At 34.5% G+C, this 72,089-nt stretch overlaps 3 protein-coding genes across 3 annotated transcripts; 2 read left to right on the top strand and 1 right to left on the bottom strand.

Annotated features, from left to right (window-relative positions):
- The first annotated feature begins 45,374 nt into the window (after window positions 1-45,374).
- Window positions 45,375-48,398, top strand: LOC131067223 (uncharacterized). Its single transcript, XM_059217404.1, has 6 exons — window positions 45,375-45,528; window positions 45,767-45,940; window positions 46,035-46,139; window positions 47,608-47,762; window positions 48,043-48,174; window positions 48,320-48,398. The coding sequence occupies exons 1-6, from the start codon at window positions 45,412-45,414 to the stop codon at window positions 48,396-48,398; spliced, it is 762 nt and encodes a 253-aa protein (XP_059073387.1). The 5' UTR covers window positions 45,375-45,411.
- Window positions 48,399-51,072: 2,674 nt separating this feature from the next.
- Window positions 51,073-54,493, bottom strand: LOC131067201 (peroxiredoxin-2). The gene is made up of 3 exons (XM_058002149.1): window positions 54,067-54,493; window positions 53,773-53,852; window positions 51,073-51,523 (listed from the first exon to the last, which is right to left on the bottom strand). The coding sequence occupies exons 1-3, from the start codon at window positions 54,219-54,221 to the stop codon at window positions 51,267-51,269; spliced, it is 492 nt and encodes a 163-aa protein (XP_057858132.1). The 5' UTR covers window positions 54,222-54,493; the 3' UTR covers window positions 51,073-51,266.
- A 12,949-nt stretch (window positions 54,494-67,442) lies between these two features.
- LOC131067202 (peroxiredoxin-2B) lies at window positions 67,443-69,605 on the top strand. The gene is made up of 3 exons (XM_058002150.1): window positions 67,443-67,889; window positions 68,089-68,168; window positions 69,200-69,605. The coding sequence occupies exons 1-3, from the start codon at window positions 67,735-67,737 to the stop codon at window positions 69,454-69,456; spliced, it is 492 nt and encodes a 163-aa protein (XP_057858133.1). The 5' UTR covers window positions 67,443-67,734; the 3' UTR covers window positions 69,457-69,605.
- The last annotated feature ends 2,484 nt before the right edge of the window (window positions 69,606-72,089 follow it).

Raw genomic sequence — 72,089 nt, 5'->3', positions numbered from 1 at the left:
CTCTTCCACTCTTTTCTTTTCTTCTTCTTTCTTCTTCTCTGACTCTTTCTTTTTCTCCTCTTCTTGTTTCTTCTCCACTTCTTTCTTCTTCTCATCCTCTTCCTGCTTTTTCTTTTCTTCCTCCTTCTTCCTTTCTTCTTCCTTCCTTTTTTCTTCTTCTTTTCTCTTATCTTCTTCTTTCCTCTTTTCTTCTTCTTTTCTCTTATCTTCTTCTTGCCTCACCTTTTCTTCTTGTTCTTTCTCCGCTTTCTCTTTGTCCTGTTTCTCTTTCTCAGCTTTTTCTTTGTCTTGTTTCTCTTTCTTAGTTTTTTCTTTGTCTGGAGTGACATCCTCATTATCTAATGGATCAACATCAATAGGCTCATTTTGTTCTGTCACTCTTTCACCTTGACTGACAAATACCTCATCCGGTTTGACTGAGGATAGGTTAGGTTCTTGATCATCCTGCCTGTTGGCTTCAGATACTTGGTGCATTTTGATAACAACTTTAACCTGTATATGTGTATCTTTTTCTACTTTAGAGGTTTTACCTTCTAGTAACCTGAGTCGCCTTCTTCTCATAAAGAAAATGCCTTTGTAATCAACAATTTTAAATAACTCAGAACTTGAAGCATCAGGAAAGTATTGTGCAAAATTTTTCTCCCTGATCTCTTGTTCTCTTTCAATGGAAATGCGCCATTTATTATCCAAAGAATCATACAAAAAATTTAGAGTAACAGATTTAATCTTAGAAGGTGACTGATCATTAATAAATAAAAATTTAATGACCTCCTGTTCTACATCCTCTTTCTCACTATCATTAAAGTCATCAAAATATTCCTTTAAGTCATCAAGCACTTTCCTCCTAATATTCTTTATTGTTCTCTGACAATGTGTCATTGGTTTATAAGAAGTAATATCTATATTTACCAGTGCAGAAGTTGCTGGTACATTACCGGTAGACTTCGGCTTTTTGCTTGATTTCCTTGATTTCTTTATTTCAATCTCCGATTTAGTGTCTTCTGACTCCGGTGAGTGAGTCCTAGATTTCCGCTTTCTCTTGAATACTTTTTCCGAATTAATCTTAGGTTTCTTTTTGGCTGGTGACCGCTTGGTCACTTTTGGATTGGCAGATGTAACCGGTGCTGATACTGATGGCACTGCTTTTCTCTTTTTTTGCTTCGATTCCTCAATCGGTGTGGCCCTCTCCAAGTAGGTACCGATTCTTTTCTTCTTTGCATCCAGTGGTGAGATAAGTAGGGTAGAGGCATACCTGAGCAATATGTCATTCACCACTTCATACCCCATAGGGTCAACTACTTCCTTTCTAGGTTCCACCGCTTCCATTATGTAGTGATCCATCCTTATTGTGAAGCATATGTCATCTTCATACTTCTTCACTAAATCACCAGATATCCTCATTCTTTGGTTCATCTTTAGTTTGATTTCGTCAAAATACTTATTTAGAACCTCAGGATATGCAGTTCTCACTGCTTGTAGAGTCTCCTTAATCTATCTGGAAACTAGTAGGTCAGTAGACCAATGAACATCACCTACTCCAGCGAAATAACCTTGAAAATAGAAGAATAGACCGACCAATAGTTGGCCAAAGTTGAACCTCAGTGATTTGTCCTGTTTGATGGACTTAAGATTCTCCAACAATTGCTTCTGTAAATATGTACATAGGTCATAGTCAGTATCTTCCGTAATCATCCTGTAAGCAGCATTTACCGCAGCAGTAGGGACATAATTCATTCTACTGGCATAAAATATCCTGTAACCAATCACCATACAACCATATGTCACCAAATCATCTTTAATGGTGTTGACGGTCATTTCCCGTTGGTCACTCACAGAACTAGTGAGCTCTGTCATTTTAGTTTTGGTGACCTTCCGTAGAACTGGTACTTCTCCAACATTGCAGAATCTGGTGATGACATGAATCGCTTCCGGTGTGATGTCATGGGTCCACTCGAGGTACATCTTGTCACCATGCACTCTGCTGAGGATAATGTGAATATGTTCTTCTGAGAATTCTTCCAGAAAGTATACCGCATTGTGAAGTTTCATCTTCTCAAGGATGCTATAATCTGGTTTAATCTTCTTGTCATCTCCACAGAATAAACTTAGCTGGGAGTGAATTACTAGGGATCCTAGGTCTTCCAGCTTATAGTCTATATACCCTAAAATATCTCCCTCAATAATAACTCCGATGAGAATTTGAGATAGGGCATTGCATCTCATTTTCTTTTGAAGAAACTCGGGTGTATCTACGAGTGCACTAGAACTAGAGTGTGATGCAGAAGCCATAACCAAATAATAAGAATAAAATTCAAAAAATACCTTCACAATCTAAAATTTAGGTTTTGCCAATATCACGCATAATACACCACTTCGGTCGCTAGTTCACCGCTTATTGTTCTTCACTGATTGCTTGAAAATGATTGCAAGATTTCGCACAAGATTTCTTCAAAAGCTAAAAAAATCGCTCTATTTTCTCTGCTCTTGAAAATTCTTCTTTCGAAAACAGATATGAAAAAAATGACAACAAAAATCCCTTTTAATCAAACTCTCACCTACCATAATAAATGCATCACTACTAGGGTACAAACCCTAATTTTGCCTTTTACCGCTTCAGATCTTCTGCCGATTGATAGGTAACATATACTGATAAAGGTCTTTACCGATATAAATTGGGGGTTTGAAATATTTCACCGATATGTTCCCCCTAAGCTTTTCTAAAGCTCAGTTTTTTGGTTCAAAGACTTCCACACTAGGTGCAGAAACAAGTTCATCCTATGACTCTTCTTTTGATTTCTTTTTCCAAGTTTTATTCATTTCTGTTTGAATGGTTTCAACATCAATCTTCCCTTTTGGAGTGATTGGTATATCACCCGATAGGTTCTTTCTCAGTCTGCAAGTTCTGGTAGTGTGTCTCAATTTGTTGCAATGATATCATACCATTCCAGGTGTTCTCCATGGTCCGTCATTCATACTTCCATTCTTCCTTCTACATGTTGTAGCAGTGTGACCGCTACCATGACAGATCAAACAAGTTGCTCTCCAACTAGTTTCTGCTTGATAACCAACTAACTGATGGTCATAGGTATTGTACCAGTTGGGATTCTGGTTCACAGAAAGTTCTAGGATAACTCCTCCAGTCCTAGGAGGATATCTCCCAGTGTTGTGCAAAACTGGCCTGCATTCAAATGCTCTATGCCCAAACTTGTTGCATGGATAAAAATTTCCATTGAATCTATTGGATCTAGGCACATTATTTTAAAAATAAGGAAAATTGTTGTAGGCCTTACTTCTACACACATTGGTAGTATGTCCCTCTTTGAGACAATTAAAGCAAACATGTTTAAATTTTTGCTTAACTTTACCCTTGGATGTCATTTTCTTCTTTGATGCTTTAGCTTTTGTTCCAGAGGTCTCACCTTCCTCATACCCAGAGAAACCAAGTCCAGTGGTATCCTTTGTTGGCTTTGTCGATTCTAGCTTTTGCTCTAGCTTATCGATACTCTGATTGAATTTGGCAAGTATCTCCTTTGACTCAGTAAGTTCCTTGGAAATAGCAGCATTGGATTCCATCAAGGTTGCATTCTCAGAAATAGCCATGTTTAGTTCACCTTGCATTTCTTCTTTTTCCACTTTACTTTCCTGGAGATGAGCGGTAAGGGTACTGATTTCTTGCTTCAGCTTGGAGACCTCATGATCTTTGTCTTTTACGAGATCTTCATCTTTCCTTCTGTTCTCAAGATCCTGAAACATTCTGATAGTCAGTCCTTCCAACTCCCTTCTCAGGTTGACATTAGATTCATTCAATTTTTCAACTTCTTCAACTAGGGCATCCATGTCTGCTTCATCAAAAGAGTTATTTTCAGTAAGTTCCATCAGTTTCTCAGCATGCTCTCTTCTCTTGCCCAAAGAGGCTTTATACTTGGCTTTGAGTTCATCATAGGCTCTCTAAGTCTGAGTGAGACGATGAGTAAGTTCCCTCACACTGTATTCCCCCATATCTTCTTCCAAGTGGTTATACCAATTGATGAATACTAAGAGGGGGGGGTGAATTAGTATGCCAAAAAATACTGTAAGCAAACTCTTAAATAGTTTAGCAGATAACCAGTGCAACAGATTCACTAATAAACTAGTTAAGATAAATGCAAACCAAATAGCAAACAAAGCATTCACTCACAAAAGCACAATCACCATAACACAAGATATTTGATGTGGAAATCCAAATGGGGGAAACCACAGTGAGTAGAAACTCACAAGTAACTATTTACAGAATAGTAACCAGACTGGTTAAGGTCAGACCGGTAAAGGTCATACAATGTTCTTCACCAAAACAGATCCTGTTAGGAATCTAGATCTTTGTTAGGAGATAAGTCCTATTAAAGACTACCCATTAGAGGATTTAAGATCCACAGTTGTGAACCACCTTGTTAGAGGATTTACAAAGGCTTTGTTGAGCCTACCCGGTTAAGGGCTTCAGACTTGTCGAAGATGTGAGTAATCAACAAGTGAATGATCTAGATAATAGCACAGTATGCTCAATTAGATCCTTGACAACTCCTTGTTAATGCATTTCAGCATTACTTTGGTCTTCTATATCTGCACACTCTATCTCTTCGCACAGACCTAACCTTCTCTTCAATGATCGCACATAATAACCTTCCCTTCTCTATGTCACATACTAAACCTAGACATGATGTCCTTATAAAGGAGTTTGTTTTCATGTCGGTCCAATAAGATTAGACTACAAGTTCCTAGGTACAGTGCATCTAGACACATTTGGTAACATGACACAAAAATACCCCCAAAGTGTTGGTGGATGATAACTCATCACACATTACAATAATATCGGTTGGTAACTCATCACAGATATATATTGGTTAATACAATATACCAATTACCGGTTGTCAAAAATGAAGACTGGAAGATCGTACTGTCCTGATAAAAAATCGACTACCGCTTGGGTCCTTCGTTCCTCTTGAGATCCTTGTACCACTTGGGGTCTTTAGTCAATCTATGACCGGTAAACCATCTTCTACAAAATACCGATAGTCTAAAGACTACACATTCAATGACATACAATACTGGTTGGAACAACTACCGGTTGAGCATAACTCATACATCAAGTGTGTGTCCATCAATGACAATCAAAACATCATCAAAATACCTACAAAGGTGGGCGGATCAAGTTATTTAACCCAACCTTTCATAGGTTCCTCAAGTCCTTTAGTGAAAAGGACAACTAACAATTTCTTAGAGATGCTACTTACCATAACTGACAGGTTTTGGAATTCAGTTACGTAAGTGTCCAACGAACCTTGATGTTTGAGTTATGCAAGTTCTCTAAATTTCACCTCTAGATCCTTGGTGTCGAATCTCTCAATCAGATTGTTGGTGAAATTAGCATAGGTGGTGATCAAGTTATGACCAAGGATGACCAACTCATGGTACCACCATTTGTGGGCCACTCCATCCAAGTGCAAGGTAGCAAACTTGATGGCATCTTCTTCTGGTATAGGCCTCAAGGACAAGTCATTGTCCAACTTCTGCACCCATGCTCTAGCTGTGCTCTTAGTGCTTCTATCAAAGTGTGCTAAGGTCACTCTTCCAAGAGCTTGTTGATAATCTCTTGGGGCAGCAAACCTATTGGCATTCCTCCTTCCTCTCTTTATCTTTTGATTCATAAATTGATACAGAGTGAGGATATCTCGGATCTCACCAGGGAGATAAGTATAATCCATGTAGTTGTTTCTTATTTCATCAACTGTAGGTATCTCTGTTTCAGCTTTCTATACTTCTCTTGGTAAAAATATAGGTTGTAGAGGTCTTAGGGTTGAACTTCCATTATTGCTCCCGTTGTTACTCCCATTTCCATTGCCTACAGGAGCATTAGAAGTGCTAGCTTCCGGTCCATTTTTGGGTTGGTTAGGAGTCCCAACAACATTCTGGTTAAGTTTGGCCAGTAGTAGAGACATCATGTCCATCATGGCATTGAATTGTCTCTCAGCCTTCTTATCAGGTGCCTCATTCTATTCTGTAGCCTTGTCTTCCATTGAATCCATTAAGTCTGAAGAATCTAAATCCTTCCCTCCGTTCCTCAGTACTTCTGAAAATGTATCCTCTTTCGACACTATTAGAATCTGAAACTGCTGTCTCTTTTGTTCTCGGTTGTAGTATCCGATGTCTCTGTCACTCATGGAGACTTCTGAACCCACTGAAACTCACAAGCTGGCAAGAAAACCAGCTCTGATACCTCTGTAATATCCCAATTTTTATTTTTTTATTTTTAGATGAATAATAATCATCCACAAACAGATAACCTGTTAAGGTTAGAAAGCATAAACTCAAAGCTTGCAGGAAAATGCAACCCTTCCACTTTCTGATCACCAAGTGCCCAATATGGGAAGATAAGAGAATACAGTGAATAGGAAATTGTTAGATCTCAAATTTGCTAAAAGATGAAGTGAAATACAATATTGGGCGGCAAGCAAGCCCCTTCTGCTTATCCAGTGGGAAAGCAAGAAACTTGGCATTGAATCAGCCAAGAGAAACACACAAAGACACAAATCACTCGACCGCGATATTTCAGCGGGAGGACTGAAATTACAAACAAACTCAACTCAAATGCTTATGCAACAGGAGGACCATTACAATCAATCATCATTCAACTGCTTATGCAGCAGGAGGACTAAATTACATTTCAATTGAAATAGGCGGCAAGCCAGCCTCTTCCACTTTTTAGCGGGATGAGAGTTTACAAGCTAGAATTGGTTAGTAGTACTACTACTTAACCTTACAATAATCAAGATAGTGAGAGAAGAAGAGTAATGTTGACCATCCAAATAATAAGCATGCAATTCTACTAATATCAAAATCTGCAGGCTGGAAATGCAAAACCAGCAGCCTATGGATTCACTAAAACACTCGCAACTCTCTCATTACTTACCCAATTCACCCCAAATCAGTTCCAAACCAATACTACAGAAGCCACAATGAAAAAAAACCAAAAGAAGCTATCGAAACACTCATATTTATTTTGCATGCATCCCAATGCACTCCCTAAACCCAACGCCTAACCAGGGAATTTTGATTTGCATTATAAAATTCCACACTCAACATAAGGTGCTAAAATTTTACAAGATGCATCGCTAGTGGATGGAAAGATGGATGAGCCGGTACCCAGAATGATGGAATCGCCAGGCCAAGAGGTATGAGCAAAATATAGTTTCAGCAGCTCCCGACCAGCAACTAGAAAACACTCCAATCCCACACAAAACACTCCACAATCTGCAACTCACTAACCAACAACACTAGAAATACAAGGACACAACTAGGTACTGTCTTGCAAGTACGAAACAAAGACTTAGCTAGGAAGCCACACTTCGAAGCTCATATTTTTCAATCGCCAATTCGGCAGCATAACGATGCAAATTCATAAGATAACCAAAATGGGAGTCCAAGGCTCTTATTTAAAACCTCTAACACCACCAAATCCAAATGCAAATTCTCACAAATGTGCCCAACTTCCACTTTCCCATTTGCATTTCATTTACCAAGTGGACCCAAGGATGGCGTCCATACCATAACTCAAAAATCACACCAAGTAAGCACAAGACCATGATTTTGACTCAACAAATATTTTTGGTAATAAAATAATATCTCCCATTATAAAAATGGCATCCCTTTATAGACATAATAATTCCCCTAGCACTTAGGAGACATTATGTGCAATTTCCATAGTCATTAATCATTAGTAAAAACAATCAAATTAATTAAATATTAAACCTTAGGATAAGGAAATAATATTTAATTATATCACCTATGACTCCAATACTGATTATTGCCAAAACCAAGATGAAGTTGAGAAAGGAAGACCACTGAACTACTGCAGGATCAGGACCTTGTCCACTGCCAAAAATAGAAGTATGTCATACTGCCACTTACTAAAAATAGTAAGTCATGAACTACTGCTCTGAAAAGCATGATCTTCACACCCAGTGACAGAGCATGGAGAGCTCAGTAGGACAGTATCACCAAAACGGGCAACCCCTGACTTAGTAAAAATAGTAAGTTCTCGCCTCATCAATGTTTGACCCTCATTCTTCATTCCACATAGCCTATAGGTCTCAAGAATAGGCCAATGGACCACTGGAAGGACATCAACGAGAAGGGGACATTACAGAAGTTGAGGAAGAAGTCTTATTATATCTGGACATATATAAGAATTTTTTTTTGGAAATTGAAAATCAAATACCGGCAAAACTATATGACAAACTAGATGCTAGAATATTGTCTTCTATGGAGGAGGGCAAGCATATAAATATTCAATAATTGTTAACTACATGTGCATCTATTACTCTAGAGGAGTTGGATATGACTCTTGAGGTTGCAGACAGGAAGATCTTTCACAACAAGCACATGATAGTTAGTCTTATGTTAGATAGGTTTAATGAGATAGTCACTAAGACCCACAAGGCATGGGTTCAATTATTTACTGCAAACCCTAGTTCTTACACTTCACTGAAGGATAAAACTGATACATCAGATACCTCAGTTGAAGGGAAAGGTAAAGGTATAATGCGTACCTCATCTACAATTTTGAAGGATATTAAGATATTCGATATAGAGCCCCTGGTAGAATCTAATGCACATGACACAAAGGTGATACCGATAACTGTTGATATACCAGTAGATTCAGAGAATGTACAGGTTACAAATGTTGAGGACAATAGTCCTCTGGATCAGAATGTACCGGTTGAGGACATAGTTCATAAGGAGAAACCGACAGTAACTGATACTGCACCAAGTGGCGAAGCCACCGATGCAAAAGAGGAAGTTATAAAAGTTAATAAACCATCAGAGGAGAAGGGAATGTAATCCGATAAGGAACCGATAGTGAGCACATCATTGTTGTCAATTGACACCTCACAGGTTGAATAGAAAATATTAATGGAGATGAGATCTATTGAGCTCATGATGATGGTTGCACAAAAGATGATGAAGGAAGGTTCAGTGGACAAACGATTTATTGATCAGTCTATCCCAATTTTGCATAGACTTTTCTCAGAGTGCAAATTTGACAAAGGAGAAAGCCCATCCGGAAAGCTCAAAAGAATCACATAGCATATTTCTAAGGACTTTCAATATTTATAGTAGATATCAAACCGACATGCATTGGAGAGGTTTTCACAAGCTAAGATAGCTACATTTTAGCAGATGATTGAGTCGGAGAAGAAAGAGATTAATGATAAGTTGAAGTTGATTGATAATGCATTGAGGCAATGTACTAATATTTATAGAGTATGTTGCAACATAGGTTTACTTACAATAGAGACAGATAAAGGGATTAAGGATATTCAGGAGAAGATTGTAGGTATATAGTCAATTATTTTGATAGCACAAATTGTTTGAATACATCTATTGATGGTTAGATTTTGGTTTTGGAAGCTCAAGTTTTAGCTCTTGAAAGGAAAAAAGACAAAATCATAAGGAGAGCTAGATGTCTTAGAGGATTGGTGATTCCCCAGTTGGATTCTTTGAGTGTTCACAAGAAAGAATGCATTGATTTGGTTGGTAGGCCCACACCAGTAGAGCTTAATGAGAAAGAGTCATATGCTCACATGCTTAATGGACTTGTATCTATTTTTGACACATTCAAATTAGGCTGGGATACCTATCTATAAATTTTGGAGAAAGCCTATCCGAAAATTTTTAAGTATATTCAGCTCCGGTAAGATGTTATTGTTGGCCATTTGGTGGTATGTGTTGCATTGATGTTTTGTCATTGATGCCAACACTAACTGTTTGGATGCTTTACTGACACCCTTCTGGTCCCGGTAGGTTGAGTGGTTTTTGGTTATGTTGGATCCGACATGATTCGGTAGGATCCGGTATAGTCTGGTGATGGAATTGGCTTGTTCATGATACTCATGCTCATATTTGGTCAGTTGGTTTTGGTCTGGAGATCTGATGCTATCCTGCTTGCTTAGAAGATTGGTTTCTGGTTCCAGCGAGAGTTTCACCGACAGAGCTTCTGATAGAGATATTTGATGAATTGCATAAGTGATGTTGGTGCAACTTCTGATGGAGTTTCATAATGCTATTGGTGATCATGTTCGAGACTTGGCAGTTGGAGATCATTGTTGAAGCATATGGACCTATACTTGGTCCCAATTGAGCTAGGTTATGGACCGAATTTAATGTAACGTGTGGATATGACCTATTGATGTATTTACGGGATGTCTTGTGTTTTGATATTATTTGTTTGGTCTAAGGCTGACATGGTTTATAATTATGTAATCGGTTTATTATTTGGTGGTCGACCTGATTGTTTATGGTCGAGGGTTTGTATATATAGATGTAATATCTTATTGTAGATCATCATGATTAATGTAAGAGGTCATGGTCAAGGAATGCAATGTGCAAATAATGTAATATCATTCAGGTAGAGGAGTTGGTCGATCATTGGAGATCGAATTGGGTTTATGTAAGAGGATTTAGTCCTCCGGTATTGAGCTTAACCAAAGTTGTACTCAATCATAGGAGATGCTATCTTTTGCAGTTCAACACTTCTTCGGATTGTAGTATGGATTTGTATGTAGTCAGTGAGGCTCCTTTTGTGATGAGCAGTGCGCTCTAGGTTGTTGGCCTTTCTGCAAGTGCAGGCCCCTTCATTGTAATTCACATACTTACTGCAAAAGTATTATCTGTCTGTGGGTAGGCTTCCAAACGTGGTTTTTCTCTTTACCGGTTTTTCCACATACAAATCTTGGTGTTATGTGGATGGCTTTCATTCTGTGATTATTGTTTATGCTTAATTGGTTTAACTACTATTCCGGTATTAATGTTTTGGGTTCCTGTATTAAATTTTAAATTGCTAATGGTTCCTTTAATCTGTGACAACTGATTCACCCCCCCCCCCCCTCAGTTGTCTTCCGGTTATCTGAACTGTCTAACAATTGGTATCAGATCTTTGGTCCTCTCTGCAGAAAGCTTAACCGCTTGAGGAAGATCCTATGGCGACTAACAATTCAAGTTCATCCTATCCTTCTGGAGCTATCTTTCAAAGGGATATTTTGAGGCTTGATGGAACAAATTACATAGTATGAAAGAATCAGATGGAGACTCATCTGAGATGTCTTGGCAAGGAGATTTGGGAGATCACACAGAATGGTGTTACACCCTATAATCCAAGATCTGACAATCATCCTCCGACAAACATGAACAAGGAGCTTGAGAATGATGTAGAGAAAGAGAAGCCCTCTTGTGTGCACTTTCTGATCAACAAATAATGGGATTAACCGACAAATCATCTGGAAAGGCTATATGGGATAAGTTGGAGACTCTTAATGAAGGTGATCCTACAGTAAATATTGCTAAACTTGGTGGTTACCAAGTGAGATATGAAAACCTGAAGATGGAAAAAGATGAAAGGATTACTGCATTCATGGAAAGGGTAAATGAGATTGTTATGAGAACTCAATGTTGTGGTGGAACTCTGAGCGAAGATGAAATTGTTTCTAAAGTCCTGAGAGCCCTACCACCGGCTTACAAAATGAATGCTATTGCTATTAATGAGTTGAGAACAATGGCTAATACATCTATCAACAAAGATACTTTGGTGGGGAAACTATCTGCTTTTGAGATTGAGGAATTTGGATCTTCTGGAGCTGTGAAGACTGAACTTGGTTTTCATGCATCTACATCCACAACTAATAAGCAAGACTGAAAAGATTTATATGCAAAGGAATCAGAAGATATGAAGAGAGAAGATGATGAGTTTGAGCAACTTGAAGCACTAATTGCTAGAAAAGTACCTAAAGGACCGATAAGAAGTAAATATGAAGGAAAAGCACCTTTTAAATGTTTTACATGTAATAAGATTGGTCATTTTGCATCTAGATGTCCTGAAAGGAATTCAAGATTTGAAGAAAGAGTTAGAAGATCATTTAAGCCTAACCCTGGATATCAGAACAAGTATAAATACAAGAAAAACATAGACAAATCATGCTACATAGTGGATGAGGAAGGCATTACTGATTCAAATGATGATTTGGCATAAGACTCTTCTAGTGGATCCGACAATGGGAAGGAATGGGTATTCTTGGCTATCAAGGAAGATGATTCGGCACTGGAAGAGAATGTACCTAAAGAGAAGGCACTTGTTGCTAAAATTGAAGACAAGGATGAATGGGTAATTAACAGTGGTTGTTCACATCATATGACTAGAGTTAAAGGGAAGTTTTTGTCTTTGCAAGAATTTGATGGTGGTCTAGTTAGATTTGGAGATGACAAGGCAGATATGATCAAAGGAAAATGAACTATATCATTGGATGGTAAGAACAATACTGCCAATTTTTATTATGTTGAAGGTTTGAGGCATAATCTTTTTAGTGTAGGACAATTGGTAGATAAGGGATTTCAATTATAGTTCAACGATGGGAAATGCAAAATCATTAACAGATCTAGCTTGGAGATTGCAACCAGTACACAGACAAAATGTAATATATTTCACTTAAACTCTGGTGAGAAGACATGTTTGATTACACAGATTGATGAAAGTTGGCTATGGCATAAAAGGTTGTGTCATGTGAATTTTGACTGCATTGTGAAGATCGGTTCAACTAAGGCTATTAGGGATATACCTAAGATTATGAAGCCCTATAATCCGGTATGTAAAGAATGCCAAATGGGTAAACATGTCAGCACCTCTTTTAGGAGTATACAAGATAAATCAAATGATGTTCTTGATCTTATTAATACTGATTTGTGTGGCCCTGCTAGAGTTAAAAGTTTTCAAGGTGATAGATATTTCATGCTCATCGTTGATGATTATTCTAGAATGATGTGGGTTACTTTTCTGAGAGAAAAATCTGAAGCATTTGAAAAATTTAAAATCTTTAGGGCTAAAGTAGAAACTGAGACAAGATTAAATGTTTAGGCTATAAATATTGCATAAGGGCTAGCTTTTGGTGATTGAAAATTTTAAAAAATAAAATTTTTTCTAGGTAATTCCAATAAAATAATGGGTGACTTTGTATTTATTTTTCTTTCACAAATAATTTAGCAATCTAGGCTATAATATCGTAAAGAGATTATGAAAAAATTGAGTAATTTAAAAAAAAATGAATAATTATAATTGGATTACTATCATTCAATATGAAATGTCATAATAGTTGGATGCCTAATATTTGGTAAAATATTATAAATTAATATATCTTTACCTTTCATGATGCTATACAGAGGATTTGACTATGTCATTGATGTAGGGATTGCATATAGATAAATGTTTTGTCTTAAATAGAGGAAATGACAAATATATTTATACATTATATATAGGAGACAAATGTTATTTTAATAGAGATTTGATCTATGTGCATATTTTATAATAATGTATAAAGTAAATGGTAAATTACTCTTATATCATGAAGAAGTTCTCATACATAATTTAGTCACTTGACAATTATAAAGAAAAAAAGACTTGTTTGAGAGGTTAATAAAAACTATATTAACATAAAAAGAAATATTCTAGTCATGTTGAATTTCAATGTGTAAATATAAGATGGGTGGAGACTTATTTCTAGTTTTTTGTTTATCTCGTGCATATGTATATTAATTTATTTTCTCAATTCAAACATGCAAAGGAAGTTAAGAATGATCAGATATTCATGTCAAATAGTTAACCTTAAATTTTGAAGATAAGTGTGATAGTGGTGGAAATGATAAGTTTTGTTGAACTTTGTGAGAACTATAAAAAAATATAAATAAGAAAATAGACACCTAAGATATATAATTAACAAAAAAAATGTTCTAATAGGAATTGTATACTAGAAAGATGTATAAATAAATTAATATGCAAGAGAGAAATTGAAAATTATATAAATTATATAAGATTTTATAATATTGAGTAATATAAAAATAAGTTTAATAAGTAAATCCCTCAAAACCATACTACATTAATCTTGTACCTTTATGTACTTGGCTTACCTAATACATATTACCATTATGATAATCTATGTACATATTTTATAACAATGTATAAAGTAAATAGGAAATGATTCTTATATCATGAAGAAGTTCTCATACATAATTTAGCTTGTCACTTCATAATGATAAAGAAAAAAAGACTTTGCTACTTTGCTTTTGTAACAACTGCTGCTACATGTAGATTCTTTTGTATAGCTGGCTGCAGAGAAGGACCCTACATTCTTACTTGTAGATATTTTGGGAGTAGAATTAGTCTTCGGCATTTCTTTAAGTAATCATATTATATTGTATGATAAAGAAAAGAACAGTTCATTGATGCATGTCAGATTTTTATTTTACAATTATTTGTATACTATAAGTATTTAGTTTTGAAGTAATTGATTGTGCTTTATGATAACGTGTGGGTGATGGTGGTTCTCTAATATTTAAAAGGTTGCAAGTGGCAGATATCAGTTGAAATTTTATAATATATCAATTTAGGTTAGAATTGTTGTGTAAGAGGAAGTTAGATTAAACTTTTATTCCATAATAACATATTAAGTCTAAAGAATGTCAGTCAGCTCTCAGTGTTTAACACTTTTAAGTCTAGAAGTCAAATCTTAGTGTGTGTGATTTAAGACGTCCGCCTTATTCTAAGACAAGCCACTATCACTTGTATGAGCACTTTGAAGGGGTTACCCTTTGGATGTATACAATTACACGACTTCGTCTTGAAGAAGAATGATACTAAAAATATCTTTGCGGGAACAACACAAATCCCAAATCCCCATCTCGAAGTCACATTAGATTGAATATACACAAGGCTATTATGATGGAGACAAAGAGCACACAATACTACCAGTTGGTTGTTGCTACACACAGGTTTCCTTATATTGCTAAAGATTACTTAAGGAAATGCTAAGGTAATATAATTAGTCTTTTATCATTTCCTTAAGTAATCATATTTTGTAGACATGATATGGACACCCATCGAAGCATAATGAAACAATCCTAAATTTAATTTAAAACAGGGCATGGACATCATCCAAACATAATAGAACAATATCTTAAAAATGTGGAAGCATAGATAATGACTAGAAAATGAGAAGTACATATATTTTGATTAGTGTTTACTTTCAGTTTTGGCGTTTTTGTTTGAATTCTAGACATTTTGTTTAAGTATAATGTTTGGGTTACCTACCTGAATTCATTTTAATATATGTTTTTTTTTTTAAAAACACTCTTACAAGGAGTAATAAGTCACTATGTTCATAAATACAAAATGTAGCTATGATCATAAGTGCAAAAAGAAGCAAAAACTATCTAGGTTGTGTGAGTTAGGGAGGAAGATGCATTATAAAACAGTGAAGAGGGAGAAGAAGAATGTTGGATGGTGGGAAAAGGATAAAGGTCTTTGAGTAAGAGATCGTGTTTGATAAATTGAATTGAATTCAAAGTTGTCACCAATTTTTTTCATATTTGAAAATAAAATACAAAATTTGTTCTAGAAATTGTAATTTGAGTCTGGGTATTGGCAATAAAACTTGAAGCTTTCATCCTTGTTAAATTGTGTTAAGTTTGTTAGTTGAACTACATGAGGAAGTAGAGAATGGCTGGAAAATGTGAAAGTAGAGACAATGCATTAAATTATTTATGAAATTTTAAAAAATAGACAGTTCTAAATTGCCAAACATATTGAATGAAAGACTAGCAAATTCCATTGTGGATGGAACATCAATGTATGCATTTTTCTAATTTTATGTATTATAGTAATTTTATTTAATCATCCCTTCAATAAGATTAATTTGATTGTTTTAAAATATTCTAATGTTATCTTAAAAAACAATAGATTGCATTGCTCTAAATCAAATATTATTTAAAAACATTTTTTTTCTTTCATTTCTCCATTGACGTGGAAAACATTAAACAAAGTGGGTGAGATTGCGTTGGAGAATGAATGAACAAGAAACTCCAAGTATCCAGGACAAGCTGGAAAAACAAAAATTCGGGGTACTAAATAGTACCGCCTTTTTTTATAAATTTTTCCTTTTTAGCCTGCCCAGGGTCGAACCCACGCACTCGTAATTGTTAAACACTCCATCCACCGGTAGGCTACAGGGCACCAGCTACTAAAGTGAGCTTTTAAATTTTGATAATGTAACAAGAGGGATTAATAACGCCAATCATAATTTTGATGCATATATTTCTCTTCTCTTATTAACATGCAAATTGGTCATTTAACTGTTTTCTACATATTATTTATGAGAGGCCTTGTCCATGTGGGTAAATCCTTTTACACAAAATTATTTAAATAAAGAAGATGGCTTTACGTAATTAATATTTACGTATGATATTTTATAATTATTAATGATATAATTTATGTTAATTTATATTTTGAGACAATAATCAAAATAGGAAAATTTGGAGAGGGAGAGGATGAGGGTGAGGAAGATGTTTTGAGGTTGAATGAGGGAGATGAAAGGTCTCCTTCCATTATCAATCTGCTAAGACCTTCCTCTTTGTTAAATTTGACTCTAATTGGTACTCTTTGTTGTCTTGGTCATTTAAGGATCGATTCTCCAATTCCTTATTTTTATATCTCATTTTATTTAGTGTTAATCAGTTTTTTGCTTCTTAGTTTGAGTGGTCATTGTTTTTAATTAGATAAGCAAGGAGGTGCCTTGAATTGATAAAATAAAATAATCTATAACTGGAAATAGAGAAAAAAAAAAACTACATCAAAAGCTAGCCCCAAGGTTAAGCCAAACTAATAAATAGCTCATAAACAACAAAAAAAGAAGAAGAACAAAAACAAAACACAACAAAGTTCTAACTAATAGAGACAAATCCAATCCTTGAATGGTCTTCATTAATCTTTTTATTTGTTATAATTTTTAAATTTGTAGTCAACCTTTAAGTAGTATGTGTATGATTTTATCTCTTGGGGATTTACTCTAGTTTAGACAAAAATGTATCAAGTGCATTTGTGTGAGCATTTATGGAAAATGAAGGTCTATTTGATGGTGGTGGGGTTTGAAGAACCAAAGTGAAGGGATTTTTTTTTTAAAGAGGTGTTGCAAGTTGATGATGCTGAATTGCCACTAAAAATTGTAAAATCTGAAGTCGGAGTTAGAATTTATGGTGGAGATGCTACCATAGGAGGAGAGGAAAGTGGTTCAAGAGAAGGAAAATTGTAAGGAACTTATTTTGCAATAGGTTCTTCAAGTCAGTCCTACTGATGAAATAAATAAAGCTATGGATAATGAAAAAACAGGCTTAAAAAAATTGTGTTTTTCTTGTTTGTATGGATGTTAACAATATGTCTTCAAGATTTTTTTGGCAATTGGATTGCTAATGTTAGGGAAAATAAATTGGGAATTTACTTTTCCTTCTATTATATGATTCATATGAGTTTCTTTTTCATCTTTTTGAAGAGTCGAAATATGCAAAAGTGGGTTCTTGATCTAAGGAGTCCTAGGACATAGAGGAAATTGTGTTTAAAATAGTTTCTTGGTTCCGCAAAATCACTGTTAAGGATTTTTTTTTAAATGGTTGAATATAAAAAATGTGCTTTCCAAAATGTGGTTTTCTTCATCAATTTATTAAACCTATTGGTAAAGTCCTTTAGGTAGAGGATAATAAATCTATTCTTCCACATATGAATGCTAAACTTTTTGCATCTCTTAACATTGGGATTCAAATTGCAAAAAAAATTGAATTTCAGCTTGATAGTAAGATTTTTTAAATGTGAAGTTGAAGATATTGGAGGCCTAAATGCTTATTTCTTGTGTAAAAATGATGGCCATAAAAATCATTACCCTAAAATTATTAAATTAAAAAATAATTCCAAACCCTAAGAAGTAAAATTTAAGAAAAGGGAGGGTTATAGCTCTTCTAATGATAGTACAACCTCCTATGATAATAATCCTGGGGCAATAAGGACAAAGTGGGAAAAAAAATAAAATTGGAATGAAAGTAGCTTGGATGTTGAACAGTCAAAGTTTTCTAAAAATGAATGTTATCTAAGAATGTAGAAAAATTTCCATAGACAAATTGATAAGAACGGAAAAAAATGATCATAATAAAAGGGCCCAAGAAATTGTGTTGGACAAAGTATAGGAATAAATTTGAGAAAATAAGAAATTCTAGGATTCTAGACACCACGAGTTCCTCCTAATATTGTTAATTTAGTGGACTCTAAAGGCCTAATTATACAAGAAAAATGTGAATTTAATAAATAAGATGAATTCAAGGGGAAGTTGTTTAATGAGTTATACACAAGTCTTAAACTAACAAAGAAGATGAGAAAAGGAAAAGAGAGCAAGTTAGTAGAAGTGATAGCTATCAAAAGCCTAGTAAGGGAAAGGGGAAAATATTCCCAATTTTTTAACAATATTTACAAAAATTAGAAGCCATTTAACCCTTCTCTTCTCTTGAATGAATCTTAATTGTGTTACCTGTAATATTATGCTTAGACTTGAATCCCCTAATAGAAATTTTGAAGCGAAAGCTATTGGCTTATAACTTGAAAACACCTTAATACTTTTTGTAACTTTTTTCCCTTTTTTGCTAATCAAATCAAGGGGAAAGGTGGTAATTCTATTCTTATCAATTAGAAGTTATCAATTAGAAGTGGGTGAAAATTCCCATTGCAATACATGGTTATAGATTGTTTTTGAAAGGAAAAACTCTAAATTTAGAGTTTTCTCCATTTATGCGTCTAATAATTATAGGGAAAGGATTTAATTTTGGAAGTAGATTTCCTCTAATATGTCCAAAATCTCCTAGATCATTAGAGGATAATTTAATATTATGGAGCAAAAAGAAGATAATGTTAGGGTTTCACCATAGACATGGAGAGGCAATGATACATTTTGCTACAAAAAGATGGGGAATTTTTTAAAACTTTTAGATACCCTTGAAGAAAAGAAGAAAGATAATAAGAGTATATGGTATACTTGGTGCAATAATGAGCAGATGGAGTGAGTATTTTCTATATATTAAACATATTTTATGTTCAAGAAAACACACTTTTTTTAAATCAAGAAAGTGGAATTATATCCTTGTTGAACCACTCACCATGTCTAATCATCATCCTATTGAGGAAACAATCATTATTGAAGAACCATGTAAACAATATGGCATCAAAAGTGATACTATGTCATAAATCTTTTGACGAATTATGATTGTCTAGGTGCTATTGTTACTAGTAGGAAAATCAACAAAATGTTTTTCCCAAGGAATCTACAATCTCATCCTTGAGAAGAGTGGGTCTCCAATTGTAAATCTCTATCAAGGACTATTGGAAATAAATTTTCAATTGAGAGTGTGAAGCTTGAATGTGCCTTGCAAGATGAATTTTTATAGTTGAACAAAAGATTCAAAAGGATGAAAAATTTGGAGTTTTTGGATTGCTTTTGGGACATCAAGCTTGCTAAGAGATTCCTCGTTAAATTTTACGCTAATTAGTACTCTTTGTTGTCTTGGTCATATAAGGATCAATTTTCCAATTCCTTATTTTTATATCTGATTTTATTTAGTGTTAATTGGTTTATTATTTCTTAACTCAAGTGGGCATTATTTTTTATTAGGTAAGGATGAGCCCTTAAGCCATTACATAAACAAATATATAGAGAAAAATAGAGGGAAAAAACACATCAAAAGCTAGCCCCAAGGTTAAGACAAACTAAGAAATAACACATAAACAAAAAAAAAAGCAGAAACAAAACACAAAAAAGAATTATCTGATAGAGATAAATCCAATTCTTGAGTGGTCTTTGTTATTCTTTTTATTTGCTATAATTTTTAAATTTGTGGCAGACCTTAAGTAGTTTTTATAGGCTTTTCATCTCTTGGGATTCAATCTAGGTTAGACACAAATATATTAAGTGTATTTATGTGAGCATTTATGGAAATTGAAGGTTACTTTGATGGTGGTGGGGGTTTGGAGAACCAAAATGAAGGAAAAAAGAACTTTTAAAGAGGAGTTGCGAAATGAGGATATCGAATTGCCACTAAAAAATGCAAAATTTGAAGTGGGATTAGAAGTTGATAATGTAGATCTTACCATGGGAGGAAAGGAAAGTGGTTAAAGTGAGCAAGAAAATGGTAAGGACCCTCTTTTGCAATAGGTTCTTCTAGTAAGTTCTAATGATGAAATGAAGAAAGATATGAATAATGAATACAAAGATATTAATACTTGAGTCGGATTCATACTTGCTTGATTAAGGAAATTCAAGTCTAAGGCATGTACATTATACCTTTTATATGTTTAGGAGTTGGTATCTTGGTCCACATCTTGCCAGATTTCATTTTCTAGTTATGTAGTTCTTCAGTTAAGTTTGGCAATATGTAAGGTGTCTAATTCCTAAATTTTAAGTCATATACATGTGTAAAAGAAAATTTATATTTGTCTTCTCTCTAGACTACAATTTAACAATGTAATGAGTTCCAATTGACACTAAAATTATACGCATTCTTCCACTGTGACTGTTGCATACACTAAAAATTGGCCTAGAGAGAATTAATTAAATAGGAGTTATTTAATTAATGAATCCTTAATTCTTCTACTTAAAAATTTATTTATATAGTTCATTTTCCCTAATTCTTCTCATCATAAATTATTTTCTTCATTTTCATAATTTGTCTTATTTAATTATCTCTCCCAATTAATTTGAATTTTAAATTCAAATTAGTCACATGCTTCCTAATCTAAACTACCCAACCTAACCCCCTTCTAATCTAACCTACCATCTAACCTTGGGTTGAACCAACCTTATCCCTCTAAAATTCCTCTATCCTAACCTCCTGTGGAGTTTATATCCCCTCACGAGGACACTTGGCTTCTTTGCCACATGTCCTCCCTCTCCATGCTACTTTCCCTCTTGTGGGACATGTGTGGCGTTTGCTGGAGATTCTCTTGCCATTTGTCCTTCCAAGAATGACAAGTGTCATATCTTCCCAATCCATTTCTAACTTCTTCAGCTCTCATCGTTCATCTCCCTAGGCTAAATCTAGACCATTGAATCCTGACACCTAAGCTCATGTCTTAGGAAAAGTTATAAATATCCTCAATTTTCATTGATGAAGTCTCCTTAATATTTTGCATTATGAGATCTTGCACACATACTTAGCATAAAAGCATCCATAATATGCATTTTATCCAAAAAAATAATGGAGTTGGATAACCTAGATGCAAAAGGCTTGGTTGAGGCAGATCCACGCGAATCTACCGAGGAGGATGTAGGCATAATTGATCATGCATTGGGATTCCACTAGGACATGTCATCCAAGAAGATGCCTAACTATCGAAAAGGGATCCCAAATAGAAGAGGGAGGAAGCCTTTTTGAGAGCGTCGAACAAAGTATGGACAAGCAAAAGGTCAAACGAAGATAACAACACTGCTATCTTAGGGGAAGGGAAACCCCCTTCCCCAACAGAAATGAAGCTCTTGTGATGGAAGTTTAGGGGCCTGGGAGCCCCTAACAAGAAGCACTTGGTCAAGTGCAAGTACCTCTCAATTAAGACCGATTTATTATTACTCCAAGAAACAAAAATGAATCTTGAAGAAATTGCTAACTTTGCACATAAATTAGGACCCTGACATGTGGATGTTGTTAATGTAGGAAGAGCCTCAGGAGGATTGGTCATTTTATGGAGGAAGAATGTAGTCAACTTTGAGCCACTGGTAGCTGAAAGGCATTGGCAAGGAGGCTTGGTTAGATCCCTCAGTAGCAATCTTAAGTTCATTCTCATAAATTTTTATGGTCCTACACCCACTTTAAGGAAAAAAGAAGTATGGACAGAGATTTAAGGGCTTCTATCAATATTTGTAGACAACATTTTCATTTTGGGGGGTGATTTCAATGCTATTTTGCATTTTTCTACAAAAAGGGGTGGTTCTCAGTTGATAGGTCGCTCTCAAAATAGATTTCAGTGAATGGGTCATTAGGAACAACTTACTAGAAATTATGACTGGCAAAGGGGAGTTTACTTGGAATAATAGGAGATTGGGTTTCAGCTAGATTGATGAGAAATTGGATAGGTTTTTCATCAAAGAAAATCTTTCTAGCTTCCCCATCGACTTCAAAGCGACTGTTAAACCATGGTTAGGGTTAGATCATTATCCAATCTTACTGGAGATACTAGGAGATTAAAAAAACCCATTGATGGCCGTTTATATCATAATTTATATGGCTAAAACATAGATTTTTTCAAAAGTTTTCACAACAATGGTGGAGGGAGGAATAATTTTCAGGGTCTAAGTTTTTCTTCTTGGTATCCAGTCTCAAAGCCACCAAAAGAAAGCTTCTCAAATGGAATAGGGAGCACTTTAAGGATATTTTCTCAGAGAAGCTCTAGATAGGGGATAATCTTTTAGCCTTAAATGAGCATGTACTTAGAGTTGGAATGGATTAGGAGAGCTTCATTTTGGAGAAAAATCTCTTGCAGGAATATGAAGATGTTCTAGCTAAGGAGGACATATTTTGGAGGAAGAAGTCTAGGGAGTCCTTGCTAGAGGATGGTGACAAAAACTCCAAGTTCTTCCACAACTTAGTCAAACAGAGGAGAGAAATAAACAAAATCACCTGAATTTGGAAAGAAGATAATTTAGTGAAAGAGGATCCCACCTTGATTGTTGAAAGCGAAATAGCATACTTTAGAGGTATTCTCAATAATTTGGAAGGTTCAAATTTAGACAGTCAAAGAAAATATCTTCAATTCATCCCCAAGATGATAACTAATGAGAAACATTGTATGCTAAATGAGTGGATACCAATGGATGAAGTAGACGTATCCCTAGCTCAATTTCAAATGGATAAAATGCCAGGTCCAGATGGATAAAATGCTAAATTAGTCTATCTTATGCTTTATTACAACATCACGCATTTTTGAACATTCTACAAAACACTATGTGTTTTCCAAAATAAGTTTTTGATTGCTTAGCAGTTTCCTGAATAAATTGGTGTGAAGTTGCAAGTTGAATTCAACATTATGTTTTTCAACCTACACAAGCTTAGTTAATGGCTAGTAAGATGTGGTTTTTTTTGCTCATTTGATGTTATCTCAATTGAATGGTTGGATATCAAACCTCCCTCTTTAGCTAGCAAAGCTATATGTGAACCCCATTAAAAGTTTATTTCTCCTTATATATTTTGTAGGATTGTGCTAAGATTGCATTTCTAATATGAAGTTGCAAGTTGATTTACATTTTAAACTTTGGAACTTGCACAAGCTTAGTTTGAACATGGATTATAAGATGTGTTTTTCTAATCATTTTATGTTATTTCAAATGAATGGTTGGATTCACAACCTTTCTCTTCAATAAGTAGAGGTATGTGCACACAAAAAAATATTATTCCTCATTTTAGGTTTTTCTAGGGTTGTCATAGGATTTACTCAAAAATAATTCATTGTAGGTTGAATTGCACATTTTTATTTTTCGACTTGTACAAGATTGTTTCATTGTTGGTCAAATGTATTTTTGATCTCATTTGATGTTACCTCAAATTAATGATTGGATATTAAACAACCTTCCTCTTTAATTAATTTAATCCATTCCTTTGAATCACAACTTTGCAATCAATTCATCCAGTATTTCAAAGATAATCGTGGTTTACAAGTTTATCGTAGAAATTTTTTCCCTCTTTCACTCAACCAACATGCTCTTGAATGTTTTACTCAATATCCCATGGATATATCTACAACTTGGACATGAACACAAAATTATTTGATTAGCTAGCATTATCATAATATTTATGTCTATCAACCATTTGACAATACTTATAAAAATTATTTCAAGTATTTTAAGAATTGAATAGATGTAATGATCTAATACATTTTTGATGAGTTTATTAGAAATATTCAACTTTCAATACACTTTAATTTACTAACATTGATTATTACTCCCATATATATTGAAGGGTGTCATAAGAAGTATTAACTACAATAAGTTGGATAAATTTATAACTATCTTTTCATTGTGATTTGAAGGATTTTTGTGTCTTGTTATAAAACTCAAATTTTGACATAATAAAGGAGGATGTTTGAAAATTTTGTATTCTATCATGATTTATTATTTTATCTTGCTTTCAAAAAACATTGTGTTTCAAAACATATTTTTTTTCAAAACATTGCGTGTTTCAAAATATAGTGTGTTTCAAAACATAGTGTGTTTTGACAAACATTGTGTTTCAAAACACATTATCTTTCAAAACATAGTATGTTTCAACTCACATTGTATTTAAATACATAGTTTGTTTCAAAACACATTGTGTTTTTTAACCTTAATTTCACAACATACCCAACCTATGTGTTTGTAAAATTTGGATAGGTAGGTCTACATTTCAATTTGCAATGATACCATTGTTGCTAGTATTGGTTAAACTATTAAGGCTAAAAAAAACTTTTGTAGAACTATATTACTTCTAGAACTATTATGGCTGACAAGTTTGGCAAGGTCTTAGTTTCTATTCCTACTTCTCAAGTCCAATGCCCTAGCACATTTGATGATGCCATTGCAAAGGGTATCACCATTGAGAAAGAACTAATTCCAAGAGGACATGTGAAGATTTTTAGAGAAAACAATAACAATAACCCAAACAAGTCAAGTAACAAAATTAAATTTCGATCATGATACAAAAATGTTGCAAATGATAGTGTAGTAGATGCAAAAATGATCAACAAGGATTTAAAGACTACTATTAGCCTTAAAGGACCTTTTACACTAGGAACAAAAATGTTTAACAACAATCAACTTCAGAATTAGGATTAATGGATCCCAACTATGTTTTGATTCAAAAGTTGTTTTTAGTCACATATAGTTGATTTGATGCTATCACTTCTCCATCAATAAATTTTTGCACAAACAACATGACTTTTTAAATTTCCTACCACTTCACCCTATGTACAACACAAATGAATGCAAAAAATAGACCATTTTTTGTTTTCACAATTGACCTTCTAGACCTCTTTAGTGTACCCATTGCACACCAAGGTGCAATTGCAAGTTTATTTTATATATCATACTTATGAATGATAATATTTATATTTTATATTACAATATTTATGTATTATGTTATTTATATATAATAATATGTGTCATCATCCCAAACGCAATACCAGATACCATGAATAAGAAGATAACTTAGGCATCTCATTAGTTTGCTACTTACGTCAAGGAAAGTTATCATTTAGATGATAAAATCGAAAGTTCCAATGCCTCTTGGTTACATAATCATGTTTTACAATATTTATTTCAATGTAATGAATATCCTAGGGCAAGTAGGATATTTCAAGTCATGAATTATAGAGGCAATGATCTATGCCTTTATTAATAAGGTATTATGGACCTATGTAGGTTTAAGCAAATTGAGGGTCACGGTGCTTAAGACACATGTCCCTTGATGAGAAATCCAAGGATCTTAGTGATACTCCCATGATTTATAAAGATGCTTTGTTTGCAATCAAAAATAGCTCGTCTTATAGTATTTACAAAGATGATCTTGTTGCCACCAACTTGTTTAATGAAACCACCATGTCCTTACCATAGGTCTTGACATTTAATACCCTAAACTTACTGAAGGGAATTGAGAATAAAACACACCAAAAGATTAATTTTGGAATGATGAAGAGTTTGTAGAATTTATTAAGATAACATCTCATTAGGAAACCATAAACAAATTGTCAATGAAAAGTGAAGTACCCTAGTGAAACCTTTTTAAGATACTATTAGACAATAAATAAAATAAATGTGTCTATTAGTAAAAATATCTTTAAAGAAATAATATTAAAAAAAAATAATCTTTTTAGAATCCTGTATTAATGATGCAGGAGCATCCACGGTTCACAACAATCTTGCATCAACCAAAAAAAAATTCTTTTCTGTTTGTTTTTTTTTTGCAGTTTTAGTTTTCCTTTCTGTGTGTCTCGGTTTTGGCACACCGATTTCCTATGGAGTTGGATTCTTCTTGAAGACTAGATCATCCTGCTTGCTTTCTAACCGCATCTCATTAGGATCAATTTTTGGCAAGATATCGCTACCGGTTTCCTTGACAATTTCTTGTTACCGGTTGTTCCTTTGTTACCGGTTGCCTGAGACCTATTCTAGTGATCTATCGGAACCCATTCCGATGCTTGCGGATTCTTGGACGTTGATCTCAATGTTGCTTGGCATGTGACCGACCTTTTGCGTTTCATCCTTTGGATTTTACGGAGGAATCTCTTGCCGGAGGCCGACCTCATTGATTTTTGCACATTAGTGTTTTGATCCTTTTGGGCCAACCAAATCCTTTTGGGCCGACCAAATCCTTTGGATCGATATATATATTTGTAATCATGCTTTAGAATGTAATCAATCATCTCAGAGAATCAAGGAGTATCATTTGGATAGACTGTGCCTAGAAGATAGATCTTTTGATTCAAGGTCCTTGTGAGATCTATTCTACTAGGCCTGTGTGTCGGTATGTTGTAACCCGGTTGTTACCAGTTTGATGTAATTAACTATCATGCAATAAAATTTTGTTATGCATTGCCTCCATCATATCTATGTGTTTCCATTGTGTTAACTCTTGCTTTCCAGTTTGGACTGATCTCCTCGAGGTCCCTCCTCACCGGTGATTGCTTCAAGTGGTATTAGAGCGAAGTCCGTTTCGAAGGTTGCGTGTCCTAAATCTTGTTGTAGGGTGGCAGATTGCAGATACAACCTACAATTGCAGAGGACTAGCGTGGATTAATGATGTGAAGAGAAACTAGGAATGGTGGAGCGCGTGGAAATGCAGACCCTATTGTAATGGAGATGTTGCGAGGAATAGCAGCTTGGTTAGAAGCTGTGGAGACATCCCAAAGAAGAGGTCGACAAGTTGAGGATGTGAGTGAAGATGAAGGAGAAGAAGCTCTGACAGAACAAGTGAACCTACCGACAGTTGATCCGGAGGAGGAAAATTTTTTAAGGGTTTTGAGTAGGGCAAACACTAAACCTCATTTTACCCCACCGGAATATGATGGGAAGTTAGATTAATATGAATTGATGGATTGGATCTTGGAGATGGAGAAGTATTTTGATTTTGAAAACACTGTAGAAGAGAGGAAGGTGAAGTATGCATGTACCCGGTTGAAGGGTCATGCATCTCTTTGGTGGGAGCACTTGCAAGTTGATAGGCAAAGAAGAGATAAAGAAAAGATTAAGACATGAGAGAAGATGATTGCTAAGTTAAAATCAAAGTTTGTCCCGACAAATTATCAAGTAGATCTATTCCGGAAGTTGCAGAATCTAAGACAAAAGGAATCTAGTGTGAAGGAGTACACCAAAGCATTCTACAAGTTGATCATCAGATCTAGACATGTTGATGATGAAATTGAACAAATTGCAAGATATTTGATTGGATTGTGGATGTCTGTACAAGATGAACTCAGTATGATCAAATTAGAGAGTGTCAAAGAGGCTTACCAGTATGCAATAAAGGCTGGAGAGAAATTGAATAAGAGGCATGAGCAGAGACAGAGGTAGAGGTGGAAGGTTTGCCAGAGGAAGATTTCAAGGAGGAAGAGGAACCAGTACAGATCAGAACAAGGACAAGGAAGCGAGCAAAGAAGGTAATTCATACTGGAAGGATGATAGAAATTTCTACCGGAGGAGAGAACCGGATAGTTACCAGAATGAGAACTTTGGAAGACAAGACAAAAGGACATTCAGAGGAACCTATTTTAAATGTGGAGGAGAAGACACCGTGCATTTGAATGTAAGAAGTCAGAGACTACCAGAAGAGCTGCAGTGGTGGAGGAGAACCCCACTGGATTAGACAATAAACCGGAAGATGGAGAACTGTTGATGATGAAGAGAGTTTTATGTCATACCAGAGAAGATAAAGAACCCTTGCAGAGGAAGAACCTGTTCAAGACCAGATGTAAAGTATCTGGTAAGTGTTGTAAAGTTGTTATTGATAGTGGTAGTTCGGATAATCTTGTTTCAGAAGAGATGGTGAATAAGTTGAAATTGGAGAGATTGAAAGACCCTAAGCCTTACCAGATAGCATGGATTCAAGATGAACATAAGTTGTTAGTAAGTGAACAGTGTTTAGTAAAATTTAAAATTGGGAATTATCATGATGAAGTTTTGTGTGATATTATGCCTAGGAACATTTGTCATCTTTTGTTGGGAAGACCTTGGCAGTTTGATAGGCATGCAATACATGATGGGAGGAAGAATACATACACCATTGTGGCAAATGGGATGAAGCAAACCTTGTTGCCTTTGGAAGAACCTTTGAAGAGTGAAGTCTGTACAAATACCAGAATATGTCTCGTAGATGGAAGGAAGTTCATGGATGGACTGAGACATGAGAATGTGTGTTTTGCCTTAATTCCTAAGAAGATTGAGAGATTGGAACCAGAAGGAGAACACCCGACATAAATAAGAGATTTGTTGACAGAGTATGGGGACATCATTTCAAATAATGTACTTGATGGATTGCCACCTGTTAGAAGTATTAGTCATTGCATGAACTTAGTTCCCAGAGCTAGTTTGCCTAACAAAGTTGCACATCGGTTAACACCAACAAAGAATGAAGAACTGAATAGACAAGTGCAGGAGCTACTGAAGAAAGGTTTGATCAAGGAAAGTTTGAGCCCTTGTACAGTACCAACAATATTAGCACCTAAGAAGAATGGAGAATGGAGGATGTGTACCAATTCAAGAGCAATAAACAAGATCATAGTGAAATATCGGTTTCCCTTGCCTAGGATGGATGACATAATGGACTGTTTGAGAGGAGCAAAGTACTTTACAAAGATAGATTTGAATAGTGGATATCATCAGATCAGGATCAGAGAAGGTGATGAATGGAAGACAACATTTAAGACAAATAAAGGATTAGATGAATGATTGGTGATGGCTTTTAGACTGACTAATGTACCGAGTACTTTCATGAGGCTGATGAATGAGGTTTTGAAGAAATTCTTGGGTAAGTTTGTTATTGTATACTTGGATGACATTCTGATTTTCAGTAAAACAAAAGAGGAACATTTGTTGCAGTTAAGAAAAGTTTTGCAGAGGTTGAGAGAAGAAAAGTTACTGATCAATATCAAGAAGTGTACTTTCATGAAGGATGAGCTAGTCTATTTGGGCTTTGTGATATCTAAGGATGGTTGAAGATGGACCCTGAGAAAGTGAAAGCCATTGTTGAGTGGCCTACACCAGAAAGCATTGGAGAGGTAAGATCATTTCATGGATTGGCTAATTTTTACTGGAAGTTTATCAGAAATTTAAGTTCAGTTTGTCATCCTATGACTGAGACCATGAGGGGAGATAGGAAGGAATTCAAGGGCACCACCAGAGCAAAAAAAAGTTTTGAGTTGTTAAAACAGAAAGTGACTAAGAAACCTGTGTTGGCTTTACCAGATTTCAATAAGGTATTTCAAGTGGATTGTGATGCAAGTGGAACATCAATAGGAGCAATTTTAAGTCAAGAAGGGAGAGCAATAGCATATTTTAGTGAAAAATTGAACGATGCCCAAAAGAGATATTCAATATATGATCAGGAATTTTATGTCATAATTCAAGCCTTGAAGAAATAGAGACATTACTTGTTGCCTAAGGAGTTTGTGTTGTATACAGATCATCAAGCTTTGCAATATTTGAGCAGTCAGAGTAAGTTGAATTAGAGACATATGAGATGGGTAGAGTTCTTGCAGAGTTACACCTTTTTGTTGAAACATAGAAGTGGGAAATCTAACAAAGTTGTTGATGCATTGAGTAGGAGAAGGAATTTGCTGACAGTGATGAGAGTGACAGTATTAGGTTTTGAAGATTTGAAGACCTTGTATGATGAAGACCCGGATTTTGCAGAACCTTGGAAAGCATGTAGAGAACCGGTTATGGTTGATAGGAGCAAATGGTTGGATTACTTCATTCAGGATGGGATGTTATTTAAGGGATTTCAATTGTGCATACCTAAAAGTTCCATGAGAGAGAACCTAGTAAAAGAGAAGCATAGTGGAGGTTTAGCTGGACACTTTGGCATTGATAAAACAGTTGCATTGGTGAGTGATCAATACTTTTGGCCCCAAATTCATAAGGATGTTAAGAGATATGTGTAGAGTTGTAGAGTTTGTCAAGTTGCAAAAGGTGATGAATACTAAGAGGGGGGGTGAATTAGTATACCAAAAAAAACACTGAACTCAAACACTTAAACAGTTTAGCAGATAACCGGTATGACATATTTACAAATAAACCGGTTAAGATAAATGCAAACCAAATAGAAAAAAAAGCATTCACCCACAAGAGCACAATCACCATAACACAAGAAGTTTTGACGTGGAAACCCAAATGGGAAAAACCACGGTGAGCAGAAACTCACAAGTAACTATCTGCAGAATAGAAACCAGACCGGTTAAGGTCATACAATGTTCTTCACCAGAACAGATCCTGTTAGGAATCTAGATCTCTGTTAGGAGATAAGTTCTGTTAAATACTACCTTGTGAGAGGATTTCAGATTCACAGTTGTGAACCACTTTGTTAGAGGATTTACAAAGGCTTTGCTAGGCCTAACCGGTTAAGGGTTTCAGACTTGTCGAAGATGTGAGTAATCAACAAGTGAGTGATCTAGATACTAGCACAATATGCTTGGTTAGATCCATGATAGCTCATTGTTAATGCATTTCAACATTACTTCAGTCTTCAATATCTCCACACTCCTACTCTTCACACAGACCTAATCTTTTCTTCTATGATCGCACATACAAAACCTCATCATCTAAAACCATTTGGTAACACCACACAAAATCATCGCCAAAGTGTCAGTGGAAGATAACTCATCACAGAAATATCGGTTGGTAACTCATCACAAAGTAATACCAGTTCATACAATTTACCGATTATCGGTTGTCAAAAATGAAGACTGGAAAAATGTTAACTACCGCTTTGTGCCTTCGTACCGCATGAGATCCTCGAACCACTTGAGGTCTTCATACCGCTTTGGGTCTTCAATCAGTTTGTGACTGGTAAACATCTTCTGCAAAACATCGATAGTCTAAAGACTATAATACATAATACCGGTTGGAACAAATATCGGTTAAGCATAACTCATACATCAAGAAAGTGATCACAAAACAAGTGTGTGTCCATCAATGACAATCACAACATCATCAAAATGCCAACAAAAGGTAGTAGTCAGAATGTGGGATTGTATAAACCTTTGGCAATACCGGTAAGACCTTGGGAGGATATAAGTATAGATTTTGTACTTGGCTTACCTAAGAAACCAAGAGGGAACAATTCTATATTTGTGGTAGTGGATAGCTTTTCAAAGATGGCTCATTTCATACCTTGTAAGAAGACATCAAATGCATTACATGTAGCAGACCTATTTTTCAAGGAAGTGGTAGGATTGCATGGATGACCTAAGAGCATAGTTTCAGACAGAGACACTATGTTTGTTGGCTATTTTTGGAGAACACTTTGGAAGAAGATGAAGATAGATTTGAAGTTCAGTTCTACTTTTCATCCACAGACTGATGGACAAACAAAAGTAGTTAGCCGGAGTTTGAGAAACTTGTTGAGATGTTTAGTAGGAGATCAAACCGGAAGTTGGGATTTGATCCTTGCACAAGCAGAGTTTGCCTATAACAATTCAGTGAATAGAAGTACTGGAAAAACACCTTTTGAGATTGTTACCAGAGTGCATCCTAAAGGAATAGCAAAATTGAGAGACATTAGCAGTGAAGACTAGAAGAGTTCAGAAGAAGAAGAATTTGCAGATCACATGGCAATGTTGCACATTCAGGTTAAACAACATTTGGAATACATGAATAGAAAATACAAGGACAAGGCGGATGAGAAGAGGAGACATAAGGAATTTGAAGTTGGTAATGAAGTGATGGTCTATTTAAGAAAAGAGAGATTCTCGGTTGGAACTTATAATAAGTTGCAGATGAAGAAGTTTGGACCCTGTAAGATCTTGAGAAAGTTCAGTTCTGGAAATGCATATGAGGTGGAGCTACCAGATAGTCTAAGTATTTCACCAATATTCAACATTGCAGATCTTCATGAGTACCATGAACTTGAATTCAATGAGAACAGTATTGTAGACTTGGAGAAACAATTGCCCCAGAAGGAACCAGATCAGATTGAAGAGATTTTGGACAATAGGATTGGGCGTAGTATCTATAGCAGTGAGTACAAGGAATATCTTGTGAAGTGGAAGAACATACCAGTGGAAGATTCATCTTGGATTTCTCAGGCAGAGGTAGACCGCCTTGGTTTTCCTTTGACCCCAGCAAAGTGAGAGGCTCACTTTTTTTTATCCCCGGATGTTTGATGCAGGAGCATCCCTGGTTCACAACAATCTTGCATCAACCAAAAACATTTTCTTTTCTATTTGTTTTTTGTTTGCAGTTTCAGTTTTCCTTTCTGTGTGTCCCGGTTTTGGCACACCAGTTTCCTATGGAGTTGGATTCTTCTTGAAGACTGGGTCATCCTACTTGCTTTCTAACCGCACCCCATTTGGATCACTTTTCGACAAGATATCGCTACCAATTTCCTTGATAGTTTCTTGTTACCGGTTGTTCCTTTGTTACCGGTTGCCTGAGACCTATTCTAGTGATCTACTGGAACCCATTCTGATGCTTGCGGAGTCTTGGACGTTGATCTCGATGTTGCTTGGTGTGTGGCCGACCTTCTGCGTTTCATCCTTTGGATTTTTCGGAGGAATCTCTTGGCAGAGGCAGACCTCATTCATTTCTGCACGTTAGGGTTTTGATCCTTTTGGGCCGACCAGATCCTTTGGATCGATATATATATATATATATATATATATATATATATATATATTTGTAATCATGCTTTAGAATGTAATCAATCATCTTAGAGAATCAAGGAGTATCAGTTGGATAGATTGTGCCTAGAAGATAGATCTTTCGATTCAAGGTCTCAGTGAGACCTATTCTACCAGGCCTGTGTGTCGGTATGTTGTAACCCAGTTGTTACTGGTTGGATGTAATTAACTATCATGCAATAAAATTATCTGTTATGCATTGCCTCCATCATATTTGTGTGTTTCCGTTGTGTTAACTCTTGCTGACCAGTTTGGACTGATCTCCTCGAGGTCCCTCCTCACCGGTGACTGCTTCAATTAATAAAAAATTGTGTCTTTGTTGTTACATTAGAATTTTTTGGGGATCTCTCATGAAAAAATAGGTACACTAGATGTGATCAAATTTACCATAAAAATAAATTAAATAAAATAAAAAATAAAAAATTGAGAATTGTATAATGGTTGCGGTCGCTTCCCACTCGGTGGGTGTTTCAAACATTGTGGTCGCTTCCCGCCCAGTGGGTGTTTCAAACGTTGTGGTTGCTTCCCGCCCGGTGGGTGTTTCAAACCCTGCATCTTTTGATCATGCTCCTTCTTCTGTGATCTATGGGATCTCTAGGTCGTCGACTATTGATGGGGGTGATGGGAATGTGGGTTTGGACGTAGAGCTCATTGCGTCTGCCCCCATCTCGAAGGGGATTTCTTCCCATTCTCCTCCACCTCCTGGGGGTAGCCGCCCATATGTTGGGACCTTGAAGAAGGTTGATTTGGTTGCTGAGCCTTTTCCTATCTGTAGGTCCATTGCCCTTTCTCTGGAGGAGGATATTTTCACCGAGATTGATCATGTTGCTTTCGTTTTTGCTGCTCATGGTCTCATTTGTAGATTCCGGGGTTTTTGGCCTAGCCTTCCGGAACTTCATGTGTGGATTTCCAAGCACTGGGAACCCTTCATTTCTGATACAGTTCATATTTTTCCTTTAGCTAAAGGGCTTTTCATAGAAAAATTTGACATTGTTGAGGACATAAATTGTATTTTGTGTGATCATTTCTTCAATTGGCATGACCGTTTGTGTTAATGGTTAAGCCTTGGCACAAAGATTTCAATCCCTCTTTCGAAACTTTCAATAAGATGCCTCTATGGGTTAGAATCCCTAACCTTCCACTTCATCTTTGGGTGGACTCTCTTCTTGAGGAAGTGGGTGAGGCTCTTGGGGACTTCCTAATGTTTGATTATGATTCCTTTAATATTCACCATTCTACCTATGCTCGCATCTTGGTGGACATTGATGTATCTAAGGGATTGCCTCCAGAGATTAAATTGATGTCTCCTAAGGGCCATTGGATTCAACCTTTGGACTATGAAGGGATTCCCTTTAGGTGCAGAAGGTGCTTTAAAACGGGTCATGTTGCTGCCAAATGTGATTTTGGTGCTACTAAGAAACACTTTGTGTCTTGGTGGAACGGTGCTTCATCTCAACATTATTCTGTTGTGAAGAATTCTTCATAGCGAAGTTTTTCTTAAGTGGTTACTCAAGACAACCCGATTGCCACAACAGTCCCATTGACGGATGGGGTGGCTTCGCCCATGGTGGGTGGCTCTGTTTCCTCACACAACCTGAGGTGGCTGCTAGGGGTTGTGGGTTGTCGACTGGTGTTTCTTCTGTTGAGGTTGTCCCTCTTGTTGTTGTTAGGAAGGAAGGTGATGTTGTTGGTTCTTTGGTTACTGGATCTACCCTGGTTGCTAGATCTGACCGGTCTGCTGGGGTTGTTCCTATCTCTGAGGAGATTGTTGGTGTGGTCCCTTTGCTTGGTTCTGTTACGAGGGTTGTTTCTGGCTCTAGCCGTGTTGGTCCTGCTGGAGCTATGTCGTATGTTGGTCACTCCATGGTTGCTGGGTTTCCAGCACTAGATTCATTGGAGTGGCAAGATGAGGCTGCTAAAGTTGAAGACGGTTGGATTAAGGTCAAAGGCAAACGTTCTAAGTAGTCCTCGCCTTCTTTTGACATCACCCTTTGATCCCACTAGAAGGGTTCCATAGGGAAATCCTAAGTTAGGGGGGTTGTCTTTACCCTTGTGGGCAATTGGAACTTTCTTTGCTTTATTCTCTATGCTGCCCATCGTTTGTTATGGTTTGCTTGCAGTTGGGTTTTTCTTTTCAGGCAACTTTTCTCTTTGGGGTCTCTACCCTTTCTTTGTTTTGTTCCGTCTTGTTTTGGTTATGTTCCATTTTGTGAACTTGATTGATTATCTCATGTGGTGGGTTGTAGGAGCCCCTTTTAAAACTTGTTTTGTATAGGGTTTCGGGTCCCTTAAAAAACTGTTTTTGCTTAATCAAAAACTTTACCATAAAAATCCCTCCTCCCAAAATATCAAATAACTATGTAGTTTATAAGGAAAAATTCAAGCCATTAGAAGATGAATTTCACAACTTTGTAGGTAAATTTCATGCATCCTTTAAAGGAAATTACAATGAAAATTGAATGGTAGTGGGTATTTTGAGAAACTTAAATTTAGTATGTTTCAAAATATTTGTCTTTGTGACACAATTATTGTTGGGACCCATTTTGGCTTAAGATGATTCTTAAGGGACATAAAGAGCCCTTAATTATCTATTCTAAACATTGGTATCACATTAGCCATAAATTATCTATTCTATTAATGAAGTTATCCCAATATTTTTAGTGACTATTTAATAAATTTGGTTTTTTTAAATGAGAAATTAAAAAGTGAACTAATATACAATTTAAAAAAACATTGATCAATAGAAAAAGAGTAAGTAAATGAAGTAAAAAAAAATTATATTTGTGATGAAATAATATGTAATCAAAACAAAAACATAAGAAATAAAAAATCTTTCTTCGTACAATGTTAAATTAAACATACAATTGCAATTAGAACCCAAAGAATAAAAAGAAAAAATAAAATTATATAAGATATACAATTAAAAAAAAATATGAAAATTTTATCCCAAAAATTTGGAGGAAAAAGTTTATTTGAGTGTTTTTAGCCAAAAAGAAAATTGATTGAGAGAATTTTCAAGCACTATAAGACATTTTTTTCCTATCAAAGAATCTTATATAAGGATTAAAGGTGAATTTTTTATTCGATTTAAAAAATTACAAATTCAAAAAAATACCTTATTTATATACTATTTAAACTTTGAGCTGCAAACATTTTGAAGGTAAAAAAAAAAGATGAGATGTCCTTTCGCTTGCCTCCCAACAGCTACTTTGTTCTTTTCCCTTCGTGTTCTTGCATTCTATAACTAGTGCTTGCACCTGGGTAAGGTGCAATGTGTAACATCGATAGTAGTTTATATCACATTTGAGAGTCTCCACATATGATGTGAATGTACAGTAGACGGTTGAAGTCAAATGGTTGTCCATTGTATACACCTAAAATTGACTCAAGACAATTTCACAACGGATTCCCAAGGCTCCAACTTGATTAATCATCATTAGACATCTCAGCAAGATCAACAACTTTCACCACTTCTTTTTTAACGCCCTCTCCTTCTCTTACATACTGCGCTTTCTTTTCCCCTTATAGAAATGCTCTTATCCTTGAATTGCATAGATTAGCAGATTCATCATGAATAGAAGAAAATGTTTCAAAGCACCAAAATCAAAAAGTAAATAATAAGAAAGGTTCAAGAAAAATCCAATAGTCTAAGAATATATTTGCAAAATAAAATCTTCAAACACCCAACAAAAAGCTATAAGGGATCTTTAAGCTATAAGGGATCTTTAGTAATGTTCTCTCTGAAAAATAAGACACTTATAATATTCGTGCACTTGTACATATATAATTATCAATTGTTTCTTTTATCCTTTTAATTCTAGTCAATACTTTAGACGAGGAGTGGTACTATAAATTGAAGGCAAATAGGTGGGGAGCTTCTATGTTTAGTTAATCTTCTTTTCTCCTAATGAAATCTACATAGATGTAGTAGTTAATGTACTTGTCACTTGTCACTTTGTATTTATGTGATATGATATGGTGTGTATATTTTCTTATGTTGTTATATGGTCTTTAGGAGGAGAAATTATAGCTTTAGGTGAATTGTGATAATAATAATTGTATATATTATATAAATGTTATATTATTTGGGTATTATATTTTATTGTAATAAATATTGATTAATTATTATAATAGTATAATAGATGTATTTAAATAAGTATAGAATTTTAGAGAATAAGAAAAAGCATGATTAAATCTACAATGAATTTTGAATTGTGATAGTTATATGATGTTACTGTGTTGGAGCTTGCAATGTTGTTTTTGAAAAAATTCATATTTTCCAATAACATTTCTATAATATTTCTTCAACAAAAATTCTATAATAATTCTTCAACAAAACAGGATGATGTGAAATAATTCTTCAAAAACAGGATAAAATAATGAATTTTACTACACGTAGTAAGTTTGATTTATAATTATATAAAATTCTCACTTCTATGCCTAATCTAACAATAAATCATCCTCCTGAATTATTTTTATCTACGTTGACTTTCGTTAAGGACAATTTTGTGTGATAGGGCAAAAATCGAGAGAAATTTAAAATTTGAAAATAATCATCTATTGACATGAGTTGGCATTTTTAATTAATGGCTGTTAAAAGAATTTTTTGTGTAAAGAGAATTTTAATTAAAGTGAAATTGTGCCTCTTGCAAACAAAATTGCATCATCAAATTCCACTACATTAAGCAATTTCCCGTTTCTGTAAAGGAGAGCTCTTTGGTTGATTGCAATATATATATTATCTTTTATTTATTGTTTTAGATTGTATATGCACTAAGATCTCAATCACACATGGCATGTACGATTGAGATCTTACATTTTCATTCCATACTTGAAACAGGCCAATCTCAATACCCTAAGCTCGACACTCTCAAAGCGATTTTATAATCTTTCCAAACAATTATTAGGGTTTATCTGCTGCTGCTATTGCTGGTTATGTTCATCCTTACTATCGCTTATAGATTTACCAGTGATTGCTGGTGATGGTTGGTTTGAAACTCGGAATTATCATTGCTTCCTTGATCAACTGTCGAAAGATTATAGTTTACCTCTGATTCTTCATTAATTTGTTATAGGATGGCAAAATTACTCCCAAACTTTGGGGACAACAATTAAAAAGTATATAAAATTAAGCAGTTCAATTTTGGATTGGAAACCTTGACACCCAGATACATACCGCCAAAGACCTAATTTGATGGTCGACCATGGCTGCCAAGCAAACATTCCGCAACAGTTATTTGTTCAAAGTTGCGCTGCAAATGCTAACTTGTGCCTACTCAGGATAATAGATGTACTTTTAGATTTGATCAGAATAACGCTACTAATTTGCTAAAATCTAAAATGAGAATATTATAAACTGAATATATACAATTACACTCCAGAGTTTTCGATGGGTGCCAAAAATATCGCATTTCATGTGATACAAGTTTCCTTTGTAATTTAGGGCAAAATTATATAATGTACCTATTCCGTATAGCATGCAATTGCCAGCAATTTCGAATTGGCCGGGAGGGCACAATCATACAGTGCTCTGTGCCTATGAAGAATGCATAAAAACTTGTGAACCAATCCCTTAATAATTCCAATCACAAAAAAATCCAGAAACGACAGTCAAATAGATTAAAAACAAACCTGGAAGAGCTTGATATTGTTTTCTGTTCTTCTCTGTTTTGATTTCGTCAGTTTTTTACAATAATATAACGTAGATCTCTGAGCGTGCTCAACAGTATGCAGGGCAGTTATTAACTGCTAGCGCTGTTGGAGGGAGGAGGTGAATATCCATCTGCAGGGCCGGTGTCGTTGGCAACCACTCACTGCTTTGCTTTTTGGAAAGCCCTAAAAGAATATATTATATTTTGTAAACCTTCTGGCCAAAGCCCCAAACTACAATAATAAAATTACCGCCGTTTGAGCGTGAGACAATTTCCAGGTGGCGCCAAGAGATTGCCTATCGGCAACTTAACCCCAAAATAGTAGAAAACCGGCGGGAATCATAGTTAGTGGTGGCATTTATTAAAAAAAAAATTAATTAAAAACTTTAAATTTATAAAATTTAAGTTGGGCGCTGTTTTAATATAAATAAAATAAAATTTAATTAGAAACTTATATTTAAGGAAGCCCTTTTATTTTTAAAACAATTATAAAAAATAAGAAAAAAAATGTTTAAAAAGGGCGCAGGGTTAAAAACTTTTTTTTTTTTTAAACTAATAAAAAACAAGAAAAAATAATATTTAAACCCTTTTTAAACATATTTTGGGGCACCCCTTTTTAAACATATTTTGGGGGCACCCCTTTCTAAACATATTTTATTTTGTCTTTATTTTTGCCAAAAACGAGAAGGGGCTGTGGCGGCAACAAGCAGGCAACGAGGTGCATAGAAAATAGGGAATTTTACTTTCATTTATGTATTATTACTAGCAATTGCACCTTGGTGTGCAATGGGTACGCCGAATAAGAATATAAAGACAATTGGAGTAGATTTTGAATCTTTTTCGCAAATATTTGTGTAGTAGATGAGGTCAATTGGTTGACCATTTAGCAAATAATGTTGTTTCTATAGCATAGGTATGAATGGAGAAGTAATAGCTTCAAATTAATTATGCATCCACTTACAATGATCTATAAACGATTGAAAAAATCTTTGAATTAGGAAGATAACCAAGCTCAATTACCAACAAGATCATGTTATGTTTGCAACAAGGAGAGAGGACTAATGAGGGAGAGATAGAGGGGTAAAGACGGATATAGAGAGAATGAAAGGGAGAGATAAAGAGAGAGAGACAAGACAAAGAGACAAAGAGCTAGAAGAGATAAGTCTAGTGTGTGTGTGAGAGAGAGATGGATCATGCTAGGAAGTAATATAAAGAGAGGAGTAGAGAGAGGAAGAATATAGGGGTAGAGGTATATGGACAAATAGAGAAGCAAAAACATGTAGGTATAGAGGTCTAGGAAGAGGGAGAGAGTGAAACACGTCTAGAAATAGAGGAATGGACAAAGAGATAGAGAGAGAGAGGTAAGGTAGATATAGGGGGAGATGGAGGGAGAGATAAGACATAGATAGATATAGATGTAGACGTAGATGTAGATATAGATAGAGTGAAAAAGAGACAAAGATATGAGGAAATACAAGAAGATATAGAGAGAGGGGGGAGATGGAGATAGAGATAGAGAGATGGATAGAGAGACATAGAAATAGAAAGAAGTAGAGATATATAGAAAGAGATGGAGAGATGGAATATAGAGGAGAGAGAAAGAGGTAGAGATGGAGAAATATGGGAGGAGAGAGAGAAGGGGTATGGAAGGAGGCAGGGAGGAAGATATGGGTAGAGGAGGGAGGGAGAGATAAGATGGGATATAGATAACTATAATTGATGGCTTGTTATTAAAAATATAAGAGAAAACTTAAGACATCGCACTCAAACTAGATTTATATAAAAAAGCTATGTAAAAAACCAAAAAGTGAGCTTATAATAATAAGACATATAAATTTGTTTAATAGATATATAAATACATGATGAAAGAATACACCTTTTAATTATGTTTTTAAATTTTATTTTAATACAAGAGAATGGAGTCAATAAAAATCATATAAATTTACATTTCTATTTTTTTTACAAATTTGTTTTCAAATTTGTCTTTCATATGCATTGCTATGGTGGTCTACTTTGTCTTGTTAACCATTTATTTTTTGAAAAAAAACTCTTCAAATTGATGGAATCTTACTATTTTTTGTTATGTCAAGCACATAAGGATGTTAATTTAATTTAATTGAATCTAATTTGTCTAAAAACTAGACATATCACTAAATTTTAAGTACCAAATCCAAATGCATTAGAATGAGGCCCACATAAGGCTTTAGGTGAGAAATCAAAAGGGGGTCAATATGACAATTTAAACTTAAGTGACTTAAGTTCATGGTTATGAGGATGACACCATGATTGTGGACTTAATATAGGATAAAATAGATGGAAGGTATCATGATAAATAGAGTGCTTAGGAATTAATGCATATATTATTGATAATCATATAGATAGACAAATGTACAGGGACATGCATCTCATAGAAGTGAGATTGCTTGTAAGTATGACATTTGTCATCATGCAAATGTATCAAGATATTGTCCAAAAATAAGCACAAAATTAAAGAAAAAAAATCGGAGAAAAAAATTGTAGATTTCATAACCACTTCTTTATATATCTATATTTTATAATTCAAAATTAATTGTTAATATAATACAATAAACAATTCAACTAAAATAAAATAAAACAATTGTTACAATAAAATATCATTTTTTGAAATAAAAACAATTTTATATAAAATATATGAAGGCTTACTTGAAGTAGATATTAAAAAACCTGCATAGATCCTAATGCATTATAAATAAAAATTCATATGAGGATACATGAAGGTGGCACGTGTAGTGAAAATAAAATGCTAAAAACACTGGTCAAAAGTGAAAATAAAACAATAATAAATATCTCATCCTGAGCATGCAAAGTCTAACAGTAAGGAAGATACTTGTTTGAGGGCATCCTTGCAAAACTCATTGGTGCATATACCACAAACATTGGCATGTTTATACTTCCACATTTCTCATATCTTACTAGAGCATTTCGATTGATAAAATCTGACAAAAAACCACCTTTCCGTGGAGCTTTCGTGGATATCTATACGCTGTTCTTAAGCTATCATATTGGCACAGGCGTGAAGTATGCTGCCAGTCATTTTATTTTAGAGATTTTAAAGCCTTGTCACAAATCCATTTTGTGCACATTCTGCAATCATGGTATTCCATGAGACGACATTATTTGAAGGCATTTGGTCACAAACCCATTTTGTGCATATCCTGCATTCATGGCATTCCATGAAATCACATTTCTTGAAAGCATTTTGTCGAACAGTTACCGCCCATTGTATATGCTTCGACATTTTGCATACATGTCTACGGGGGTAGTTGCAAGTACAGCGTCCAACAGAATCTGTCTTTTATCATTTGACTGATTCCATGCCCTTTTCCTAAGCTCCGATTGTTGCACAGGGAGGCTGCTATCAAAGGTTGTATGCTCAAAAACAAGTGTCTAATGAGGAACAAATTCTAACTGTAATAGGTAGCTTGAGACTCTTTCCTATTGAGTAGAGAACTGGTGACAAAGCATCCATGCGATGAGGTGGCAAGAGGAAGTACCTATATTCAATGCAAATCAAAACACCCAAGTGCCCAAGTCATATCTCCTTAAATATAAAACTACCTAATTGCATGTATTTTCTCGCAAACAGATGTGCGCAGTCTCTGTCGTAGCTTAGGCGTACAGGGCTAAAAAGCCTATCATTCATTATGAACTTTATTGCGCAGATGCGTTCCTGAGTTCAATATACGTTGACTGAGTAAAAATTGAGGTGGCACAGGAAACGAAAAACCGAAGGACAGTGGCTCGTACAGCCAATGAGGAGGTGTAAAAACCAACAGACAAAATTGCTTCAATGACCTTGCATTGGTTTTATATTGGTTTTAATGAATTATGAACTGTTTGATTTTAAAATCTAGCTTATACATCTCAAATAAAAGACGCCTTCAGTGTTATTATTACTAGGGGAAAGGCCCCAGTAGTTGAGCATGTACCAATTATCGTGAGGGTTGTTGATACCTTTTGTTCCAAAAATTGTACAAATAAAAACTATTCTTTGAATAAAAAAAAATCATTTTTTGTGTCTTTATATATCAATAATTGCAATACATCAAATCAGTTTGAATTATTATGGCATGTATCATTGATTTACTAAATTTCATGCAACTATTAAACAAAAAACATTCAATACATGTTTCATATTAAATAAATTAAAACAACATTCCTACAACTCAGCACACTTTTGATGTGATATAAAATACAGTTGTAAAATGATTATATTAATATTTGTACAATTTTATAAAACAAATATAAAATATTGTATTACAATTTGTACAATTTTACATGATAAAGTGTCAAATCACTGATATATGGTTGACCAACTTGTGAGGCAAAACAGTCCCATCACTCATTCACAATTGTTCAACTTTTCATCCTCTAATAGCCAGCTTCTGAATATAAATGTTCAGCTTCTAGTTTGCAACCACCAAATCTGGTACCTGAAACATTAAATAAAGCAATTGTGAGGCTCTCCATTCGATTGAAAACAAACAATTAATGCAAAAAAAAATTAAATTTACCTCCCATAAATCCACCTCATGTACTCTTATCCAATAGAAATGCAGAAATCCATACCCACGGATCAAGCAAGATCATAAAATGGCCATAGATCAAGCAAGATCAAAAAATAGCCACAGATCAAACAAATCAAATAAGATTTAAAAAAAGGAGGGAAAATGTAATATTAATGTAGCATATGATGAAGGAGAGTTTTTACAATTACATTCTCCCTGCACTGTTGTAAAACCTTCACATTCCTCCTTTGTTCAGTGCATACATACATTACTTCTTCTTGCTGCAGACTGATTCACATTCCTCCTTCATTCAGTAAATAATCAAGATTTCTTGCATACATTACTTCTTGTTGCAGACTGACTCTGTGCACATAATATCTGATCGTGTGTTGTCATAGATTTCAGGTATTTTGTTTTCATTATTGTTTAAGTTTAGTTGACTATGTTGTCATAAATTGCAAGTATTTTGTTTGTTTATATAATTTCTGACTGTGTGTTATCATAAAATACAGGTATTTTGTTTTTGTTTGTTTATATAATTTCCGACTGTGTGTTGTCATAAAATACAGGTATTTTGTTTTCACTACTGTTTGGTTGGCACTGTGCTAGCATAAATTCCAGGTACATTCACATTCTTGCATACATTACTTCTTGTTGCAGACTGACTCTGTGCACATCTCTATGCACATAATATATGATCGTGTGCTGTCATACATTTCATGTATTTTGTTTTTACTATTGTTTAGTTTTGTTTAGTTTAATTGTCTATGCTGTCATAAATTGAAGGTATTTTGTTTGATAAATTGAAGGTATTTTGTTTGTGTGCACATAATATATGATCGTGTGCCAACATAAATTGAAGGTTTTCACTAACTGTTTAGTTTAGTTGTCTATCATTTCATGTAGTTTAGTTGTCTATCATTTCATGTATTTTGTTTTCACTACTGTTTAGCTTAGTTTAGTTCTCTGTGTTGTCATAAATTGAAGGTATTTTGTTTGTTTATGTAATTTTTGACTTTGTGTTGTCATAAAATCCAGGTACTTTGTTTTCACTACTGTATTTTGTTTTCATTTTCACTACTGTTTAGTCTATGTTGTCATAAATTGAAGGTATTTTGTTTGTTTATATAATTTTTGACTGTGTAAATTTTAGGTATTTTGTTTTCACTACTGTTTGGCTGGCACTGTGCTAGCATAAATTCTAGGTAATTTGTGTTCATTACTGTTCAGTTGACTTGTTTTTACTACTGTTTATATATATATATATATATATATATATATATATATATATATATATATATATATATATATATATATATATATATATATATATATATATATAATCAATCCTCATATATCTGCGCGCGCGCACACACACACACATATATATATATACAGTTGTGTATATATCTGCATACATACATACATACATACAGATGTGTATATACTTAATGTTTGATGTTATTTACTCCCAAAACCATCCATTCCAGTAAAAGTTCAAATTGCTGCCAAAGACAATATTGCTCCAGAAGCTTATATTCCATAGTTCACCTGTTGTACATATATATATATACACATTATTCTTAGTTACAACATATATATATCTGCATATATTCCATAGTTCACCTATACATACATGTATGCAGATATATACACATCTGTATGTATGTGTGTGTGTGTGTGTGTATATATATATATATATACATATATATATACACACACACACATACATACAGATGTGTATATACTTAATGTTTGATGTTATTTACTCCCAAAACCATCCATTCCAGTAAAAGTTCAAATTGCTGCCAAAGACAATATTGCTCCAGAAGCTTATATTCCATAGTTCACCTGTTGTACATATATATATATATACACATTATTTTTAGTTACAAAATATATAAATCTCCATGCATACATATATATATATACAGACAGACAGATGTGTATATACTTAATAGTTGATGTTATTGTTGTTCAGGCACTATGACAACAGGTAAGGCAACATCAACAGGAAAGGCAAAAGGAAAGACAACAGGAAAGAGACGAAGCAAAAGAACAACCCAAATGTTGAGGAACCGTTACCCACAATAGAAAGACTTTTCAAGACACGGGCACACAAAAGCAAAATAATGATTTAATGCACAATGCATACAATAGAAAGACTTTTCAAGACAAGAATCTTGACAGACAAGAGTATTTTTAAAGTAAACTATAGATCACGTTTCTTCAGACAATAGTATTTTTAAAGTAAACTATAGATCACTCAAAAAGAATTAGGTGCTTTTAGGCACATGGAGGTGGAATTATGTTAGTCCTCTTTAGTCAAAGCCTGCATTGAATCATGTTAGTCCCCTTTAGTCATGGTTCTTTCTATTGCAGTTTTGCTTGGCTTGAACTGATCTGCCATCGCAGTTTTATGCCAAAGTTACTTTTAAGCAACAATCAAAAGGGCTGGGCATTTTTCCAACGTTTACTTGTGGATTTGTTCAAGTTTATGGAGCCTTACCTGAGAAATGCTGAGCTTAGTGATCCGGTTTGTCTTAATGTTGCTTGTTATCTACCGTTTAATAATTTTATTTGAGTTAAATATGCAGGGTTTGTTATCTTCAATTCGGGGAAGAATTCATTGGACATTTTTTAGCACTTGATGTTTTACTTAAAAAGATGATTCCATATTCTATGATATTTGAAATTAAAAAAAAATGCTTTATATTTAATTTGAACTATTATAATAAAAAACAACTTTCCATTTCCACTTTGTTGGATTACAGGTCCGATTGTTGTACAAAGGCACCCTTAGAGTGTTGTTGGTTCTTCTTCATGATTTTTTAGAGTTTCTATGCGATTACCATTTCAGCTATTGCGATGTTATTCCTCCTAGTTGCATTCTTAGTGCCTTTCCACGGAACATGAGGCTCCCAGATCCATTTACTCCCAACTTAAAGGTAAGAGGGAAGTGAACATATAACTAAGTATGGAGGTAAAGTAGTTAATTTGACTTTGGTTTGATTCCTTTTTTATTTCTATATGGCTTTTCAGGTTGACCTTCTTCCTGAAATCAGCCAGTCACCAAGAATATTATTTGAGGTAGATGCTGCACTAAAGAGTAGACAGATGAAAACAGAGGTTGATGAATATTTTAAGGTACATTTTTTTATAAATATTTTGAATGGTTTGTCTAGTTTTGCAGACTAATATTTACATGTAGATGTATTGAAAAGCTCTATACTATAAATTAAACTGAACTTCCCCTAGTGCCGTGCCAGCTTCGTAACACAATTATAATGTGTAATTGTTAAACTTAGATGTGCTTATGTGCTAAGTGGGTCACTTGTCTTATAATGTTTTGACAAAATCATGGGTGCACATGACATATTCGATAACATATTGACTGAGACACATATATGTGTCATATCCCACAAATATTAAAAGCCTTTGACAGATGACAATTATAGTCAATATATAATGGAAAGATCCAATGAAAGGAATGTATGTGAAGCAAAATTATACTGCTATTTATGGCTTTTACTAGTTTAATTACTTCCGTAGTTTTGATTTAGAAAGTGTCTCTTTGGACCCTAAGACATGATTTGTGTTGCTACATTGTTCCTTTTTCTAGGCAAAGTAGTTACTGTGATACATCCTTTTGTTTTGAAAGTAGCTTGTTTATTATACATCGTTACTGCCCAATAATTTTTTCACAGGAAAATGTTAATTTTCCACTAATTGGTTACTATGTCAAGTAGGTTTAAACATATAGCTTATAGTTGATGAGAAGGAAGGATTTGACCTTGAAAAAAGGAGCTACATCCTAGAAAATAGGATGATATACAAACCATGTAAATTGTATAGATACCACTTTATTTGATTAATAAAATGCCCTGATTAATTCGGTTTGCATTGAAAAACTATTAACTATACTCACGAATTGTCTTGATTAATTCGATTTGCATTGAAAAACTATTAACTATATTCGCGAATTTCATGCAACCTATGATTTGGTGTTTTCTTATTGATTTGACAATTTTTAGAATTATGTGTTTGGAAAATAGGTGGAATTAAGTTCAAGTTTGATAGAGCCTAATGTGGCATGGCTAGGATTTAGTTTGAACAGTGTTGCCTCTATAAAATTTGTTAATACCATCTGAGATTGACAGTTTGGTTAATTTTCCTCTTACAATTCTATCTTGTTCTTGTTACAGACAAGGCAACCAATGTCCATGTTAGTAGTGGATATGAAAAATCGGGTCTTGCTTCCACAACATGAAGTTGCATCTTCTAGAGAAAGGGAATTAAGTGATGATGCCGATCATGAGTACTATAGGTGTACAACTCTATACACTTCAAACTACTGCAAAGTCCACTAAAAATTTGAATGCTCACAGAATTATTGTTTGCTGACAGTGCAGTACCCCCCAGGGACCCCATTGTTAAAAAACAAAGTCTCACTATAGCATAAAACACTAGAGAAAAATGAGGCCAGATGTTTACATTCTGGAATAGCTACATAACCCCACCTTAGCAATCCAATCACAAGATCTAAAAGGAATCGTGTTGAAAGAAAAAGTAGAAACAATGAAGGGAAAAACATGTTAGTCTATAATGGGGACAGGTGCAGTTTCGATACATGAGACTGCTCAACTCAGAGGCCTCTTCTGCATGCAGCAGCCTCAACCAGGAGATCAACATCGTACAAAGAATTAACATTTTAAACTCGTCGACACCAAAGGGCTGTGAATTTACAAACGCAGTTAACTACTTCTCCAAGTGATCTAAACTCTCAAAAATTTCCAACTGGGTATGCAGAAAACGATCTAAATGCAACCCTTCAGAAAAAGTAAAGCTAGGATTAAATCTCTGTTGCAAATTTGTAACCCTAGCCAGACATTTTTGGAAAGTAAATAGCAACAAGAACACATAGAAGGAGACAAAAATCAACATCAAGAAATTTGTAACCCTAGCCAAAGCTTTTTGCCAGGTAAATAGCCTTATGCAGAGGAAAATGACATGTAAAGATGAAAAATATTGCATAAATGTTCGAATTCAGACATGGGTCGTTGCCCCGTAAGATCTGTAAAGACCTTACCTGCTCGAAAGGGTTGCAAACCATTTTATTTCTTGTGTCAACAGACACAGTTGCAGACGCCATTGACATTGTATCTGGAACGCCGAGGAAAATGTAAAATACAGTCAAAATAAAAAAATAGAGAAGGGTATCACATAAAACGCAGTCAAAATAACATACAGTTGTAATTTTACCTTGTCTTTCCCAAGCCACGTCTCTGAATGCCCTGCCCTGGTCGCTCTGGTTGCCACGTCTATAGATGCCCTGCCTTGGTCGCTCTGGTTGCCACGTCTCTGTTCATGGTAGCTCCTGTGGCGGCAGAGGATGCATGCTCTTGAAATGGCGGCAGCGTTTGGGGAATGTTAGGTTGTGGAGGATAGAAAATATTAGGGTTGAGTAGGTATTAGGTTAGTTTTATTTAGTTTTTAGTTTTTATTCATTCACTTATTTAATAGAAATTGTTTGGCTATTCGATGAGTAAAAAATGGATATGATTTAATTTTATTTAATTATTAATAACATAATGTATAATCATATAATGTTAATGGTTTTCATATGTGTTAGGGGGTGAATTTTTTAGGTGACAATATGTTCAACTATTAGGTTAAAGGTAACTAAAGACTGGGTGTGCTAATTCACTATGATTGGTAGGGGGTTCAAAAATGGTCATTTTGAACACTTTTTATAAATGCGTTTAAAAAACCTATCAAAAATGATGATGACAACCCGAAACCTTAGTTATAAGCAGTTAACTCGTCATAGAAGGTGCTATAAAAAATTTAGACGTTTTCGACATTGTTATGTCGACTTTTGAAAAGTGCGAAGTTAGGGTGCACGACTACTGGGGCCTTTCCCCTATATTCTAGTTCTATTTTAATTTTAGTTTCATTATTTTAATTTTAGTTTCTTTTTCCTTTTTTTTTGTGTTCTCTTTCATTTTTTTTATTTATTTTTCTCTAATAATTATTTTTTGATTGTCTATTCTTCTTTTATTACCTACATTCTTTGATTCAATGTTTTTTTTTCTCCCCTCTCCCTTCAAAAACTCCCTCGATACTCATTTTACCCTGTGACCTCATCCACTCCCTCAATACTCATTTTATTGTAAGTCTGAATGAGTGCAATGTGATGCATTGTCACAAAACATATAAAGTTTTATAAGTTTTTTCCAGAAACAATTTATAGAAAGAATACACTTTAAAGCTCCACATTAGCAAATAGAATTTTTATTTATTTTTATCAAAAAGCAAATATAAAATTCTGAACAATATAAAATATAATAAAAAACATTGTGATAAAAATCACAGATAAATATTTATAATATATAATTACACCAACTTTCATGAATTTAATATTTCATATTATAAAAGTTTAGTCTACTAACAACAACAAAAACACTATATAATGATCATTACAATGAATTTAAAATGTGAAAAAGTTTAATATACTAACCTTATGTTCCCATATGGCTGCTTAACTCTATTTTCTGCTTAAATTTAAGCAGTTGAGTCTTCCCATGCAATTTTAAAATTGTGAAAAAAAGGATAATTTAGAATTTTTCCCTACTTTGGTGGAGCAGCTATTGTTTAGCAATTAAAAATAAGCCATGGAAAAAAAAGGGGGGCTAGAAATAAGCTGACTGCTTATTAACAAAAGTGCCACGTGGCTCCACAATTTGCTCTCCCTCTTTTTTTTAAGGTTTTATTTCTTTTTTTTTTTCAAATTTTAAGTGTACAAATTAGTATTAATACTATTAATAAGAAATTAAAATGTTTTGTTTAAAAATAAACAGCAAAGATAAATATTCATGGGGCCAGCTGCTCCACAAATAATTCCTAAAAATATTGATCAGCAGCTGCTAGCCAAAATAAGCTAAGCAAACGCATGGGAACATGCTCTAAGAACAACAAAAACACTAGATACTGATCATACAAATTATGAATAAATTTAAAATTCACAATTCATTAGAGTCCAGTATAATTTCACTACCATCAAAAGAATCTAGAGAGATCTCCTACACCTATATTGGAAGCCTCACAAATGCTCTTCATTGCTCAATAGTTTGCAGTGTGTTAAATTGTAAATACATCATAACTTCAAGTTGGAAATACACAGACATGAAAGCAAATGCAAAAATAATAGTTTGGGTGTATAAATACATCATAACTTAAAGTCGGAAATACACAGACAAGAAAGCAAATGCAAAAATAATATGCAACTATATTTCCATCAAACTCGATTGTTCCTTAATTTACTCTCAAAACCAATTTGCCTTCTATTGTTTGATTATGTCAATCAAAAGCATGCCAATACTTCTGCGTATCTTTCATTATCGTTGCATCTTATTGTTTGAAAATTCAGTAATAGCCAATCCCAGTAAGCAATTATTGTTTAAAAATAATTCGAAACAAATGTTAAAGCAACACCCACCAAGCAATTAATTTACTTACTCTCAAAACCAATTTGCCTTCTATTGTTTGATTATGTCAATCAAAAGCATGCCAATACTTCTGCGTATCTTTCATTATCGTTGCATCTTATTGTTTGAAAATTCAGTAATAGCCAATCCCAGTAAGCAATTATTGTTTAAAAATAATTCGAAACAAATGTTAAAGCAACACCCACCAAGCAAGATACCTCATTGCAACAGAAAGTGTCAAGTGCATATTGAAAGCCTAAAACACCAGTAATAATAAACAGAACACACAGAAATAATACACAAACACAGCAAGTTACATGGTTCACCAATAATGGATTACATCGCACAGGAAAAAGCTTCTTTTATTATCCGCAGCAGCAAATAAATTGTTTCAATCCCTAATTATATGCCGAAATATTAAGGGCAGATAAAGAATCCAAAAGAGAGGCACCAGTGGAATTTACACTTCGAACAGAAGGGACCCATTTAAAACATTTAGATGCCAAAAACCATTTAGAAGGTTTAACTATTATTCATAAATACAAATAAATAGTTAACTCAGTTTGCTATACTAGAAAACCATTATCACAAAATAACCAGTGAATGCTAAAACTATTATTTATAAAGCTCACAGAAAACTCAAAATAGTTAGTAGGCCTTATTATTCATAAATACCAATTATATCACGTCCTTTTCAGTATCTTATACCATACTACCACAACCATCTGTTCCTAAAGCCATTATTTCAAAATTCTCAAAATAAGCAGCTATACGTATAACCAAAACACTAGCCTAGCACTTTGAGAATGCCATCAGCACTTGAAACCTCGAAACTTCCACCTTCCTCAAGGTTTGCAACTTTGACTTCAAGATTATCACAAACCAGAGCAAACCTTCGGGATCTGATTCCCAGTCCTTTTTCTGACAAATCTAATTCCAGACCCAATGCATAGGTATACTTTGCAGAACCATCTGCAAGAAATTTGACGTGCTTGTTGTTTGGATATGTTTTTGCCCATTCTTTCATCACAAATGGATCATTAACTGAGACAAACAAAAAAATATTCAGATGAAAGAACTTGCATCAGTGCAAATGAAAGATGAAAGTTTGCATATAATGCAGAAAATGACTAACAATGCATTAATTATGACATTGTCTAATATATTTTTGACAGAAAAAACTGGGAAACTATAATCCAATAAAGCCTCTCTACACTCATCAATAAAGTGTTGTGGAAAGTATATTATATTTTTGACAGAAAAACCTTGGGGAACTCTAATCCAATAAAATCTCTCTGCACTCGTCATTTAAGTGTTGCAGAATTATTAGATGAAAGAGCTTGCATCAGTGCAGCCTGGATCAGATAAAAGATGAAAGTTTGCATGTAATGCAGAAAATGACTAACAATATTTTTGACAGAAAACCCTAGGGGAACTATAATCCAATAAAGCCTCTCTACACTCGTCAATAAGGTGTTGTGGAATGTAACTTTATTTTTGACAGAAAAACCTGGGGGAACTATAATCCAATAAAGCCTATCTGCACCCGTCTTTCAGAATCATGAATGCAATACGCAAAATTATCCTATTTCCATACACTAGCAAATGAATCACATACACTTATAAAATTAAAGTTTCTACCTAAGAATATTTAAAAAGGTTGAAAAAGAATATTACAATATCAATCAGCATTGCAATTCACTCCTTGGCAACGGAAAAATAGAAGCCAAAGCATAGACATCACATAAATGTATGTGAAATTGCTCTAATTCTTTCTAAATTTAACAATATTCATACCCACTTCTCCCTAAAATGCAGATCAAGAACTTAGTAAAAGGAAGCTAACATTAATGGGTTTTGCAAAATAGATCGTATCGATGTTTGTTTTACTTCAAAGTTGACAAGTTTGCAAAAGAAACATATTGATGTTTGGATATGAGAATAAACCGAAAATTGACAAAAAGAAGCGATTCATGATCTAAGTACATATTTACCCAGAGGTCTTAGTATAAAGTTATACAATTTGAGTTTGGATGGAAACCCATAAGTACCAGGCAACTTAGATTGTCTGTGAGAAAGACAGGGGAATAATCAGAATAGGAGGTGTCCTTCACAACTGAAAAATAAGAATTCCTGATCCAGGTCCAAATTTACCCAAAGGACTTAATGTATAGTTACAAAAATTTAATTTGGATGAGAGCAACTTTGATCATCCATGATATGGATGGGAGTACAATGGGAACAGGGCTTCTCTTGGAACTGAGGAATCAAATTGATCAACCCATATGAAAGAGAAAAGTGAAGGCAATAGAGTTATAAAACGCAGCATGTAATTACATATCTCAAAAAGAATAAAGTGAATAAATCAATAACACAAATGAAAGGATTATTTTTTCTTATTAATAAGAGTGTGGCCCTGGTTCAAATTCTACAGAATAGCAGCTCAAAACTCCAGCATGCAAAAAAATTCTACAGAAGAGAGCTATGGTGTAACAATCACAGATGCACAAAAACGTGGTAAAAGATATAGAATTCAGGGCCAGTAGTGTAATAATCATAGATACATGTTTGTGATTCTCAAGAATGTGGTACAAGATACTGAATTCAGATGAGAAATCAATATTAGGGACATCCAAGGCATGCCTACCAATAAAACTTAAAACATATCAGTTAAAGAAAGATGAAGTTGGGCACAATTTGAAAACTTTCCTGTAAACGTTTAAAAAGATCATTAATGTTTAATGAAAAGAGCTCAGAAACAGATTCGACACATGAAACTCTCTTTATTTTATATCTATTTTCAACACCAAAAAATTAGCATCTGTAACTTCAGGGCCAATTGTCTAAAAATAATAGATACATGTTTGTGATTCCCAAGAATGTGGTACAAGCTACTGAATTCAGATGAGGAATCAATATTAGGGGCATCCAAGGTATGCCTATCAATAAAACTTCAAACATATCAGTCAGGGAAACATGAAGTTGGGCACAATTTGAAAACTTTCATGTAAGCGTTTAAAAGGACCACTAATGTTTAATGAAAAGAACTCAAAAACAGATTCAACACCTGAATTATTTAATATCTATTTTCAACACCAAAAAATTAGCATCTGTATTCGATTCTCAATTAGGCACCATATAATATATTTTTTATGGCTCCTACCGTGGCATGTTTATGTGGCAGAGAGGCATTCTCCAATCAATTGTGGAACTGATTCTACAACATTAACAATCCTTTGAATATATATCTACATATGTGAATTATCATATAATGCTAGCAAAATCATACATACCACTAATGAGTATTATGTCATCAACACCTTTGGCCTTCAACTCCTCGGCCTTCTCGATAAACCCCGGAACATGCTTCAGACTACAACAACGAAATAAAATTGAAAAAAAAAATCATTTTAGTGATTTTCAATCACTTCTGCACAATAAAAAACAACTACTAACACCATAAAACCCTTAATAAACCCTAGAAGCTTTTATAAAACCCAAGTTACACCCAACATGAGTCCTGCACAGCCAAATTTGAAGAGCAAACCCTAAGTAATATTTTTGACAAAAATCAGAAACGCAAGTACCTGCAGGTGGGAGTGAAGGCGCCGGGAACACCGAAGAGAATGATCTTCTTGTCAGCTGCGAGAGAGTGAACAGACACTTGCTGCAGATTGCCCTCTTCATTGAAGTAAGCGAGGGTTCCATCTGGAATCTTGTCACCAACAGCAATTGGAGCCATTACAGGATTCGATCTCTTCACCTTATTCTCAGATAAGCAATACTCTTCCGGCCTAGATTTGTTTGCGATAATATCTCATTCACAAAGCAAGAATTTTATAGATCTTTTGGAGGAGAAAATGAAATGGATTTTAATTTAATTTGATATCCGAGTGGAATCGCATGTGGCATCTACTCTGCTTGGTGGGTGCACCGGGACTTACATAACATATTTTTATTTTATTTTTCAAGGGCATTTATTGTCTATTTTCAAGGCAGGTCGGGGAATTTAAAATGGTATTTTATTGATCATTAATTTTTATATCAACTGTCCAACGGGCAGAATTTTTTGTCCAGCTGTAGTGTATCGTAAATGTCTGTAAATTTGTCTAAAGTTGTTTGTAGATTATTTAGTAACTAATATTTTTATGTCACATTATAGATAATAATATAATATTATTATTCTCTAGTTCATGGATAATTGATAAATGTTATAAAATTTTACATATTTAGTCAAGACTTTTGATGATGTTTATTGAAATTGATTTTTGATGATATTAAAGGTCATGTCGTGTCTTAATGTTGTGAAAGTTGTTCAATTTCTTCGTTGTAAGTTTAATAATGAAGTGGAATGGAAAGTAGTTGTTAAAGTCTTGAAGTTGGGATGACCTCTATTAGTTGTAAGAAGTTGATTGTGGAAGAGGACTCTATTGGTTGTGTGTGGTTTGGATGACATTTCCCAAGGGTTGAAAATTAAAATCGCTCTTATAAGAGGTGTTGGGTTTGAGTTAGAATTTAAAATATATTTTTTACTCACTATAACAAATAATATTACAAGGGTGAAGGATTTTTTGGCTAATAAGGAATTAATCTTATCCCTCTTAACAAAAATTAATGATCAAATGGATGGATAGATGGGTTTGAGTAATCTGATTAATTCACCTTAGAACCTCAAGGTCATCAAAGTCTTAGTTTCAAACATTGTTTCTTTTATTTTTTTAGCTTCAATGATTTCTTGTTGAGGGGGTGAGACCTCATTATAAGGGGTGGATTGGTGTGCACTTCAAGCATGTGAATTGGCTAACCCATTGTATTCACACTTAATTTCTTTCTTCCTATGATGGTCGAAGCCAACACACCTAGGACAAAACCTCATATAACAACTTTAAAAAAAAAAAACAACAATGACAAAGATGCGACAACAACATGATGCACTTGCACAACAATGTGCACACAAGTTTCATGTGAAACACAATGACACAATGACAATGACAACAAGAATGACCTCACCATTGCAAAAGCAAGGTGACACCAATAGAAAACTTAAAAATCATGGGATAAAACCACTACAATGAACCTACAAGAGAGTAGGCAACACCCAAATGATGATTGTGTACTAACTTATGATCATATTCTCTCATAATATAACACAAGGGTAGGATGAGGGAGTCATCAACCTCAAATCCATGCCAATGAACACTTAGGAATTCTTATCACACCCATGGAAACCCACATGGATGGTGGAACGACAAGGAGCTAACACCACTCAACTAGATGATACAATTATCGATTCCTAAGACAAGGTTTAAGATACTTGGATGCATTCACCTCCAATCCACTCAACATCAACCCTAACAAAATGTAAACACATGGGCAAACCTTCACAAGAGGTTACATTTAACCAAGAGGTACAAACCCTCCACTAATTGGAATGATGATGATTCACTTCCAAGCATTGGCATGCTTCTAAAAGCAAGGAGATGCCATAAAACTTGAGGTATCACACTTATTGCATGGGAAGACTCTCTAGGCCAAGGAGAATTACTTTTAGAAACAAATTTCCCCCTAAAAATGGTTAAAAGACCCAACCAAAATGACAAAATTATTAAAAAAAAAAGGCACTAGAGGACACTAGCACCCATATAAGACACTAACACTAATGCTTAAGTGTCAAAGTCTGACACTAGAGTCTCTACAAGGCACTATAAGTCATTCTTAGATGTTGTAGTCCAACTCTAGTATTGGAGCCTTAGCCAATGAGAAAACCCAAACTATGGTTTGCTTGCCAAGATGTGCCAAACACTTGGGAACTACAAGGAAGATGCATGAATGATAAACAAACTCTAAAATGATGAAAAAAATTTGGGAATCAAGGAGGTTCTAAACACCTAGTCTTTCCTCATGCAATACCATGAAGGATACTAGGGTCCAAAATGAATCCAATAACACTAGGGGTGACCACCCAAATAATCCTAAAAGACCCCTTGGCAAGGTGGTTCTCAACAACACACTATGTACACAAGTCACAGGAAGATTCCCAGAGTTTTCAATGTTTGATTTCATGTTTTATAAACTAAAAAATTATTTTAAAGCCCAAAGAAATATGATTGACACTTATTTTATCCAATAATATGAAATTTTAAAGAGCATTCAAGATAGCATGTGTGCTTGATTCTAACATTGAGGCACAAAAAACCATAACTTCACTTGCCAATAAAATCATCACCATAAAACTAAACTAGAACATTGCACAAACCAAATGAACATGTCCTCCAAGCTACAACACTTGAATCCACAAATCAAAGAACTACCAAGCATTCTTCGAACCAATTTGGATAGAAAGCCACTGCCAGAAATAACATCATCCAATTCTACCATTTGAGCAATAGAGTAAGTTTGTAAAGTTGGTAGTACAATGTATACAAATCATAAACATTATATCCATAGCCGCACTCCATAATCTTCACACACTAGAGGAATGCAAAGCATTCTTCCACTGGCACATTAAAAACTCTTTTCTACATAAATATTGTTTCTTTCACATTGAAACTTCCACTGCACCAACCTTCCAAAAAAGCCTCAATATCTTCATTAGACCACACAAAAATGTCAACATACTCATTTCCAAACCATCTACAACACATAGTGACATCAATGACAATACAAGATAGGTTGACATCAATGACAATACAAGATAGGTTGACATCAATGACAACACAACACAACACAACAACTCAAGTTTCCAACATTCTCTCCCTTTTTTCATTGATGGCAAAACCAACAACATCAAAGAGCACTAAACATACAACCGACCTCTCTCCCACTTTGACATCAAGGACAAAGGGAATTCTACTAAACTCTCTCTCCCACAAACTGATAAGACTTCGATAACTACAACACTCACTGCTCTCCCTAAGAGAAGCCACCGCATCAATCCAAGAGAATAAGATGAACTTTAGAAATCCCCCTAGACAAATACATATGAAATATTTTTCCAATGCCTTAGTAAAGATATCTACAATCTTTTCTTCAATGGGTACATACTTCAATTTGACTTCCTTCTCTACAACCTTCTCTCTTAAGAAATAATATTGGATTGCAATTTGTTTAGTCCTTGAATGCATTACCAAATTCTTTGAAATGTTAATTTAGCACTTGTATTATCACACATAATAGGAATTTACTCATCATATTTCACATTAATATCACTGAGAGTTTGATTCATCCACTAACCTAAGTGTCGCAAGATGCTACTATAATGCATTGTGCCTCTCCTATAGATAATGGGTATGTGCAAGATCATGGTGGGCCAAACTAGGCCCTTAAGTGGCATTGAAAATTTAGAAAAACAAAGTTAGGCAACTTAACATAAAAAATTGAATAACTTATCAACATCATTTCAAACTGATGTAGGAGAATTTGGTGGTGTAAGGGAAATCCTGCATCACCCAAAAAAAAATTCCTTTTTCTAGTTAGTTTTCTTTTAATGTTTTTGCATTTCTGGATACCCATTTGGACGAATAAAAGATTCCAAAATTCAGAATTGTCAAGCTGTTTTTTCTTGCCATCTGCCAAAAATAGAAAGTTTTTATTTAAAGGCGGATGGAGCTCGAATTTTGCAGGAATCTTGAGAATGGAAAAATAAGCACATCGGCAAAAGAATCAATTAAAAGCATTAATGGTTTGAAAATTATTCAAGTTTCATTTTCCTGAAAAACCCAAAAAACTTCTTCCAAGTCAAATTTGAGGCATTAAATGGTTCCAAACGGACCCGAAAATGGCAAGAATTAGCTTCTTAGTATATTCTTCGCTCGGAGAGATTTCCGACGGTTCAAACAGTTCATCAATCCGATTCCCGGATCAAAAGTTATGGCTGTTGGAAGTTGGACAATTTTTTGGAAAATTTTCCAGTTTTCGAATTTGGCTAAATTTTCAATTTCCGATTTCATGTTTTGGCATTTGTTCGACAAATGGTAATTTCTAAATTGTAATTTTGGCTCCAAATGAAAGAGAAGCTATTTAGGACTCATTTGAGGAAACTTGTTTAAATAGTTTTTGGGGAGTGAGTTTTTTAGATTTGAGATTTGGGTTGGAAAATTGCAATGTAAGGGTTTTCTAGAAAACTCTGTAAGCTATTGTATTGCAGCCCGTGAGGATTTATTTCTATTATTTTTAATTGCATGTATTGAAAATAGTTTTCTGATAATAATAACATATAGATTTTCTATGTCTCTTTTGTTGTGTTTTTTTGCTCTTTGGGTTTTTCCCTCATCGAGTGGTATCAAAGCGGGTTGTTCCTAAGTGTGTGGACAGATCGTCGAATGTGAGGCAGTTCACACCAAGAATTGTGATTGTGGGCTCATGTTCAAGATGCCTCCAAGAGTGATGCATGTTGGCAGAAATGTTGGTGCCATAAATGTTGGTAGTAGAAATGATTTAGCAAACGAGGGTTTGAGAACCCTCCATAGACAGATTGATGTGTTGTAAGAAGAGATAAGAAGAGGGTTTAATTCGAGGAGAGGAGAAATTGAAGACGGAGAAGAGGTTGAAGATACATCTGAAGAAGAAGTAGAAAAAGTGATAGATCAAGATTAGGCTCGATTGTTGAGGGCCATTTCCCAGATTGGGAAAAGACTCAAAATTGAAGTCTCTAATTTTTCTAGGAATCTGAACCCAGAAGAGTCGATTGATTCGATTAATGAGTTGGAGGAATATTTTGAATATGAAGCTATAGAAGACCCAGATCGGGTCAAGTTTGCAAAAATGAAGTTGAAAGGTCACATGCAAATATTTGGTGGAAAGAGACCGCTAGCTTGAAAGAAATAGGAGAGGAAAGGGAAAGATCACTAAATGGGATCACATGGTTGAGAAGTTGAAGAAGTAGTTAATTCCTATGGACTATGAGTTGGACTTGCTGAAGAAATTGCAAGGGTTGAAGCAAGCTAGCAAGTCTGTGAAGGATTATACAGAAGAATTTTACAAAATAATTATAAGAATAGGCCATGGAGAGGCCAACAAGGAGAAGGTCGTGCGTTATCTGAATGGGTTAAGATCAAGTATTCAAGAGGAGTTGAGTCTGGTTAGAATGACCAATATTGAAGAAGCATATCAATTTGCTTTGAAGGTGGAGGAAAATATGAATAAGAGATTTGAAGGAAAACAAAAAGGGAAAGCCCAAGGTGGTAGAGGCGATGGAAGATCTTTTGGGAGCCGAAATGAAGATCAAAAGAAAAATGATGATGCACTTGTAATAGTCAAAATTAAAAGGGTGATAATTTTTATCGCCCCTGTGATCAAAACAATGGTGAATGGTGAGGAATAGGAAGAGGAAGGCCTGGACAAGGGTTTGGGAGAAGAGGTTTTAGAGGAACTTGTTTCTAGTGTGGTGAAGAAGGGCATATAGCCTATGAATGTCCACAACGCGACGAAACAACAAGAGAAAGAAATGAAGGTCATACATGAGTTGCGAATGCAAACCAATAAGCTTAGTCTAAACATTCTAATGATGCTGAAAGGGGAGAGGCCTTAGTTATCTGGAGAACCTTGATAAATGAGGAAAAAGAACCAGATCAGAGGAAGAATTTGTTCCGCACCAAATGCAAATGTGAAAATAAGTGTTATGATGTGATTATTGACAGTGGGAGCATTGATAATCTGGTGCCTAAATAGATGGATACAAAGTTGAAGTTGAAGAGAGAAAGGCATCCACAGCTGTATTAGATAGCCTAGTTGCAAAATGACCACAAAGTTCTAGTCAATGAGCAGTGTTTGGTGAAATTCAAGATTGGAAGTTACCGTGATGAGGTACTCTGTGACATCATACCCATGGATGCATGCCACATGTTTTTCTAGGGGGTGAACTTACAATAGTGGTTTACATTTTTTCGGACGAAAAAAATTGACTCTTTTGTCCAAAACACAATTTTAGCCATGTTCGATCGAAACCCACTTCCGATCGAACCCAAAAATGCATAAAACACAAAATTTGCATTAGGGAGTTTGATAGAAGGGGGGTTTGATTGATCGAAGGGGGTTGGTTTTGGACTCCCCCCAAACCTCTCATGGTTTCTGCAGATTTTTGGCCTTCGAAGCTCAAATTGGGGGCTCAAATGGACAAATTTTGACAAACCAAAATGCATGATAGTAGTACTTGCAACAAGATTTCTAATGACTATTATTTTAATATATAAAGAGTTTATTATGTTTTTTTTAGATTAACTAAACATAGGTTTCATACCGAACATCAACTTCCAAGTTCAACGGTTATGGAAAAATAGTAAACAAGTGAAAAAAAATTCTGAAAAATATTTGTGCAATAGGTATTGAAGTCCTCTTTCCAACAAAAAAAAAATTGAATTTGGATACATACACAACAAGTTATGACCAACCAAATGAACATAAGTCAAAATTACAGTTAACTCGACTTTGAAACTTAATAAAATATGAAATATTGAAGATAATGTTATGAAACCAATTGGAAACATTAGATATGGATGTCAAAAAACTAAATTCCAAAGAATCATATTCATATCTATTTTAGAAAAAAATTTATGCCATACCAAATGAGTATCACTCTTTAAAAATGTTGTTTTTTGTAAAAAAATAGTTTATGAGGGAGATAGAAAAATGAAAATAAATTGATTCAAATCGCTCGGGGATTCAAATCGCCAACGTGAAGACCCTAATGCGGCTGCAAATTATAGGGGTCACAATTTTATGACACTACACAACTATTGATCTCTTGTGTTACTTTTGTTATTATTTTTCATTGTGGGTATTTAAAAAATGAAAATCATCTACATTTTCATAGTCCAGATATGAATAATGGTTATATAATTGAGAGAGTTTATTTGAAACTGAATTATAATAGGGGTTTTATAGAGTATCTCAAATACAAACTCTCAAACTACCTAATTACATGAATATAACTAATTATTACATGGTAAAAATAAGCTCTATTACAAATATGGAGTAGTGTTGTCATTGATGTCAACCCACATGGAGTAGTGTATTGTCATTGTTTGGAATAGTGTGTTATGTGGTTTGTTGTAGGTATGGAGCTCAGTGTATAGAGCAATATATTGTCATTGATATCTTGATGTCAACCTATGATAATGAATGTTCTTGTTTGGTATTTAAAGGGGGAGATTTTTGCAGTTGAGTGACAGTGTGTTACTTATGTTTGTGTCCTTGAAAGTTAATGGTTGGATGTCAAATATGTGATGTTATAAAGTATGCACTCATCGATAGATTGTTGCAATGAAACAACCAAAGTATGTAGTACTAGTTTTGGTGTCTTTGGCCCATAAGATTGTTCCACGTTTCTCTACATCTGGTAAGATTGTTTTGGCATCTTTGGTGTCTTTTGGTGTCTTTGGTACATAAGACTGTGCTTTTTGGTTTGATTGTGTTACTATGTTTAATTTCAGTATATTTGCACCATATCTAATGATCATGATAATGTGAAATAAGGTTATAGGAAAGTTTTTGAAGCTCATATGATACTTCTATGTTCTCCACACATTAGTTTCTGATCTCTCCAATACTCTTTGTGGTTCACAATGAGTGTAGGTTAAGTAGTTATCTAGCTCACTTAGTGTATCTACATCTATACCTTGAGGTTTGCACTAGCATGGAGATGCATGCTAAGATGATTTGGGTCCTATTTATATTGTTTTTGGAGCTGCAGTTAATTCCTCTATGGCCGACCTCTTTGATTGTTACACATTTAATCTTGGCTAATTGGGAGAAAGTTTTTTGAGCTTGCACCATGATTTTGTATGTTCATGCTGCTTTGAATGATGTAGGAGATGTCTTTTGGGCCTTGTTGAGCCTTGTTGTGAACTAAAACATGTTGCCTTTCTTGGTTTATGTGTTTAGGGGCTAATTGGTGTGATGTTATATGCTTTATCTATATGCCTTTTGAAATCGACCTAATTGACATTTTTGAAGGCATGCAGAGGATATATATGAAAGATCAAATTATGGAAAAAGGCATAATGTTGGAGTGTTATTATGGAAGGGTGCAAAGAAATTCCTAATGCATATTAAAGGCAATGAGCCAAAGGTTGCTACATTTGAATAGGCCTGGAAGTGTGCTAGAGATAATGAGATGAATGTAGTTGATGTGGTCTTACAAAGCTTTGATTAGATAAAGACGAGATAGGCCTATTACCGATACATAATCGATAAACAAGCACACAAGGGGAAACTCACAAGAAATGAGACCACCAAAAATAACAAACACCTAAAGTGGGCAAGCCTTTTTTTAAACAAGCTTTTGACTAGAGAAAAAACCAATGGGAACAAGTTCCTAAAAAAACCAAAATCACCTAATCAGAAACAAAGGGGTTTAGGAGCACCACGAAACACATTCCAAACAAACCCTTTTGCTTACAACAATGAAGCCAAGTTAATAGACAACACCCTGCAGATTCTAAAAGGCTTCCTACAACCTTATAACTACACTCACCATGTTCCAACAACATAGAAGAGAAACATGTGATAGAGAAACCTAGCCATTCCAGGCACACAAAATCCAAAGAATAGACTAGGACAAAATAGACCATAGGGTTTTGAAAGGCATCCCTAAACCTTTTGCTAGTGGAAATCCCTACAAACATCACATCATGGACCACCTCTATAGGCTTGTTATTTTTGCATAATTGAAAATCACCACTTCCCTTGTATGCATAGTGCTTCAGACCACCTCACGAAGCCACAAAGGAGAATGAGAGCATGAGAAAAGGCCCAGGGAGAGAGTGACCACTTTTGATGAGATTTTGGAGAAAATACAACAACATGAAGGAAGGGAGTAGATCCCTCTCTAGTTAACCATTCGCAGGGTAACCAACCCTCAACACTTCCCCTTTTCTAAACCACCACCTCCACTTGCAACAACAAACCATCACCTAAAGGAAAATCATATTCCTTAGAACAAAACTCAGCCCACGTATGCTCAAACCCCCCTCCCACCCTAAGGAAAATCCACCTCAAAAGGAGTCTCCAAAGGGGGGGCTTGGGACAAAGCAAAGGCACAACCTAGAAAAAAAGAGCCCAAGCCCCCACAAAATTCGATCTTAGAAAACCAACAGTAAGAACAATAGATAATAAAGAAACTAAATAAGAATAACCCCCCATGCCACGTAGTGGCTACAAATACCTCCAAAACATAAAAATTAGCCATAGATTGGAGAAACCTACACCAAATCCCAAGTTGGGAGTAGCATTTGAGTGAGTAAGAACAGAAGCAGGGCTTGTTGCAGCAGTAGGAAACACAAAATCCCAACCTGGAGAGCAACACAACTAGAAAGTGGAACACACCCCACACCAAGTAGTCATCACAGGAGCCTCCACCAAGACATAGTGGAGAAGATCATAGTCATCACACACAAAGGGACACAATGCATCCTTCCCACTCCTGTAGAAGAAAACCCCACAATAGGGGTAGAGAATAACGCACATTGTCTAAAAAACACCCACCATGGTGGGAGTCCACATCAAGTGGTAGGGATACCAAGGAAAAATAGTAGAGATGCAAAGCCTGCCGAGATGCACCGGAGTACCAAAAAACACCGAGAGATCTACTACCATCACATTATGTAGAGCTACAACACCGATATTAGTGACAATAACAAAGAGCTCACCTTTCCCTTAAGCAACTAGGGGCCCCCACAAATAGGCCCCCGCCACCATCTTTGAGTCCCCTAAACAACACCGAGAGTAATGGGGAAAGAAAGAATAAGAAAAGTCACCACCGAATCTGTTAGAACAAAGTCAAGAGCTAGCAAGGAGCCCCACTATTGGGAACAAAGAGAGACAACCTTGAAGGCAAATACTAGTAAAGAGTGCAAGGTGAACAGGAACAACATTTGGGCACAAAGATATCAACGAATAGAGCCCACCTTCCAAAAATGAGAATATACTCTAGAACAGGGGAATAATCCCTCGAGAGGCCAAACCAACACCACCAAGAACAACTTCTTCCAAAAATCCAAAAAGGAACAGAGCCAAAGAAAGCAACCTAGGGCTTGGATCCACCTTCTCATTATCTTCATCACCATCTCCTTCATGTGCTTCCTCTGTATCATCTTCTCCCTCAAAAACCTTACTAACACTCCCCATTTTCACTCTCCCACTCACCATAGCATATCGGTTTGAGAGTTAATAATGTTGTCTTACAAAGTTATTGTGGTGGAAGTCAATAAATTATTCACGATAATCTAAGGTTGAAGCCTCCTTTTGTAAGTGTTGTAATTCTCAAGGAGTACTAAAGTTCCTTTGGTTGTAGCCATAAAACAGTGATTTAGGGAGTTGTAGCTTCTTTAGGTTGTAACCCTAAAACAAAGTTGTATTCCTATTTATATCATTGTGAAGATGGATTTGGATAGTAGATCTAAGTAGCTTTCTCAATGTAGTTTTTCACTTCTAAGGTTTTTCATGTAAATCTAGTGTCTCTTATGTTTCATTGTTGGTGATTTGTTTTAAGGTTTTTAAGCTTATGCTGAATGGAAGTTTGATTGAATACTAATTTACCCTCCCTTTAGAATTTGATTGTATTTAAGAATTGGTATCAGAGCAAGGTTCCTTAGAAGAAGCCTAACAACTTGAGGAAGATCTAGGATGGGACAAGATGGATCTCATTCATGCTAAGCATCTTAATGGAACAAACTACACTTTTTGGTAAGTAAGGATGAAATCCTATTTTACCTCTCTAGGATTTGGTGTTTGGCAATTTGTTGAGAATGGTTATACTCTTCCTATTCATCCAACTAATCTGACTGAGATCAAGGCATATGAACATAATGCTAAAGTGAAAAATAATATTTTGAGTTGATTAGGTCATTCTTATCTTATAGAGGTGATGTAGTGCTGCATTGCAGAGGATGTATAAATTGCATACATCATATAATGGCAATTTGTAAAGTGTGTGGCTTTATTGAGATGTGAAATGACTCTATTGAGATTCAAAATGGCACTAATGATATCTCTTGAGTGTGTCTGCCTCTACCGAAATGTGTATTTTAAATATATATCTATATATCCATTATATAGAAGCATAGATGAGAACCAAGAAATTTTGTGAACATAACAGTTCCGAACCAAAAACCTTCAAACCAACATGCAACGAACATAATAGTTTTGACACTCAAATATGAGAATGCTCAAACGTGGCAAGGACTGGAAATTTCTATTACTAATTTTTCTTTGTGCACAGATTCTTTGAACTCTTATACGATTGAAGAATGCCTCTCGACATAACAAGGTAAAGGTAATTGTCAATAATGTGATTTTACCATATTTTTTAGAGTTCAATTTCAAATTCCTCTTTTAAAGAGTTTTATTTTGACATGTAAATTTTTTGTTCATGATATTCATGAATGTTTATCCATTTCTTTTAGCTCTCTACTAATACTTGTAATGTTTTCTCTATCAAGGTTTTCTATTAATTTTGATGACCGTGAGGTTGTAAAGTGAATTAATGAGATTAGTCAAACTTGTATATCCATCCATCCAATTGATCATTAGTTTCTATTATGAGAGGCACACGATTAATTCCTTATATCAAGGTTTTCTATTAATTTTGATGACCGTGAGGTTGTAAAGTGAATTAATGAGATTAGTCAAACTTGTATATCCATCCATCCAATTGATCATTAGTTTCTATTATGAGAGGCACACGATTAATTCCTTATTAGCCTAAAAACCCTTCACCCTTCTTGTATTTTTATATAAAGTAAATAATTATTTAAAATTCTAACTCAAACTCAATACTCCTTCTAGGAGTGATTTTATATTTCAACATTTAGCAAATGTCTTGTCCAAACTTCACACAACCAACATAGAGTCCCCTTCCAAAATCAACTTCTCAAATTATGGAAGTATTGAAGTCTTGAAGTTGGTAAATTTTTTCACACAACCAACATAGAGTCCCCTTCCAAAATCAACTTCTCAAATTATGGAGTATTGAAGTCTTGAAGTTGGTAAATTTTTTCACACAACCAACATAGAGTCCCCTTCCAAAACCAACTTAGGCCTATTAAAATAATCTATAGATGTGTCCCCTATTTGGGTAGGACTTCTCTACCTTCCCCTACATTTTTTGTACAAATCAGCCTATGTTGATTTTGGAAGGGGACTCTATGTTGGTTGTGTGAGAAGTTGATTTTGGAAGGGGACTCTATGTTGGTTGTGTGAGAAGTTAGTAAATTGGTTGTACGTTGATTCCATCAATATGTGGAATGGAAAGCAATTAAAGTCTTGAAGTTGGTAAATTTTTTCACACAACCAACATAGAGTCCCCTTCCAAAATCAACTTCTCACAACTAATAGAGACCACCAACTTCAAGACTTTAATTGCTTTCCATTCCACTTCATCATTAACTTACAATGAAGAAAAGAGACAACTTTCAAAAAAGAACCCAGTAAGACACAACTAGCCCTTACCTCATCATTAAACTTACAACGAAAAAAAGAGACAACTTTCAAAAAAGAATCCACTAAGACACAATTAGCCCTTACCTCATCCACATGACCTTTCATATCATCTAAATTCAATTTCAAGAAACCTCATCAAAAGTCTTAACTAAATATGTCAAAATCTTATAACATTTGTCAATTACCCCATGAACTAGAAAATAATATTATTATTATTTTATTACCCTTACCTCATCATTAAACTTACAACGAAAAAAGAAAACTTACAAAAAAAGAACCCATTAAGACACAATTAGCCCTTACCTCATAACATGACCTTCCATATCATCAAAATTCAATTTCAAGAAACCTAATAAATTTTTTTAACTAAATATGTCATAATCTTATCATTTATCAATTACCCATGAACTAGGGAATAATAATATTATTATTTGATTATTATTATCTATAACGTGACATAAAAACATCAGTTACTAAAATATCTACAAACTACTTTAGACAATTTACAGATATTTACGATACACAACTGCTGGACGAAGACTTCTAACGGTTGGATAAATAGTTAATGATCAATAAAATACCAGTTTAAATTCCCTAACCTGTCTTGAAAATGGACAATAAATGCCATGCGCGATTCCCACGCACGTAGATGCCATGTGTGATTCCCACTGGGATATCAAATTTAATCAAAATCCACTTCTTCTTCTCCTCCAACAGCTCTATATAATTCTTGCTGTGAATGAGATTTTATCGCAAACAAATCTAGGCTCGAAGAGTATTACTTATCTGAGAGTAAGGTGAAGAGATCGAATCCTGTAATGGCTCCAATTGCTGTTGGTGACAAGATTCCAGATGGAACCCTCGCTTACTTCAATGAAGAGGGCAATCTGCAGCAACTGTCTGTTCACTCTCTCGCAGCTGGCAAGAAGATCATTCTCTTCGGTGTTCCCGGCGCATTCACTCCTACTTGCAGGTACTTGTCAAAAATATCACTTAGGGTTTGTTCTTCAAATTTGGCTGTGCATGACTCTTGTTGGGGGTAATTTGGGTTTCATAAAAGCTTCTAGGGTTTATTAAGGGTTTTATGGTGGTGGTGGTTGTTATTTTAATTTGCAGAAGTGATTGATAAATCATTAAAACGATTTTTTAACAATTTAATTTCGTTGTTGTAGTCTGATGCATGTTCCAGGGTTTATCGAGAAGGCCGAGGAGTTGAAGGCCAAGGGTGTTGATGACATCATTCTCATTAGTGGTATGTATGATTTTGCTAGCATTATATGATAATTCACATATTCAAAGGATTGTTAAGGTTGTAGAACGGGTCCACAATGGATTGGGGAAATCCTCTCTGCCACACAAACAATGTACAGTATGAGGGGTAATAGAAAGTTACAGGTGGAGATGATGTTGGGTAGATTTTTAAGAAATTTAAGTGTGAATAATATATGGTCCCTGATTGAAAATTGAAATACAGATGCTAATTTTCTGGTGTTGAAAACAGATGCAAAATAAAGAAAGTTTCAGGTGTCGAATCTGTTTTTGAGTTCTTTCCATAAAACATTAGTACACTTATTAACATTCACATGAGATTTTTCATAGGACCTTTGAGGAAATACGGACTTAGGTCGTGAATCGCATTACACAGAATTAGTTCTTTTTTCAAACTTGTCAATTTCAAAGTAAAACAAACATCGATAACCATTTGGTATCCCTCTCTCTATCCTGCAAACCATTAATGTTAGCTCCATTTTACTAAGTTCTGGATCTGCATTGTAGGGACCAGGGGGAAGTGGGTATGGACCTTTAATGCTGAATATTCTTAAATTTATAAAGAACTAGAGTAATTTCACACCATTTATGTGATCTTTATTCTTTGGCTTCGATTTTTTTGTTAACAGGGAGCAAATTGCAATGTTGATTGATATTTGTATTTTTCTGTTTCAACATTTTTTGAATATTTTTAGCTAGAAACGTTTTATTTTGGAATGTTAATTCTGTAACTGTATTTGATTGAGTGCCTCTATTGCCAATGAACAGATTGCAATGTTGTTTAATTCATTTTGCTGTATGTTGTTTACTTTTTTTAGAATATTAATGGGCTACAAATGTATTGTCGTGGAATGTTCATTTGCTAGTGTATGGAAATAGGACAATTTTGCCTATTGCATTCATTATTATGAAAGACATTATATCAAATGTCTTGTTAGTCATTTTCTGCATCACATGCAAACTTTCATCTGATCTGGATTGCATTCATCTAATACTTTTTTTTGTTTGTCTCAGTTAATGATCCGTTTGTGATGAGAGAATGGGCAAAAACATATCCAAACAACAAGCACGTCAAGTTTCTTGCAGATGGTGCTGCAAATTATACCCATGCATTGGGTCTGGAATTAGATTTGTCAAATAAAGGACTGGGAATCAGATCCAGAAGGTTTTCTATAGTTTGTGATAATCTTGAAGCGAAAGTTGCAAACATTGAGGAAGGTGGAAGTTTCGAGGTTTCAAGTGCTGATGACATTCTCAAAGTGCTAGACTAGTGCTTTGGTTATATGTATAGCTGTTTATTTTTAGAATTTTGCAATTCTGGCATTAAGAACAGATGGTTGTGGTAGTATGGTATAAGATACTGAAAAGGATATGATATTTTTGGTATTTATGATTAATAAGATCAAACTATTTTGAGTTTTCTGTGAGCTTTATAAATAATATTGGGCATTCGTTGGTTATTTTGTGTGATAATGGTTTTTTGGTTTAGCAAACTGAGTTAACTATTTATTTGATATTTATGAATAATAGGAAACTGTTTTAAGTTATCTGTAATAGTTAAGGATCTGTTTTGGATTCTTCATCTGCCCTGAAGAGTTCATTGTATAATTGGGGATTGAAACAATTTATTATGAAAGAGAACTAATGTATTTGCAAGGATAGATAACTATCGAGCCTCGGAAGGGGTTGATGGATTTTCAGCTTTAAGAATCCAATCAGAAGCTTTTGTTTATTAAATTTTTCTATTTCATGATTGTTTCAGCTGCTTTTGCAAGTTAAACTTTGTTTTGTTTTCATGTTATTGATTACTTCACTTTTCTAGGTTTAGTCTTTAATTATTTATTTATTTTTGTTCATGTTATTGGTTACTACTCTTTTCTTTCCTTGGACTAAGTCCAATCATTTTGCAATTGGTGGTCTCCATTACATAGTTTGAGATGCCATAATCTAATCTAAAAGAGATAGGAGTGATTTAAGGAGTGCTTTAAGTAAATGCTATCTAGAGTCTTTTGTTGGGAGTGAAATTATACTAGACTCTAGTGAAGTGAAATTTAAATGTATTCCTAATTGGTATGATCATACATGTATGTGTAAGTAAAATATTATCTAGTGTTTTTTTGTTGTTGTTGGTATTTCAATTGTTTTGTTTTGGCACAAGATGATCAAATTTTGCATTTGTTATTTTGAATAATATTATTTTAGATATATTTGGACCATTTTCAAATTTTTAGGTCATAAATTAAGTATGCTAATGTTCAACTTGTTTTTTTGTACACAAGCTTAACAAATTTAACAACATTTATTATTTTGAATTATGTTTGTTTAGACAAAAAAAAGCCCATTCCAAAATATAACCTTTTTTTTTTAATTAAATTTTGGACTAGATTGTCAAAGTAGCCACACCTCTTGAATAAGTATGTGTAGGATAGAATTGTGTAGCATATATGTTTTAATCATTTAAAATGTTCTGAATCTCAAAGTAATTATTTATTATCTTGTATTTTATAACACTTAATCATCCCATCATCTCGGAAATAATTTAAAAAATGATTGCATAAGATATTCTATTCTTCTAATTCGAACTTATTGTCATGCATATTCCAAACCAAATCCTCTCACATGTGATTGATACCATTTGAATTATGTGAAAATTATTTCAAATTATGTACTTAGAATCTTGTATTTAAGGATAAGTTTTAGGATAATAATATTAGACCAAAACATTAGCTTTACATTAAATGTTGCCTTAACATTCACATTAACAAGTTCTACATATCATAATCAACATCTATTCCAATTATGTTCCACAAATAGATTATTGTTATTTAGGAAGTTGAATTTTTTTTCGAATCCTAAATATGCCTCTCAAAATATGTGCATTCTAAAATATAGCACTTTTAAAGGTAAGAATATTTTAGAAGATAGAACATCACTATAAGGAAATGATCACACCAAGAGGATTAAACCATAGGACAAATTTGTTAAGGGCTTTAATTAATAACGCTATTTGATCTCTAGCATCTAGACATCATGCAATATTTTTTTTAACAAGAAATAATTAAAAAAAAATCATTGATTACATTGGAGGTCTACCTATTTTAAAACCATTCATGATACCAATTCCAAAGAATCTAGAAAATCAAGATTGACGGAAAATAGGTAGGACAAAAGAATTTGTTATCATTAAGATCATATAAGCTATTGAGTATTAGAAATAACATCTTCTCTTCCAACAAATAGATCAAGAAGAAAACCAATGTAAAATAGTAATAATAAAGTTAATTATGGTAAAATAAATGGGAATTGGATCTCAAAGGTTTTCTCTTGTGTATGATAATCTTAAATTCAAATTTGCAAATATTGAGGAAGGTAAAAATTTTGAGGTTCCAAGTTCTTTAGTAGTATTGTGCTTATTTTGAAGAATTTTGTAGGAATAGTTTTAAGAAGAGATTATCATGGTGCTATGGAATAAGATATTAAAAATCAATCACATGATGGTTTATATATCTATGAATAAATTATTTTCACTATTTTGAGTTTTTATGACAGTGAAGGGCTTTATAAATAATATTTCGCAATTCAATACTATGTAGAACTTTGTGATAACATGGTATAATGGTGTAATCAATAATAATTTAACTATTTTGATTGGTCTATCATAGTGAAAGACCTTATTGTTATAGGAGTTGAGAAAATAATCAATGAAGCAATGAAGGAAAATAATAATCTCTGCAAGCTGAAAAACCCGTTACAAGGAGAAGCAATGAAGCAATGAAGGAAAACCTAGGTTTGCACATAATAATTAATTAAAATAATTAATTATATGCACCTAAAGTTAGTGTATATGGTGAAAATGGATAACAATAATAATGATATTGAAAGGCTAAATGAATTCAACCACAAA

Source organism: Cryptomeria japonica, chromosome 3 (assembly GCF_030272615.1).
Source record: "Cryptomeria japonica chromosome 3, Sugi_1.0, whole genome shotgun sequence".
NCBI lineage: Eukaryota > Viridiplantae > Streptophyta > Pinopsida > Cupressales > Cupressaceae > Cryptomeria > Cryptomeria japonica.
Note: the sequence above shows the minus strand (reverse complement) of the source record. Positions and strands in the feature narration are given on the sequence as shown.

Bases quoted from the DNA above. Each gene is read 5' to 3' on its own strand.
- LOC131067223 (XM_059217404.1), top strand. From the start codon at position 45,412: ATGCCAAAGTTACTTTTAAGCAACAATCAAAAGGGCTGGGCATTTTTC. The intron at 45,529-45,766 runs GTTTGTCTTAAT...GTTGGATTACAG, and splicing joins ATGCTGAGCTTAGTGATCCG to GTCCGATTGTTGTACAAAGG. The intron at 48,175-48,319 runs GTAAAATACAGT...CCACGTCTATAG, and splicing joins TCTGGAACGCCGAGGAAAAT to ATGCCCTGCCTTGGTCGCTC.
- LOC131067202 (XM_058002150.1), top strand. From the start codon at position 67,735: ATGGCTCCAATTGCTGTTGGTGACAAGATTCCAGATGGAACCCTCGCT. The intron at 67,890-68,088 runs GTACTTGTCAAA...TCGTTGTTGTAG, and splicing joins GCATTCACTCCTACTTGCAG to TCTGATGCATGTTCCAGGGT. The intron at 68,169-69,199 runs GTATGTATGATT...TGTTTGTCTCAG, and splicing joins TGACATCATTCTCATTAGTG to TTAATGATCCGTTTGTGATG.
- LOC131067201 (XM_058002149.1), bottom strand. From the start codon at position 54,221: ATGGCTCCAATTGCTGTTGGTGACAAGATTCCAGATGGAACCCTCGCT. The intron at 53,853-54,066 runs GTACTTGCGTTT...TCGTTGTTGTAG, and splicing joins GCCTTCACTCCCACCTGCAG to TCTGAAGCATGTTCCGGGGT. The intron at 51,524-53,772 runs GTATGTATGATT...TGTTTGTCTCAG, and splicing joins TGACATAATACTCATTAGTG to TTAATGATCCATTTGTGATG.